Genomic DNA, 65,288 nt, shown 5'->3' with positions numbered 1-65,288 from the left:
AGATAGAGATTTTTATTAATTCCAAAGATAAATTTAGGACGAATAATAATTTTTTTTTAATTACTATTACAAAGTATAATAGTAATTTTTGTTTTTATTTAAATCACTATTATGTTTTCAAATTTGAATGATTATCATTGAATATTATTAATTTTAAAATTATGATATTAAAAAAAACTAAAAACTAAAATAAAATTAACATACGTGACTTGATATATAACATCTATCTAGTATATATATAAATAAGTATACCATCTGTTTTTAGAAAATTCTATATAAATTATTATAGTATCAAAACTAAAATTGTTAATTGCATTTTGTTTTCTTATAATAAAATATATTTATATATAAAGACATATATCAGTAATTATAAAATTGTTACATTGAAAATATAAATATAATAATTACATTTTTTATAATTTTCTATAACAAGTAACTAACATGTGAAAAAATTATCTTTAAATTTAAAATAATTATATGCTTAAAATAAATTAATTTTTTTAGTTAAAAATATTTAATAAGACAACTTTAGCAACTTAATATCTATATATATTTTAATTTTTTTATTTATAAGAAAATAAAATAATAATTTACAATTAAATTACATGTAATTTATTAATTATTTTTAATTACAATTATTTAATAATGCTACAACAATTAAAAATATATGTAATTATGATGATGACATATTTAATGTAACCCTTGAAACTTTTTCCAAATATATACCCGTACAATATTTTTTAGTGTACATACATACAATATTAATGACTTATCAAAACGAAAAATTGTTGGTTTAACATTTTTTTTATTATTTTTTTGTTAAAGTTAACGGTTAAAACTAACATTGTTAAATCAATTAATTAATTATCTTTTTTTTTTAAAAAATAGTTATAAAGATTTAAATTTAATTTAAAAGTATCAACAAACTTAGATAATTTTTTTTATATAAATCTTAATTTAAATTTAAATTAGATGATAATTCAATTAATTTATCATATTTTATAACAAATTTATTATTAGTTATAGTATTTAAAATATCTAAAATTATTTATTTATTTTTAACAAAATTAGTTCGATATATTGTTTTATAAATAAATTTAAAATTAAATCAAATTTTATATATTTAAAAAAATATAATTAAATTTTATTATTATTATTATTATTATTATTATTTAAGTTAATAATTAAGTAACAATAATTATAAATTATATGTTACTAATACCTACTTAGTATATATATTTAATTTTTCAAAAAAAATTATAACACTACTATATTTATATATAATAGGGTTTTAATTTTTTTTTTAGAAAAAGATATAGTAGGGTTATAATTTATTTATTGTGGACATTATCCCACATGGAATAAATGACAGAGTATTGAGTCATATATAAAAATATGGACTACTCCAATCATCACCAATTAGTTTTAAAATACAACCCATAATTCTCAACATGGTATCAAAGTCATATCCCTTACGATCGAGCAAGTCATGTATGATCTTATTCGATATCCGCACCTACAAATAGTAATCATGTATATAAAAACACAGACTACTCCACTAATCACCAATTGATTTTGAGATATAACCCATGACCCTTAACATTATTTATTTGTTTTTTTTTTTTTTTTGAAAAGGATATAGTAGGGTTATAATTAGTTTATTATTTTGGGTTTGATTGTTATGGCGGCCTACAAACAAGACTAGTCATAATTTTTTTACTTAGAACCCAATCTGATCATACTTGCTCACCTGCCTAATCCTATAAAATTATATAATCTTTTTAATTATTTATTATATATCTTTTTTTTTGAATAATATTTATTATATATCTTTAATTTAATATATATATATATAAAAACACCAAAGACAGCACTAAAGCCAAAATAATACAAAGATATATAGGTATAAAGGATAATATTCTTAAATATATACTTATTATTTTATAATAACAAATAGAGAGATTACTTAAATCGAATAAAAGAAATTAAACTACTGTTTTTAACATCTTGTATACTCCTAAAACAGTTGTTACGTACTATTTACGTCTAAAACAGCATTTTAATTTTATTTTATTTTTAAAATTGTGTACAATGTACTTATTTTAAATCTTATTTTTAATATTAAAAATTTTCAAATAATCTTAGATATATTTTTATGGATTTTTTTTATTTTTACACTTTAAAATAGTTTTTTCGGTATTTTTACAAAATTCTACATAGGAATCTCTATTAATTGCAACTAGCGCTGCAACTTAAATTGCAACAAAAAATCGTATATTATTCAAATTAATTATAGACCTTTAGATATACTTAAAATATTTTTATTAATTTAATGATAAATATAGCACATGCTTCTCAATTGGGTTGAAAATGACCTTGAATATGGTTGGTCTGAAAAATAAAAATAAAATAAGTATATTAATTACTATTACCCTCTTTAAATAAGACAATTAGTTCTTATATAACTTTGCTTAAAGCCAAATTGCTTTATTTTTTGGCCTTTGCAGTATAATTTATAATAAGATTTAATTCTTAAATATAGGTGCACTTTTAATATATATTTATTTATTTATGTATTGTTGAGATTTAATTTTTGTCATTTAATTATTTGGACGAGGCACATGCACTTGCATATATTTTAAATGAAAATATATAGTTATAATATCTTCATTAAAGAATATTGTATATACTTTGGGGACAAAATGGATTATATTTAAATTATATGAATATAAAAATTGTGAAAATGACAAGCTCATTCAACATAATGCAACCTAGCTCTTAATATATAACTATTTTTATATATTTAAATATTCCCAACATATATCCATTTGAATATATAATGTTAAGGTTCATCTAAAGAATATTATCCATTCTAATTATATTACAAATACTTTAAAATTCGTTTGCTTAAGGGATATCTTTATATATTAAAAGTGCCTATCTAACGGTATTTCTTGGTTTAACAGAATATACTTAAAAATAAAAGAATATTCTGTTAAATTTAACGATTACGTTTGATCTCTCATTAATAAATAAACCCAATAATTAAACCCAAAAAATTAAACAATCTTTTAAATATTAATAATCTCTTTTTAAATTAAAAAAATCATCTTACCCACATCTCTCCCTAACAAACCTATCTTGAGAGAATATTAATAATTTTTTTTTTATTTATCTTTTAAAAAAGAAAAATATAGATAAAATGTCTAGAAAAGATAATATAAATGTGAGACTGTATATGAGTATTTACCTTATATGTTTGTGTTTATTTTTAATTTTATCACCAAGAGGAGAAGGTTGAAAAATATTAGAATATGAAAATATTATTGGTGCTTATTAGTAATTTGCAAATAATGTGAAAGTCTATAAATATATAGTTGTGTAGCTATTATTAGATATGAAATGAGATAATAGAACTTTTTTCAATTAGAAGATTAATGTACATTTTACTATTAATAACATACATTATTATAACACAATTATGTTTTACTTACTAAATATACTGACACATATTTTATTTTTATAAAACAAATCGTTCAAATAATTATACTATTTTAATTATTAATTAAATAAAAAATTAAAATATTAAATAAAACTAACACTACGTGGCTTGGCACGTAATAATCACCTAGTATATATATATATATATATATATATATATAGTTCGATAGATCGATGAATATGTAATTAACCAAGGTTATATATGATTTTTTTTATAAATAAATTGAACTTTATGTTGTACAAAAATTATATTAATTGGACTATTTATTTTATTAAATAATCAAATAGACTTTGTATTTTTAAAATAGTATATATAGAATTTTGAGAATTGATTTTTTATCAAAATAAAATTTAATAATAATCTAATATAAAAATATTATAAAAAAACTGCTTATATTTTCTGTATTTGTTATTGTTTTCAAGTTAGTTATACTAAAAAAAAATATTAAAAATTAAGTTGAAGGTTCTATTTTTACTATTTCAAAAAATATAAAATTTAATTTATTATTTATCAAAATAAATAGTTCAATCAATATTTTTATAAAATATAAAATTTAAAATAATATTTACTTTTTTTTTTATTTCATACTTAAATTTTACAAGTTAGTGTTCAAACGAAAGATAATAAGATATTGTGGAGAGACTATTAAATCATTATATATATATACTAGCAAAAAACTACGTGCGAGGCACGTATACTAAATTTTATGCTAGGTTTTTTCTATGTTATTTGAAAGTGAGATTATTATTGAATATTACTTAAATGAGGGTAAGATAAAAAAAAAAATTAAAAATCAATCTCTAAATTGTTGATAATTGAAGATAGCATTAGTCTAAAAATTGTAGATAAGAAAACTAATGATAGTCATTGGTGGATTTCAATTTTCATTTTCTTTGATAGAGACAATAGTGTAATTTTTGTATTTTGCACTTTTCATTCTAGCCGGGTCCGCATATATCTGGATTATCCATTTTTTCATTGATAAATTGAATATGGTAGTGTGACAAAGCGGCGGTGTTCCTGCAAACAGTAATGTATTTTCATGTAAGATGATTAGACATAGTGTGCATAATTTATTTAATTAAAAAATCAACTTATGAAAGGCATGTAAAACTATTTAATTTTTTAAAAACTACACCTCTGCAGTATATTTTATTAGACTAAATAAATGTAAACTCTATAATCAGGTTAGACTTTTTTTATTATGAAAGGCATGTAAAACTATTTAATTTTTTAAAAACTACACCAGTATATTTCATTAGACTAAATAAATGTGAACTCTATAATCATGTTAGACTTTTTTTTTTATTATTTAGTCTGAGTTCACATAATAGTAGAATAGGAACTCCGGTTGTTTTCTTTTTAAATAGGTTGTGATTCTAGAATATCAGTTCAAATATTAATGAGATTTGTTTTATTATTATTTTATTATATATAAATAATATTTTATTATTTTATTAAATAAAAATAAAAAAGAATTTCTCATAAACCAAGAATTTCAGTTATATAGGCACACTTTATATAGAATAGATATTCATTTGAGAAGTTTTTAGTATTAAAATAATATTAATGATGATATACATACAAAAAGTATAGAGTGATTTTATATATAATGCATTCTCTTAAAAGGGATATACTGATATATTCTTGAATTGTTTTGGTATTCAGAAAAAATTTTAATCTAACTTTTTTTCATATTTATGTACGTTATAGCTATTTAAGATAACGTACAAAATTTTGAGAAATTCTGAATAATTTACAATATAGAAAATAATGTTCAAACAGTCTATTTTACACTCGTATAAAATAAAATAGTCACGCGTGTAACAAACTGTTTGAACGTAGTTTTCGGCGTGTTAAACTTTTCTAAATTTTTTAAAATTTTACAGGATGTCTCAAATAACTATAACGTACATGACCATGAAAAAAAATTTGACTAAAAAATTATTTCGGGTGCTAAAATAAATTAGAATACATCAATATATTTATTTTAAGGGGGTGCTAGAATTTCTTCAAACTATATATCAACCAAAATACTATATGTATATACATTGGCCAGGACGAATGCAGAAATTATAAATAAAGGTGCATATTTTTTGTACATCTAAGAAAAAAAAAAGGATAATTCTATGTGATTTCATATATGTAAAAATAATTTAAATTAAAAATTAATTAAAGAATTAATACTATTTTCAATTTAAATATTTTTAAATATGTAAATTGTTGGAGTGTTAATTACTTAGAGCTTTGGAAGAAAAAGAGAATGAAAGAGACTGTATTAAATAATAATAATTTAAATGAATTCTTTAAATAAAACATTTTGGAGATAAAGTGGGTCCCACAACACCGAATTTAGCACGTTGCATATTAGGCATGGCGTGGTCCCACCTGCCCTGAAAATATCGTTTTTGGATAACTATGAACAGAAAGTTCTCGACGATGACAGGTAGAACCAATCAAAAACCTCCACGTCATATGCTCATCAACTTGAGGGAATCATGTCAGTTGCACCTGAATAAATCCTTTTCTTTTTCCCTGGCTAAAAGGAAAAAAATAAATAAATATTTTGGTATATATTTATTTGTTTTGGTATTTAAAGGATTTTTTTTAAGTTTTTATAAAAACATTAGATTTTAGATAAAAGTTTATAATTTTACTATAATATGGAATTTTTTATAAAAATACTATTTTTTTTATAAAACAACCATAAAATAACAAAACAGTACGATTAAAACAACAGTGGAATAACTAAAAATTTATCGTGGAATAACATTAAAATTTAACGCAGTACACAGTATAAAACTTACACATGATTTTCAAAAAAAAAATAATATTTTTGAAAAAAATTCTACCCCACAATAAAAAAGAAAAAAAGTTAAAAAATTCAGTATGTAGTGTAAAAATCTCATTTTGTTTTAATGATTTATACTTGTAATCTAGAATTATTTTGTAATTTTTTTTAAAAAATCGAATAACTTATAATATTGAAAAATAATTTAAAATAAATAAAAAAAATAAGTTTGAAATATTTTGTAATACTTATAGCGAAGCCAACTGCTTATGTTAGTGAACCTAGGGGTGTTCATAAAATAACCGATCCAATTCAATCCGCACGATCCAATCCAATCTGCACGATCCAATCCAATCCAATCCGCAAAGTGCGGATATCCGCACTTGTGCGGATTGGATTGGATTGGAAAACTCAAAATCCGCACTTGTGCGGATTGAATGTTGATTGACATGTAAAAGTAACCGATTCAATCTAATCCACACATATTTATAACAAAATTAAAAAATTATATATACAAATAACATTTTAATATAAAGAAAATAGTAATTTAAAAGTCTAATACATATAATACAATTATATTACAAAACTTAATAGATAAAATGTATATTCTATTCTTATATGTTTTTTTCTACATACAATTTTTTAATAGATAAAAGTCTAAAATAAAATTAAATATTTTTTTTATATATACAATTTTTTTTTCTTCCTTTGAATTTGTTGTTTGTTATTTTATTTATTTAATGTGTTGTTGGAGACATAAAATAACTATAATTGTTTTGTTTTGTTGCTAGTTATGTGAAAAAAAAAAAAATTCATAAATATTAAATAATTTAATATTATAAAGTAACCAATCTAAAGTAACCGATCCAATCTGCACTTTTGCGGATTGGATTGGATTGGATTTGAGCTATTGTGCGGATTGGATTGGATCCAAAAAAATGAAATCCGTACTTGTGCGGATTGGATGTTATTTGACCAAAAAAGTGCGGATTGGATCGGATGAACAACCATAAGTGAACCACTTGAGGCTAGCTCAAATGGGCATAGGAGGGTGAGTGTGTGTTGGAGATCCTGGGTTCGAATTCCAAGTTATGCATGATTGTATATATATAAACGCTTAAATAAAAAAAGAAAAAAAAACTTATGTTAGTGGGGGCAATTTTTTCTTTTTTAAGAAAGTAGGATATTAATTAAAAAAAAAATCAATTTTGATAGATAAAATTTTATAATTTTATAAGAATAAAACTAAAATATGTAAGGGCCTCTCTGACTGTTAAGTACCTGTTTTAATTTATCGTATTATAAATTATTTAAAAAAATTTGCAAATTTAAAAATATTTTTAAATAGCTATCATATAAGATTATATTAAAAAAAGACTAAAACAACTTCCACTACAATAATTTAGGGTATTAGCGGTGGATTTATTAGCGGGGTAGATTTATTAGCGGCGGACACAATCCACCGCTAATAATGGGGGTATTAGCGGCAGACCTCAATGTCTGCCGTTAATTTGGCCGGAAAACTGACAAAGAGCATTAGCGACGAGGTCCTGCCGCTAATAAGATTATTAGCGACAGACCCCAATTCAGCCGCTAATGTTATTAATAGCGGCCACTCATTAGCGGCGTACCAATAACGGCTGAAATCCGCCGCTATACCCTATAGCAGCCGATTTAGGAGTATTAGCGGCGGAGTGGTCTGCCGCTAATGAAGTCAAATGTTGTGGTGTTCTAAATTGAAGAAACATTTTTTGAAAAGGTGAATTTTTCAATATATATGAAAATGTAAATAAATATAATTAGGAAAATATATTATTTTTAAATTATAGTTTGAGTTGTTCTGGTAGTTTCTATTTGAATTGTTATGTAAATTTTAGTTGTGATTTAAGTTGTTCTGTTAATTACTATGTGGGTTATTATACAAACTTTTGTAAAATTATATAAAAAAAAAAAAATTGCTTTAAAATGTAAAAATAAAAAAAAATAACACATGAGAAGTGCTAATTACAACCTCCTATTACACCTTTTAGTCAACATTCACGTTTGAAATCACATGCTAGAATACGTTTTTTCATTGCAATATTTCTTATAGTTACACTATCATACCTGTAAACTTTTAAAAAATTTCGAATGATTTATAGTGCTGAAAATAGAGTTCTTGATATTCTAATTTATCACGCTTGTTCAAAAAATTTCAAACGTATTTTTGCCACTGTAAACTATTCAAAAATTTACAAAGATGATATTGTAAGCAGAACGAATACCACTGTAAAAATAATTTGAAAAAAAATATTGTGGCGTGTATTTTTAAGCATGAAAATTGACTAAAAAATTATAATAGGTTGATAGTAACACTCCTCCCCTTATAATTATGATAAATTATGGAAGGTGGAAGAAGAGAAGTAGGAAGGCTGGTTGTAAGCCTAAAGGAAGTTTTAATAGTTTTCTTTTCTCTATCAAAATCTTATCGAGAATCTAAAGGACCCCCAATTATTAGAAAAACGTGTTATTTAACCCAAAAAAACTCATTTATTGTTAATTAATCAAATTTTGACTTCCCAAATTTTCTTATCAGAATCAACAAACTATATAATAAAGTTCTATAAAAAAAAAAAAAATACAAACTATATAATAAATCAAAATAATATGTCATCATTCTTAATTTTTTTTTTTTTTTAGAATTACATCAGAACATAATTTTTATTCAATTAAATTGTTAAATTAGCTTATTCTTTTAAGTATTGAACATTGTTATTGAGTACCCGTAGTGTTTAGTACATTTCATAAGTGACACCTTAAATGATAGGTGAGCGATATTCTCTAAAAATTATTTTTTATAAGTTATATAAGACCATTTAAAAAAAAAATTATATGAGACCTGCTACTTAATTACACCGATAGAAGTATGATATCAAGGAAGATATTAAGTACTAATCGTACCTTTTAACAATTCTCTTAAATATTAGTGAATAGTGTTTACTAACATTAGAAGTAGTGATGAGAGTTTTAAATCGCATTCATGCTTGAATCGAAGCTTTTAAGAAAAATAAGCTATCATCAGCAACAGTAAATTTGAGAAATAATTGGTCTCGAAGTCTCACAAGGAAACACACTCAACAAGCTATTATCACAATCTCGTTTAACCAAAACAGTTAACTCTCCAAGTTTAAATTTTGGCAGTACAATTCTCCAAACTACTGAACTAGTAACAAAGTTAAAGTGTCATTCACTTAACTATCACTATGGGTTGCTTATGTGTATAATCTTGTACACATGACACGTTTATATTAGCACACTTGTAAAGACCGCCTATGAATAATACTTTGTATTACTAAATATTTAAGGTTTATGTATTAATAATTATGGAACGCATATTTTAGAAATATATTTCATATATCATATATGTTTTTATGCTATTTTATATTTAATTACCTAATTTTTGTGTTGTGTTCGGAAGCTGTGGAAAGCGGCGTTGGGCCTTTAGAGAGTCATATCTTATATTTTGATGTATGTTTTTGCTCGGGGTATTTGGTTAATGCTAATAGTCGGGTTTTGGTAATGACCAAATTGTCCTTAGGTTGTTTAATTTTTGATATTTTAATTGATGGGTAAATGGTCATTTTGCTTTTAGTGTTTTGGCTTTTAGTGGAAGGTAGAAGCTTCCTTTTCTTTAATTTATGCTTAGATAATATTAATATTATCAAAGGAAAAAGAAAGGTTAAGTGTGAGATAGATGCTGAAGCTTGAAATTTTGTTCCTCTTTCCCTCTCTCTTTCGTGCAACCTAGAGAACCAGCAAGAAAAGGGTTTGAATTGTTGATTTTATAGTCTTTCTAATCTCTTGAAGGAGAACTTGTTTAAGGTATGGGTTCCTAGCCTTCTTCTTCTTGTTTCTAGTTAGTATAAAGTTAGGTTTTGAGATTTAAATTAGGAATTTTGGTTCTGTAGTTATAGTTGTTGTTTGAATTTAATTTCTGTTGATTAAGTGAGTTTAATTGAGTTGCTTTTTGCTGCCTTTGTTAGTTGTGGTAAGGTTTTGACAAGGTTTGAGTTTGAGAACTCAAACCTTGACCTCTAATGGTGTTTTTGGAATTTGAAGGAATTGTTGTGATTTGCTGCTTGGGATTGGTTTATTATGATGCATTCAGGTGTTCTGGAAAGTATTGTGAAGTTTGGAGTTGATTTGAATTAAGGGGAAGAATTTTTGGGTTCCCAGCTCAGAACCAGAATTCCGGTTCCTGGGGCCCTGTTGCAACCGGTCGACCGGTTGGTCCCGGGAACCGGACTTCCGGTTGGGAACCGGCCTGCCGGTTGGGGCTTTTTCCCGAGCCCTAGTTTTTCCCGTTTTTAAGTAATGTAGAGTATTGGCATCCTTTTTATCGATAGGGTTAAGCTTAGTTTGTATTTTAAAACCCTGATAGGTGTTTTAGCGAGTCTCTCATCGGTTTTTGAACATAATGGTTTAGGGCCCTGTAAAACGTCGAGCTGCACTTCCACTCAGGCTGACCGGCACACTTGAGCACGGAACGAGGTAAGATAGCGTAAGAATATATATATGAATGTATATGCTTGTTTTGAATGTTATACTACTAGCACTAATGTAAAATGATTATTCAAGTGTTAGTATAGTATTGCATGTTAATGTGGTTACGGTGTTACCAACACGAGTACCCAGGGTACGTCGTGTTCGTGGTACAACACTTAGTGAAAAACCGTGTTTTTGCAAATGTCAGTTGTATATACGAGAATATAAAAACTGTACGCGTTTGCAGCAGCAGAACTGAACAGGCAGAATATAAAATATTTGCAGAAAAATAAATAACTTGACACAAGAGATTTATACGTGGTATCAGTGTTCTCACGAACACTCCTAGTCCACGGGGCCACGCCCAGAGAATGAAATCAATTAATAAAGTATCAAAATTACAAAGACAATTGACTTAAACAAGTTTAGACTCCCTCTAAAGTATTGCCGCAATCCTTTGTAATCCACTTTATGAATCTGACTTCTTGAAACACCTTCAAGCCCGAACTCCCTTCGTCTTTGAAGTGTGAGTGCTTACTTCCTCCCGAAGTAAGGCTTCAACAAGTCTTCTCCCGAAGACCAGGTGCTTACTTCCTCCCGAAGTAAGGCTTCAACAAGTCTTCTCCCGAAGACCAAGTGCTTACTTCCTCCCGAAGTAAGGCTTTATCAAGTCTTCTCCCGAAGACCAATCTCTTGTTCAGTCAAGTAGTTCTTCACAACCTCTAGCATAGAGTAAGAACAGAAATAGAACAACTAGAACCTAGATGAACAACTAGGCTCTCACAAAACAAAGAAAGACTCTCTTCTCTCAAAAGATAAATGTAGAAAATGAATAATGGAAGAGGTAATTCGAATGGTTGCTCTCTAGGCTCTATTTATAGATCATAGAAACCAAAGAGGCAACCACAAGTTCGAATTAGCAGCTGTACAAAAACTTTCCAAAAGAAACACGATCTGCTACATCAGATTCGGATGCTGACGAAGCGGATACCGCAGAAACGGGAAACTTACTAAAATCGGGTCCGATCTTCTTTCAATGCTTGATTCCTGCCAAAAACAGATTAGATATTCTGATTGTATCAAGATACAATCGAAATCAATAAGGAAAAGGCAATAATCAAAGTTTCCCTAAAAAAGACAACTTTCCAAAAGAGAATTCCTTCTCTTTTGAGAAGTTTTCAACAAAGGAAAGTTCAAATTGAAAGTACAACTTTCCAAACAAGGAAAAGGGCAACTACAATCCGAATTTATAAGGTAAGAAATCGAATATGAATGCACACCAATCTTACCATAAATGGAAAAATTATTTTGTCAACTAACTTGCCAAAAAAGGACTTTACAATCTCCCCCTTTGGCACTTTAGATGAACCAAATAATTTTTAACACAAAGTACCTGCAAGTTAAAGTTAGCCATAACAAATAACTACTCCCCCTGAGTAGCACAATCGAAAACCAACAATAACTAAAGAAACATGCTAACTTTTAAACCAAATAGTTCACAGGTACTAACCAACCACAACTCCCCCTGGAAAAAGGGTCTAGAGTTGATAAAAACAAATTGAATGCTCAATAAAATGCACATTAATTAAAAAATATTTTGACAACTAAATTGCCAAAAAAGGACCTAACAATCTCCCCCTTTGGCACTTTAGATAATCAAAATATTATTAATTAACAAACACCTACAAAACAAAGTTAGCAAAACAAACATAAAAACTCCCCCTGAGAAGCAAAACAATAAACCAAAATAAAAAGCTAACTTTGACCAAGGATGAACACAAACACAAACACAAACCTCAACTCCCCCTAGACAGTTGAGTATACAATTACTCCCCCTTTTTGTTTATCTATAAGGGCCAAAGACAAAAAGAAATGAAAATATAGAAATATGTCCAACAAAAACAAAAAGAAAGAAAACTTATGCCCCATAAAGCTTGATCAATGAGGACAACTGCTTGAACATCTCTTGCTGAACCTCCTCCATGGTAGCAAGACGATTGGAGCAACAAGAGGAGCATTTGAGGGGGCTTATTCAGATTTCACCATTTTCCTTGGATGCCATAGGTTCTTAGTTGTAGCCATGAATTTCTGAAAGTAAGAATGAGAAACAAAGAACAAGAACACAAACAAATAGGAATCGGGTAGCTAGGCTATGAAAATAAAAGACAAAAGAGGTTGGTTTATACAATCATGAGAGAGAGGATCAAAAGAGGAAACCAACTTAAAAAGAGAAACTACCAGCCCAAGAACACAAATGGAAACCGCCCCACTATCTTGCAAAAATTTCTCCTTTCCTTTTTTTTTTAAAAAAAATGAAAGGAAACTAGAATTACCAACAATATTTCCAAAAATAAGTCAATCTTTCAAGAATAAAGACACATTACCATATAAAGATTAATCTTTACTTGGAAAAATATCAAAATAAATCAAAGAAGAATGAATGTTGATACTTACCATTTATGCACAAGATTTTCTTAACCCATGAAGCAAGTCACACGCCTCCCTCTTTTTTTTTTATTTTTTTTATTATTTTTTTTATATAAATTAAAACCGAAAATAAAATATAATGTGTACAATAAATATATGTGATTCGAACCAAGCAAAAGAAATCAAATATCATTGACAATTGACAAAATAAATTACATGTTATGCTTTGAAGGAAAATAACTAGTTAGTATCTCATGAAATAATCATACTTAATTGATGTTGAGGAAAAAGATATGCATGTTACTGAAAATTGTGAACCAGGATTATCAATTTAAATTTAATAGAGGAGACTTACAGATTTGAACACACTTGTCAGACATAAGTGTGTGCAGTGAAAATAGGATCATTGTCCTTGGCAAGATTTTTCATTTTCGCCTTTTTCAATTTGATCCCGCAACTGGATGCTTTCACACCATACTGAAGGTAGCCCTTTTCTATGGTAGTGCATCCTCATCATAGTTGCTAATTACAATGTTCCAGCTTACTCATCAGATGGCTTTCACACCTCAGTATGGGTAGCTCTATTCAATGAAGGGCTCGACAAGACCGAAACAAAAATTGCTCAACTACGTAGAGAATATTTATTTAATCCCGTACACAAACAAAGAGTAACATGAATCTTTTAACACAACATCACAAAGTATGATCAGACTGAGGTCCTAACTAATTATATTCCAAAAGCATAAACATGATTTGTCAAAATACAATGATAGAAGATTAAGAGCTAGAGAAGAATCACATAACACTATTGTACACGAATTATGAACAGATAAAATTAAACAATGCAAACTCCCAAAGACTTTCTGAGGGAGTCAAAGCGACTTGCATCTAGGGCCTTTGTGAAAATATCAGCTAATTGTTTTTCAGTATCAACATATTCTAATTGCAAAGATTTATTTTCAACAAGTTCCCTGATAAAGTGGTGTCTTATATCAATGTGCTTTGTTCTAGAATGTTGAACATGATTTTTGGAAATATTTATGGCACTAGTATTGTCACAAAAATAGTCAAAACACCCAAATCAAACCCATAGTCAATCAACATTTGTTTCAACCACAATAGTTGAGTACAACAACTGCCAGCAGCTATGTACTCAACTTCGGCAGTGGATAAGGAGATGGAATTCTGTTTCTTGCTATGCCAAGATACTAGATTATTCCCAAGAAAGAAACACCCTCCACTTGTGCTTTTCCGATCATCAGCATTTCCTGCCCAATCTGCATCACTAAAACAAGCAAGATTTGAATTGGTATCTTTCGAGAACCATATTCCATAATCAGGAGTGCTATTAACATATCTAATAATCCTTTTTACAGCTGATACAGAAGATTCCATAGGATTACTTTGATATCTAGCACACACTCCCACACTGTAACAGATATCAGGTCGACTAGCAGTTAAATACAAAAGACTTCCAATCATGCTACGATAGAGTGTAGTGTCTACCTTTACTCCATTCTCATCTTTTGTTAATTTCAGTGTGGTGCTCATAGGAGTACTTACCTGCTTAGCCGATTCAAGGCCAAATTTCTTGACAAGGTTCTTAGCATACTTGCTTTGAGATACAAATGTACCTCCTTCCATTTGCCTCACTTGAAGACCCAGAAAGAAATTAAGCTTACCAACCATGCTCATTTCAAATTCACTTTTCATTTGATCAACAAATACCTGCACTTCATGGTTAGATGTAGAACCAAAAACTATATCATCAACAACCACATTAGCTGATTCCAAAATACGATAAGCTCTACTGTTTAAGGAATATCCAATACACACACCAACATCAATTTTAGCATCAAATTTACCAATATGCTCACGATCTCTATAGACATAACACACACATCCAAAAATATGAAAATGACTTACATTGGGGCGCTTACTTTTCCAGATTTCATAAGGTGTTTTTGAGGTACCTGGACGAATAAACAATCTGTTTATTATGTAGCAAGCTGTGTTAATAGCTTCAGCCCATAAGCGCTTTGTCAACTTCTTGCTATTTAACATCACTCTTGCCATTTCCTGCAATGTTCGATTCTTCCTCTCAACGACTCTATTTTGTTGAGGAGTTTTGGGAGCTGAAAATTCATGAGTTATACCTGTAGACTTGCAAAAATCATCATACACAGAATTTTCAAACTCCTTACCATGATCACTTCGAATTCGAACAATTTTCCCAATATTACAACCTTTCTCAACTCTTAATCTCAGACAAAGAGTTTTAAAGGCATCAAAAGTGTCAGATTTTTCTCTTAAGAAATCTACCCAAGTAAAACGAGAGAAATCATCAACACACACAAAGATATATCGTTTCCCATTCAACCTTTCAACTTGGATTGGACCCATAAGATCCATGTGAAGCAATTCCAATACTTTTGAGGTATTGATATCAGACACAGGCTTGTGAGTGATTTTTAATTGCTTCCCAAGTTGACACGGTTCACACTTACCAACACTTTCTTTACCAAGCTTGGGAGGTCCTCGAACAATACCTGCATTTGACAATCTTTTCAGGTTTTTATAATTAATATGCCCAAGCTTGGCATGCCACAAATCTGTGGTGTTGTTGATAGCTGAATGACAAGTAAACACAGGGGTTAGAGTGTAACAGTTATCATTGGATCGAAATCCTTGCAAGATACATTCATTATCATCATTAAGAACATAGCAATGATCACTATCAAATGAAACAGTATACCCTTGGTCACAAATTTGACTAATGCTAAGTAAATTAGCCCTTAGTCCTTCAACTAACATCACATTTTTCAGTCTAGGTAGCCCTTCAAAATTTAGAGTTCCCATACCAACAACTTTACCAGCTAAGCCATTACCAAACGTGACTTCACCACATTGCATTGGTTTGATATTCATTAAAAAATCCTTGTCACCTGTCATATGTCTAGAACAACCACTGTCAAAATACCACATTTGAGAAGCAGCACTTTTATCAGAAAAACCAACTAGACATTTTTCTTTTTCAACCCATTTTTGTTTGAAAGCACTATGTTTCTTTTGAAAAAAATTCAAATTACCAAAATAATTTGTTTTAAACAAATTTTTCAACGTGAAACATTTAGGTCTGATATGTCCTTTTCTACCACAAAAATGACAAATGGGAATAAATCTTTTTACCTGAGATCTTACCCTTTTTGAAAATCCTGGAGATTTTGCAGCGTCAGAAGCTGTTCTTGCTGCAATAGGCTGTGAAACTGTTATGGCAGAGTTTGTAGCCTCAAGGTGATTCGTTGGAACACTAGATTTTACAAACTTCGTGACTCCAGAACTTTCCATTCCATTAGAACCAAGGCCTGCGAAACCTTTCTGACCTGCATTCTGAGCTTTTTCAAAAATAGAAGATCCAGGGTTAAGCATTTGAACATTTTTCTTAAAATTTTCAAGTTCCTTCTTTAATAGAGAGATTTTTTCATCTTTATCACAAAAACTTGTCTCATATTCTTTTATTTTCAAATCACACATTTCAATCTGATGAGACAATTTATTCAACTCTCTATTTTCAGAAGCAACCTGAATCCATTTTTCATACATGACTTGGTATAATTCCGCAAGAGATTCTTCACAGATTTCAGACTCATCTGAATCTGATTCCTCTTGTTTGGTGGTATTATTCAGACATACCAATCTAGCTTTCACCTGTGAATCACACAACACATTAGACATAACAGAGGTTAGGGCAACATTTTCAGAATTATCTTCATCACTTTCGGTTTCATCATCACTCCAAGTGACATTGAAACTTTTCTTATTCTTTTTCAAAGTGTTTGCACACTCAGCTTGAATATGCCCAAAACCTTCACATTCCCTGCACTGAATTCCCTTTTTGTTAGAAACAGATGGTTTAATAAAAGTATTACCTTTTGAACCTTTCGAAATATTCTTTTTATTTCCCATCTTTTTCATATATTTCTGAAAATTCTTAGTTAATACAGCAATCTCATCATCACATTCACTATCAGAATTTTCATTATCAGCAACTTTCAAAGCAATACTTTTACCTTTATCAGCAATGGATTTGGGTTTGTCCTTTTGTTTAATCTGTTGATTTAATTCAAAAGTACGTAAGGAACCCATCAATTCTTCCACCTTCATAGTGCTAAAATCTTTAGCTTCCTCCATTGCCAAAAGTTTAGTATCAAACCTTTCTGGAAGTACTCTAACAATTTTTCTCACAAGAACAGAATCATCAAGCTTTTCTCCAAGAGCAAAATATTCATTAGCAATGTCAGATAATTTTTCATAAAATTCAGTTAAAGTTTCATTATCAGACATTCTAAGCTCATCAAATTTAGTTTGAAGCATGATAAATCTAGATCTTTTCACATCAGAAGTTCCTTCAAACTGAGTTTGAAGGATCTCCCAAGCTTCCTTAGCAGAAACACAAGATGATATAAGTTTAATGTAACCTTCACCTACACCATTAAAGATAGCATGCAAAGCTTTGCTATTGTAGGCAGAAAGTTTATCATCTTCAATAGACCATTCCAGTTCAGATTTTATAATAGTATTACCTGAAGAATCTGTCTCAACTGGAGGAGACCAACCTGATAGAACCATTCTCCATGCCTTCTCATCTTGAGATTTGATGAAGGCCCTCATTCTAACTTTCCAATAAGGATAGTTAGAGTCATTAAGCAACGGTGGTCTAGAAATAGAACTTCCTTCTGCAAAAAATGACATTCTAACAAAAACGTTATAGGACCACACTAAGAGTTTAGTGTCCCGCTCTGATACCAATTGAAAAACCGTGTTTTTGCAAATGTCAGTTGTATATACGAGAATATAAAAACTGTACGCGTTTGCAGCAGCAGAACTGAACAGGCAGAATATAAAATATTTGCAGAAAAATAAATAACTTGACACAAGAGATTTATACGTGGTATCAGTGTTCTCACGAACACTCCTAGTCCACGGGGCCACGCCCAGAGAATGAAATCAATTAATAAAGTATCAAAATTACAAAGACAATTGACTTAAACAAGTTTAGACTCCCTCTAAAGTATTGCCGCAATCCTTTGTAATCCACTTTATGAATCTGACTTCTTGAAACACCTTCAAGCCCGAACTCCCTTCGTCTTTGAAGTGTGAGTGCTTACTTCCTCCCGAAGTAAGGCTTCAACAAGTCTTCTCCCGAAGACCAGGTGCTTACTTCCTCCCGAAGTAAGGCTTCAACAAGTCTTCTCCCGAAGACCAAGTGCTTACTTCCTCCCGAAGTAAGGCTTTATCAAGTCTTCTCCCGAAGACCAATCTCTTGTTCAGTCAAGTAGTTCTTCACAACCTCTAGCATAGAGTAAGAACAGAAATAGAACAACTAGAACCTAGATGAACAACTAGGCTCTCACAAAACAAAGAAAGACTCTCTTCTCTCAAAAGATAAATGTAGAAAATGAATAATGGAAGAGGTAATTCGAATGGTTGCTCTCTAGGCTCTATTTATAGATCATAGAAACCAAAGAGGCAACCACAAGTTCGAATTAGCAGCTGTACAAAAACTTTCCAAAAGAAACACGATCTGCTACATCAGATTCGGATGCTGACGAAGCAGATACGCCTTAAACGGAAACTTACTAAAATCGGGTCCGATCTTCTTTCAATGCTTGATTCCTGCCAAAAACAGATTAGATATTCTGATTGTATCAAGATACAATCGAAATCAATAAGGAAAAGGCAATAATCAAAGTTTCCCTAAAAAAGACAACTTTCCAAAAGAGAATTCCTTCTCTTTTGAGAAGTTTTCAACAAAGGAAAGTTCAGCTGAAAGTGCAACTTTCCAAACAAGGAAAAGGGCAACTACAATCCGAATTTATAAGGTAAGAAATCGAATATGAATGCACACCAATCTTACCATAAATGGAAAAATTATTTTGTCAACTAACTTGCCAAAAAAGGACTTTACAATCTCCCCCTTTGGCACTTTAGATGAACCAAATAATTTTTAACACAAAGTACCTGCAAGTTAAAGTTAGCCATAACAAATAACTACTCCCCCTGAGTAGCACAATCGAAAACCAACAATAACTAAAGAAACATGCTAACTTTTAAACCAAATAGTTCACAGGTACTAACCAACCACAACTCCCCCTGGAAAAAGGGTCTAGAGTTGATAAAAACAAATTGAATGCTCAATAAAATGCACATTAATTAAAAAATATTTTGACAACTAAATTGCCAAAAAAGGACCTAACACTTAGTAATTCCCGGGAGTACAGTTAGGGCTCTACCAACACAAGTACAGAGTTGGTACTTTAGTGCATTTGGTATAGTAGTCGTACTACCCTTAAGAACGTTCTTAATCATTTGGTGAGCTTCGTTGTTAAGCTCAGGGCAGCTTAATCATAAAGCTGGCAGCGTGCTACTTTTATATATTTCTTGCATATCTTACTGAGTCTGTAGACTCATCAGTTTACTACCTTGTGTAGGTAAAGGAAAAGCAAAGCTGGAGGAACAGTGAGGCGGAACTCGGCATGATTGTACATATCGCGGCAGTGCAACCTGGAGGGTTTCGGTTTACTAGTATTTTGGAGTCTGTATTTTGAGGATGCTTGACCGCTAAAATTAAAAAATATATATATATGTACATATTGAGAAAATACTTTTAACTTGTATTTTGATACTCGGGATCCCGATCCATATGATTATTAATATATAAATTATTAAAGTTAATTTTCGGGTTTATTATTATAAAATACGGGCGTTACAACACTTAATATTATTATTTAATAATTATTTTCAAAATTTATTTTAAAATTAAATAAAATTATAAAAATAAAAATAAAATATTTTTAAAAAATAAAGATATTATAAGTTTTGCAATAATTTATATTTTTAAAATAATAATATTAGATTTACCAATATAAATTTGACACATGTATAAAAGTGTACACATTGATAACTAACGGTTAAAAATAAATAATATTTTAAATTTGCAAGTAGTTTAATAATTTAGAAAAATTTACCGGTAAAATTTAAACTTAAAAAATTAAGTATAAATAAAATAATAGTTGAGAAAATTAATTTAGGTGTAAAAAACTTAAGCAATAATAAACCAATGGTTATTTAGGGAGGTAGAGTATTCTCCAAGTACTTTGTGGTGATTGTAAATAGAAATAAAGCATAGAACAAAACCAGGTGTCAAATCTAAAGCGGTGAAGTAAGTGGGCCCCGGCCACGTCAGCAGTCAAATCTATCCAACACTTTGGGCAGAACCACCCCAACACGCCACGTCTTCATCTTAGTAACCTTCTTCCTCCCACTTTTTTACTTTTTAAATATACATTTTTTTTTTTTAATTATTCTTAGATTTTTGTTCAAAACAAAAATATGGCTGGATATTTTATTTATTTATTTATTGTTTTTTGGGTAAATTTACAATACAATTCTCGAAGGGATGCTTTTTAGTAGACTTTTATCTGTTTTGGTAAAAAAAAAAAATTAATTGGGTAGGTTATAATTATATAAGATAATTTTTTAAAAAATTAAAATAATTTATTATTGAAATTTAAGATAAGATAAATGAGGTTACATCTCAAATTAATTGGTAATGAGAGAAATAGTCAATCTATCTTATATATTTTACTATTTTTCTACACATTAGTAATTAGAGACTGTCTCTAATATTTATGATTTTTTTTAAATAAATATTTTATTCAACGTATGATTGTTATTTTATATACGTATTAAGTAACTGTTTAAACTTTACTTTTTATATATGATTCTAAATAATTACAACGTATACGATTATAATAAAATAATTAGAATTTTTTTTTTAATGCTAAAAACATAAGACAGTCTACCCGAATATTTATTAAGAAAAAGATATTTGCAGCCAAATCCCTTTAATTTTTATAATTTTTTACTCAAATGATCTTAATAAAAAAAAAAGTGATAGCAAAAGTATATTATCTTACGAATTTATTGCAGACGTATCTTTTTTCAATCATTAAGTGTCAATTCAGAAACACGTGTCGATATATTATTAAATTATGTATTAAATAAGCTAAGAAAATATATCACCACATAATAAGATGCTTTTATTATTATTCTTTTATTAGAGTTATATGTATAAAAATTATAAAATAAATATTAAGACAATTTCGCTGCAAGTATCCTTTAAAAGAAGGGTAAATTGCAGTATAATTATCAAATATTTTAAATTTTATATACACTTAAATACTTAATATTTATTTTTAGAGGCAAAAATACCTAATGTTACAATTCTCTTACACTGTTACTATTACTTTTGTTAACTCATAAGTATGGACACGTAGAGGGTTCAGATGCATTACATTTATTTTTATTTTATTTTAAAACTTAATATTCTTAATATCAGAAACTAAATGCTACTTGTTTAAAAAAAAAACAGTTTTCATACAAATTTTCACATGATATTGGCATTTTAATTCGATAATTATATTCTATATATTGCACTGATTCACTCAGCTATGGTAATTTAGTATTACATCTCTCTTAATTTTTTTAAAAAACGAGTAGTATTTAGTTTTTGATATTAAGAATATTAAATTTTAAAACAAAATAAATATAATACATTTGGGTCATCCATGTGTCCATATTTATGAGTTAAAGTACTAGTAAAAAATTATAACATTAAGTATTTTTACCTTTAAAAATAAATATTAAATATTTAAGTTTATAAAATTTAAAATATTAGATATTTATAGTGCAATCTACCTTTAAAAGAATGTACTACATATTTGTAGATTTTTTTTGGATAATATTTATGGTCAAAATTTTAGTTGTTAAGTTTTTTTTTAATATACCCTTTATTAAAGGTTGATATCCTCATATTAAATTTGTAGTGATATGATAAAATAGTTATGGAGTGCAGAGGTATCAGTCTCAAAATGCCGAAAGAGTACAGAGATGCCGAAATGTGTCAGAATTTTAAGAAGAATTTTTATTTTTTCTAAAATAAATATATTTGTTTTCCACCCTTGTCTTTTTGTAAATTTCACAACATTTTTCTTTTCCTCCAACTACCAAAAATTATATATAAAAATATTAATTTTTTTTTGTAGTACAATGTTTTGGTAGATTCTAGTTTTGTTATTTAAGATATTTTTTTAATCTAATTTTGTATTTTATAATGGTATGCATTATAATTATTTAAAATTATTTATAAATTTTTTGAAAATTTTAAAAAATTTATAGTGCTAAAAATTAAAAATTTACAAATAATCGTGAATAACTATTATGAAAAATTTATTAAATGTCAAAAAATATAAATGCCTTTTAAAAGAGTGTATTATAATAGATTTACTCTTAAAATTATCAATTATTAGAATTGGGGACATTTAATATTTTTAAACATATACAGATCCTATTAAATTATCAATCTAATTCAATTAATTTTAGTTATCTCATCAATCTAATATCCATTAGATATTGAACTTGATCTATTCTATCCATTGATTGTACATCAAGTATATCTATTTTACATTGATTTAGATTTATCTAATATTTTAGACATAGTATTTCTTTGATCAAATTGGACCTATCCAATTTTTTTATTTGAGATTATTTCACAAATATGCAAAAATTACAAAAATACTGGTATACAAAATTTAAATATTTTTATGATTTTATTTACAGAAATATAATATTTTAATTTTATGTTATACTCTTGTTAATTTATGGTTGATTTTGTAATGTCTCCGCCAGTGACGGACCCAGAAATTTTTCTTTGTGGGGGCTTTTTATTATTAAAAAATATTTGTACATATATTATAATTATTTTTACTAGATTTATTTAATTTTGTGGGGGCTTTTTTACTATTTTAGTCTATAATTATCAAATTAAAAAAAAAAATAATTTTTTAAAAGGCAATATTTTTGCTAGTGGGGGCTATAGCCCCCACATTAAAACAATTGGGTCCGTCCCTGGTCTCCGCTTCAAGCTGTACTTGGAAAAATTTCTTAAGAGATCACCCATCCTAAAATTATCCCAAGTCAAGCACGCTTAACCGTGGAGTTCTTTCGTGACGGGCTATCAAAAAATAAGATTCACCTTGTTGATATATGTAATATCAATCAATCCATTTAAGATCTCTTCAAGTCCAATACCTACACAGTCTCAGAATCATCACACTTGACCTTCCCCAGGCGATGTAGGATTGCACATCTTACCCGGTATTTTCCCTTACGGATCACATGACTACTGACTGTCACAGATTTTTTCTTATTTGTATGTTATTTTTTTGTTGTTGTTTAAATGTTACTTTCCCGTTACTTCTATATAATTTTCTTGTCGTTTTTATAAAACATTGTAAAAATATAAAAAAATTACAAAAAAAAAAAATATATATATATTTTATGTAATTATTCTTTGTATATATATCGAGAATTGGATTGTATCCCGTCCTATCCAGAAAAAATAACTAAACTTTTAATCTTTATTTTAATATATGCATATATTAAGTATAATAATATAAAATTTAATTACTCATCTAAATTAAATAAAAATATTAATGAGTTCGATTAGATATTAGATGTATTGGATTTTCAGACATACCATTTAATATTTAATTCGATCCAATTAGATATTTAAAAATAACATTTAATTTGAAATGATTATAATTAAATATTCAATATTTAGTAGTAAATTATAATTGGATTGAATCGATTTTTGTACATACCTATTTGCAATAATTCAGTAATTTACTAATGAGATAACTTTTTTTATTCACAATATATATAGGGAAGCTTTTCTCATAATTTTTTTTTTTTGGAATTATTTCACAAATACATAAAAATAACAAAAAAAATTATAAAAATACAGTTTTACGGAATTTTACGCATTTTTACGATTTTACGATTTTATTTACAAAAAATGCGATATTTTTTTGTTATACTCTTGTTAATTTGTTGTTGATTTTTTGTTATTTGTATGTTATTTTTGTTATTGCTTTGATGTTATTTTCATGTTAATTTTATGTAGTTTTCTTGTTATTTTCATGTTGTTTTTATGAAAAACCGTAAAACTATAAAAATAAACATAAAAATGTAATTTCTTAATAAAAAATAATGCTTTATGTAATTAAAAGAAAAGTAAAAAATTGATATCGTTCTCAACAATAAATTGAATATTGTATTAAAAAAAATGATCTCCCGATATTTATATATATATATATCTATTCTATATAAAGTGTGCCTATATAACAGAATTCTTGGTTTATGAGAAATTTATGAGTAATTTTTCATTTATATTAAAAATAAAATGGTATATGAGAAATTCATGGGTCACTTTTTATTTATATATAATAAAATAAATCTCATTAAATAAAAAAAAAAATAGGGTTCTAAATTTTCTTTAATTACCATTTCTAACCCTATTTGATTATTTATGCCTCTTTTATAAATCCTACTTGATTAAAGTTAAAGATTATAAGGTTAATTCAAATTATTGTTCATATATTAATTAATCTCATTAATAAAAAATAATTCAATATATAAATCCTATTTGATAAAAAATAATCTTAACTTTTTAATTTAATTAATAATTATTTGTCATGTAATTATTAAGTCTTTTCCTTTTAATTTTCTTTTTGTTGATGATGCTAATTTATTCATATTTTGATTTTTACAATTTTTGTGTTCAGACCATTAAGGTAGTGTTCTACTAGGAAAACTAACGAGTTTCGCCCCTTCGCTAATGGCCTCTAAGAATTTAAATTCCAGTATTGTATAAATCTTCAATTTATTTTATTTCTTATAATAACTGAAATTTTGCTACTTTTTTTTTTAATTTACAACTTTATTGTTTATATCTTATTAGGGACATTCATGGAAATTTGGGTTTCTTTGAAATATATAATTAATGAGCATTACTTTTTGATCATAGTGTGTTTTCCATGGTTGAAAACTTCAATAATCTCTATCATTTGATATCAAATAAAATAAAATTATCATGATGTATAGATTATGGTTATTTAATGACTAATTAGAGTGTTGAAATTGTCAAGCTGATATTTAAAATTGTTTATAATTGAATTGTTTCTTTGTCAAAATTAATATTAAGTATATTTATATGTTTATAGGTTTATCTATTTTCTCTTAGATCAATCATGCTCATATACCAAAAAAATCATACTCATATAGACATGTTATTTTCATTTTGTAATTTAGATCTTCTTAGTCATTATTTAGTTCACTTAAATCTTTTCTGATTATGGTAACTGAAGTTTTGTTTCGTTTAGGTATTCGATTACAAAGATCTGTACTACATGTATTATTTATTTTTGACTATGAGGAGGTGGATTTCTTTATTGGGAAACATATAGCGTGACAAATTATTGTTCATATATTGAATAATTATTTTTGATTAATGGGATTCATATATATATAACTGTGTATATTGAATTCTTTATTCAAATAATTATTTTTTATTTTTACGTGATTATTTATTGTTCTTATATCTAGAACCCTATTTGATTAAAGTTAAGATTATTAGATTAATTAATTTGTGATTTTTTCCTATACACGTAATAATAATCTCACATAATAACTAATAATATTTTTTCTTTAATTTTAATTGTATCATTTTCAAATAACATAAAAAAAAAACTAGCATAAAATAAAATAATTTTTTTTAATGTGCTATGTATATATATAGTACAAGTGTTGCTCTAACGGGTAAATACCATTTTGGACTCTCTGTTTTACAAAAGTTACCAATTGGATCCTGTGTTTTGTTAAATGACAAAATGGACCCTGTATTTTCTAAAATAGTACAAATAGGACCCTGAATTGATTTTTTGTCAAAATAAAGTTTAATTATAATCCGATCTAAAAGTGCTATGACAAAACTGTTTACATTTTTTGTATCTATTCGTATTAAGCATTGTCTTCAAGTTGGTTGTATTAAAAAAAAAGTTGTCAAAAATTAAGCTCAGAGTCCTATTTTTACTATTTTAGAAAATACATGGTTTATTTTATCATTTAACAAAACACAAGGTCCAATCTGTAACTTTTACAAAACACAGGGTCCAAAATAGTATTTACCCATTTAATAACATCATTAAATTAGTTTGTAAAAAAAAGTTATCACCAATTTTTTTTAAGTCATGGGGTATTAATTTCCAAATAAAAGGGAATTTATTAATAATTTCTCTATTATCTTTTTATTCTGATAATTTCCTTTTACTGATGACTGTCTTTTCTTTCTTTTTTTTAAAAAAATCCAACTAGATAGAGTAATAAAATAAATCTTCAAATCCAATTTTTTTTTATTAAAAAAAAAAAAGAAAGAAAGAAAAAAAATCTCCAAATCATAAAACCAAAATTGTAATTTACCATATTTCCATAAATAAATAAAAAAGAAACGTACTAAAAAATCAAACAAGAGCATGTTAAGTCGGATATAGTTAGAACAACAATTATCCACTACAGTCGACCACACTGTATACGATAATGAACACAATCTAAAACCCAATTAAATCTCCACCGTTAGATTCATCCACTTTTCACTTACGTACTAACCATATCTATCCATAATTTTTTTTTTTAAAAAAATAATAATAAATAAAAACTCAAAATTTCATCTGTACCATCTTGTTCTTATCCAATTACTTATTCAAAATTAAAAAAATAATAATAAATAAAAATCACATTTTTATAGTTAAGAGAGAAAAAGATCTTTCTTTCTTTCTTTCTAACTTTCTCTCTCTATTATGGAAGGTGTATCAACAACGTTCTTGATTTTCCTTACTCTTAGATTCATTTACCTCTGCAATACCCACATATGAAAAATCCCAAAAGACCAAACCTTTGATCGAAACTATCCAAATCCCATTATCAAAATCGAAATTTTATCATTTCCCAAGAAAAAAGTTTTGATTTTTATTTTCAGTATGTTATCGGGATCATCGCGTTTAGACCAGTTGAATTTGCTTTCCATTGACGATCTCTGGGCAATGAATCGTTTCCCAAAGCTCATGTCTTTACCGGGAGTAATATCACCGCCGTCGCCGTCGTCTGAGTTCGAAAACGACGAGGTTTCGTCTCCGACATCCTCCGGTGCCGTACAAGAAAGACGCATCGTGGTTTCTAACCAGTTACCGATACGAGCGAGAAGAAATTCAGAAACCTCGAAATGGTCGTTTGAACTCGATAAAGACAGCCTCGTACTACAACTCAAAGATGGGTTCGGTCCCCAAGTTGAAGTAATCTACGTGGGTTGTCTCGAAGTGGAGATCGATGTTTCGGAGCAGGACGAGGTTTCCCAAATTCTCCTTGAAAACTTTCGTTGCGTCCCAACTTTCTTGTCACCAGAGATTCATAACAAGTTTTACCATGGATTCTGTAAACACTATCTATGGCCTCTGTTTCATTACATGTTACCCATTTCACCAAGCCAAGGAGCTTCGAGGTTCGACAAGTCACAATGGCGAGCCTATGTTTCTGCTAACAAGTCTTTTGCTGATAAAATCATGGAAGTGATAAACCCAGATGAAGATTTCATTTGGGTTCATGATTATCACCTCATGATTCTTCCTACCTTACTCAGAAAACGATTCCACCGAGTCAAACTCGGTTTCTTCCTCCACAGCCCTTTTCCATCTTCAGAAATCTACAGAACTTTACCTGTTCGTAATGAGATTCTTCAGGCTTTGTTGAACTGTGATCTTATTGGGTTTCACACGTTTGATTACGCTAGACATTTCTTGTCATGTTGTAGTCGGATGTTGGGTTTGGATTATCAGTCTAAAAGGGGTTATATTGGTTTGGAATATTATGGTAGAACAGTTGGGATTAAGATCTTACCAGTTGGTATTCATATGGGTCAGCTTCAGTCTGTTTTGTCTCTTTCTGAAACTGCAGAAAAAGTCAAGGAATTGAGAGAAGAATATCATGGAAAGATTGTTGTTTTGGGTGTAGATGACATGGATTTGTTTAAAGGTATTAGCTTGAAGTTTCTTGCTATGGGTCAACTCTTGGAAGAGCATCCTCACTTAAGAGGTAAAGTTGTTTTGGTTCAGATTACTAACCCTGCTAGAAGTCAAGGTAAAGATGTTCAAGATGTTGAGAATGAAACAAACTCCATTGCTGAAGAGATTAACAGAAAGTATGGTAATGAAAATAATGGTTACAAGCCAATTGTTTTCATTAAAAGACAGGTTACTACATTGGAAAAGTTTGCTTTTTATGCCATTGCTGAGTGTTGTGTTGTGAATTGTGTTAGGGATGGTATGAATTTGGTGCCATATAAGTACACTGTTTGTAGACAGGGGAGCTCTGTTTTGGACAAGGCAATGGGCATTGTTGGTGTTAATGATAAGCCTAAGGAGAGTGCTTTGATTGTGTCCGAATTCATCGGTTGTTCGCCTTCTCTTAGTGGCGCTATTCGGGTTAATCCTTGGAACATTGAGGCTGTCTCGGACGCCTTGAATTGGGCGATTTGTATGCCGGAAATGGAGAAGAGATTGAGGCATGAGAAGCATTACAAGTACATTAGTTCTCATGATGTTGCATTTTGGGCTAAGAGTTTTGATCAAGACCTTGAGAGAGCTTGTAAAGATCATTACTCTAAGAGATGTTGGGGAATTGGGTTTGGTTTAGGATTTAGAGTTGTGGCTTTGGGACCAAATTTTAGAAAACTCTCATTAGAACATATAATGACAGCTTATAAAAACACAACTAATAGGTTGATACTATTGGACTATGATGGTACTATTAAGTCACAAGCTTCAGTTAACAAAGCACCTTCTGATATAATCATCTCTGTATTGAATCACTTATGTGGTGATCCTAAAAATGTTGTCTTTATTGCTAGTGGAAGAGGAAGAGAATCACTTAGTGAATGGTTTGCACCATGTGAGAAATTGGGCATTTCAGCTGAACATGGCTACTTCACAAGGTAACAACAACTCAAATTTGACACCATTTTAGTTTTTTCTCTCTTTTCAAATCTTCTTATGTGTTTTTTGGTCAAATGTTTTGATTAGGTGGAATAGTGGTTCTTCATGGGAAACTTGTTCTTTAGCAGTGGATTTTGATTGGAAAAGGATTGGTTTACCAGTAATGGAACTTTATACTGAGGCAACAGATGGGTCTTTTATAGAACAAAAAGAAAGTGCTTTGGTTTGGCATCATCAAGATGCTGACCCTTGTTTTGGCTCATCTCAAGCTAAGGAACTTCTTGACCATCTTGAGAGTGTTCTTGCTAATGAGCCTGTTGTGGTCACTAGAGGTCAACATATTGTTGAAGTAAAGCCTCAGGTAAATAATCTCTTCAATCAATTCTGTTATTCATTGGTACAAAAAATAGGTACTTTATGTGTTGTTATTTGATCATAATATAATTAATCTATGTATGAAGATTAGAAATTTGTGAAACTTCACCATGTTAGCTAGTGATTTCTAATAGTTTTTTAAGAAGAGATTCCTGAGAAACTATAAGCGAAAGTAGAAACTCAGCCAAACAAGACCTTAAATTATATTTTTGTTTTTAGCTTCTGGGAAAAGTTGGCTTTTGTTAAAAGGGTTTTTTTTAAGAATCGTTTTAATTTTTACATAATTTTCTTAATGGTCATTTTGCTAAGGAAAACTCATAAAAGTTGGTTTTTGTTTTTTTGGTTTCTTTAATGAAATTTTGTAACTATTTAGGGTGTGAGTAAAGGCAGAGCTGTTGAAAGCCTCATATCAGCATTACAAAGCAAAGGAAAGGCACCAGATTTTGTGCTGTGCATAGGAGACGACCGATCGGATGAGGACATGTTCGAGTCGATTTATCGATCATCATCATCGAACCCCGCCTCACTACCAGCCATAGCTGAAGTGTTTGCCTGCACAGTAGGGCAGAAACCAAGCACAGCAAAATACTATCTTGATGATTCAACTGAAGTCATTAAGCTTCTCATTGGTCTTGCTTCTGCTTCAGCACTTGAACCAAAAATCAATAATGCCTCAGATTCATTTGAAGTCATTTCTTAAGAAATAAAGAAAAGAAAAGCAAAGCAAAGCAAAATTGGGAAGTGGCCTTTGAGTTTTATCTCTTAATATCTTTTGTTAGGAGTTTATAGAGAATATATATATATATGTCTTTCTTTAGAGTTTATATTTAAAGGTGTTATACTTCTTTGTACAGACTTTTAATAGTTTTACATCTTTTGTTTGGAAAGGGAAAAAAAAAACTACACAACAAAACAAAACAAATCAACCTTAGAAAAATTTCAGATTTACTTAATTCAATTTCACATGAAAGTTTGTGTGTTCTTTGTTTGTTATTATTGTTGATTTTGATTAGTGTCAAAATATTTGTGTTGGCAAATACAATTTGAACTTGTTTAGCTTACTTTCTTAGAACTAATTCACTTTTTCTTTTTATTAATGAAATGTCAACCTCGTTGAATTAAAAACATTCTGAATACAAGATAGCCCTTAAATTGGTCCAGACATCTTGCCCAAAAATGCTATCAGGGATAAATTGAACATGTCTAGCAATAGCATGAACAACTTGATTTGTTGATCGCTTAATAAAACGTAATCTTATATCATGTAGGGAAGATAAAAAAATAATAACAATTCTGAATAATCAAGCCAAAAGTAGGGGTGTTCATAAAAATCGATAAACCGAAACCGACCAGACCGTAATCGAATTTTTGGTTCCACGTCATCACCGAATTTGGCAGTCGGTTTCTCTTTTGGTTTTTTGACATGGCGGTCAGTTTCGATTTTTGAAATAAAAAAATGGTTAAACCAAAAAACTACAAAAACCGCAATAAATCGCCAAAAATTACCAAAAACCATACAGTCGGTTTTATACGGTTATAATTTCTAAACGGTCGGTTACGGTTTTCGTAGACCGGTCGGTTATAAAATTGTAACACCCGACTATAACCGACCGATTTTCACCCTAGCCAAAAGTGAAAGACATTTTTTGGTTACTTTTGATTGTTTGTACAAATAACAGGTTGCCAGATTCAAGCTCTACATTATGCCAGTTTTTGTTCTTGATCCAAATAATAGCACCTCAGCCAGCAGGGTAAGAACCATCATGGTGACATCTTTTGTCCTCAATGAACTTACCCAAATGATCTCTCGCCACTAAATCGTAGCCATACGAGTTGTCTTGATGAAATATTGCAGGATCTACATTAATCTATATGTGATAAATTAAAGAATGCATTTTTTTTCTTCTATAATCATTAATTAAAAATACTCTTATATTATATTTTATTAAAATGTACTTATTTTTTTTGAGTGGATCCATATTTTTCATAATTTATATTAACTTATGAGCTATAATGGAAACATCATTTATAAAAGTTGATATATTTTAAAAAATATGAAAATAAAAATAAAAATAAAAATATATAAAATAAAGTTGGTATACAATCTAGTTTCTTCTTCATATATTAGCTTTGAAACTCTTACAAGAGAAAATAAACGGATTCTTTTTTGAATTGCATTAGATTTAAATTTAAAATCACATTAATATTACATCAGAAAATAAAAAAAGAATAATAAAAATTAAAAAATAAAGGGCATTACTCTAGCATCAATAATGAAAAAAATCCTACTTTTTTTTAATTAACTTTCTATTTTTACTTAAAAAATATAGAGTAATTTGCAGCATAAATACCTAAAATTAATTTCTATTGTAAATAAATATCTAAGTTTAATTTTTGGGTAATAATACTTAAATTATATTTCTAATATACAGTTAAATATTAAGTCATTATCTACGTGTTAGTTTTTATTAGTATATTTAAATTATTTTTTAAAAAAATAAAAATTTAACGACTTTGACCAATTAAAGATTGACACGTGGTAATTTACTCAACACTAAATTGAGTATTATTACCGTTAAAAATTAAATTTAAATATTTATTTATAACTGGAGTTAAATTTAAATATTTATACCACAAATTATTTAAAAATAAATTCTAACCTATTATTCTCGATGATTTTTCAAACCTTGAAAAAAGATCCTATTTTTCAAATTAACTTTCCACGTGATTTCAAATAAATAAATAAAACTTTCCACATCTACTTTTGAAAAATAAATTCTATCCTATCCTTTAGGATTTTTTATTTTTATTTGTTTAAATTATTTCATTTAATTTAATGTATGACTAACGGCTAAGAATTCTTCCAACGTGTACTTTGAAATAGAAATTAACATTAGGTTGAAAAAGAGAAGTAAGTTCATACATATCTAGTTTATAATCCAATTAAAGTTACAATTACAAATTACAAATCAATATAATTGAAATGTCCAAATTTGAATTCTTAAATCCTTATACATCATGAATCTTGTGTTTTTTCTTTGTAACCATTATAAGTTATTAATTTTCGGTTTGACTTACAATTTTATACCGTTATTTTTGTAATTAAATTTTAGTTTTGTTTACGTTTTTACTATGTTACGTATGTTAGTTTGACTTACGTTTTTATACCGTTATATTTGTTATTAATTTTTAATTTGACTTATGCTTAATATTCAAATCTTGCAAAGCCAAGCAACCATGTCACTTAGTTTGAATTCTTGAGTTGAAATTTATTAACATTTCACTAATCTAAAAATAAGTAAATTGGGAAACATTATTTATTGTGTTAATATATATTTTTCTTTAAAAAGAAATAGCAATACAGTTATAAACATTACTAAGAAATTAGTAATTTGGTTGCCCAACCAAAACAATTTTGTAGTCTAATTTAAGATTATACTTAGTCAAATTATGGAGTGCATTGTTTAAACTGTGACTAATATAGAATTACTTCTAGTAATTTAGATAATAAAATTATATGTAAATTGAACGCCTAGTTTATTAGCATTTTTCTTAATAAATTTATATGTAATTGACTTACTAATTTTTGGATCGAATATTCATGTCGTGAACAATATAAAATCTGTGTTATGTAATTAACTTGCTAATTTAAATTATATAATTGTAAATAAAACATAAAAATAAAAATATATATTTTTAAAAATTCCACTCATCTATAAATTTATATATTTTTTTTTTTTTGAGTATAAATTTATATTTTGTTTCTACTTTTATTATTTAAAAAAAAATCCAAATGATATTTTTATGATTATTATTATTTTTGGGTAGATTTTCCAAATTATGTTATTTTTCATTAGATTTTTTTCTAGGATACTTTAGAGCACTCATAAGAGAGGATGTAAACAACTCGTACCTCTCAAAAAAAAAAAAAAAAAAAAAATAGCTAAAGTGTAAAAATGGGACTCTAATTGATGATGTATAATTTAGCTATAATAGTTAAGTTCTTGGTTCAAAAAAAAAATTGTAGCTAGAGAGAGTAAGTTAAACACTATTTAACTATTTTTTAGAATAAATTGCGACATAAATACTTAATGTTTCAAATTTTATACACTTAAATACCTTATCTTTATTTTTAGAGGTAAAAATACCTAATGTTACAATTCTTTTACATTTGTTACTACCACATTCGTTAACTCATAAATATGGACACGTGAAAGGCCTGTATGCATTTCATTTATTTATTTTATTTTAAAATTTAGTTTATGATATTAAGAATATTATGTTTTAAAATAAAAAAAAAATGTAATGCGTCTGGATCCTCTACATGTTCATATTTATGAGTTAACGGAAGTGGTAGTAACGGGTGTAAGAGAATTATAACATTGAGTATTTTTGCCTCCAAAAAAAAAGATAAGGTATTTAAGTGTATAAAATCTAAAACATTAAGTATTTATGCTATAATTTACTTTTTTTTATATATATTTATTTATTTGTTTTCTCTTTCTTTTTTCTTAAAGTTATTATTTTGTACTCTTTATTATTTTTGTATTATTTAATTAATAAAAATACTTCAAAATATATCATTTAAATGATGTTGAACAAATATATAGAAGCTGATGTGTAATCATGTAATGTAAATGTGTGAGCTAAAATAGAAAAAGTAAAATTTTATAGTGAGTTAGAGTGCTCTTAACACTTTTTTGTTTCTTTCCATTTTTCAATTATGGGATTCCATGTTTTATCCATTTTATTATTTTAGTAAACAATTAACGTGCATTTCATGAAAATATCTTTATGAGTCAACGTACGTTAATACTATAATTTTTATTATATTTCACAAATCATATAAAAACATTTTTAAGTACAATTTTTATTAAATTTGTTTTCAATAAAACCGAAAATTAATATTTTAGTTGCATGATATATTACAATGATCAAATTTTAAGATAAATTTCTATAACAATTAAATTTCTTAAAAAAAAAAAATGAAACTTAAAAAAATAATTTTAATGAATTCTAAATTAAAAATTATTATTTCAATCAACTAAAATTTAAAAATAGAAAAGAAAACAAATTGTACTTTTTATAAATACAACTAAATGATAGAAATATAAACTGGTAATGTATAAATTTTTTAGAACTATATTTGTCACGGCTTATGTATCTATTTATGTTTATGAAATTTTAAAATTTTATAAAAAGTAAAATAATTATATGTATAAAAAAAGATAAATATTATTTCGGACCCTGTGTTTTGTAAAAGAGATCAATTGGACCCTCTGTTTTGTTAAATGACAAAATTGATCATGTATTTTTTAAAATAGTACAAATAAGGCTCTAAATTAATTTTTTGTCAAAATAAAATTTAATAATAATTTGATCTAAAGGTGTTATGGCAAAACTGTTTACATATTTTTATATTGTTGGGAATTGTCTTCAAGTTAATTATATTAAAAAAAAAAGTTGTTTAAAATTAAACTCAGAGTTTTATTTTTATCATTTTAGAAAATGCTGAATCTATTTTGTCATTTCACAAAATAGAGAATCCAATCGGTAATTTTTACAAAACACAGAATTTAAAATAGTATTTACCCGAAAAAAAAAAGAATAATTGATTGATTAATATATTAATTAAAAATGGATTAGTGTCACATAACACGTGATTAATACCAAAGTCAATGTTAAAATGTAAAGCCAAACCAACGTGTTTTAGTCGTGTCCCTTCTTTTTCTCCTCTCAAGTCTCACCATTAATTAACCATTTTTTTTTTTATCTCTAAGATAATCTCAATACTCAATAGACGAGTAATCATTACTCATTATTATTTGTGAAATTTCATGATTTTGAAAACTTGTTGGCTGAGATTTTAAGAGAACACTAATGAATGTAAGAGTATGAAAAAATTTATTAAAATTTACTTTAAAAAGAAGAATATTTTCAGTTTTTGAATTAAGGGGTCATTTTAACAAAATTTAACATAAAACTAATCTTTATATTCACGTCTTAGTAGTACGAATTCATTGTGACTAATGAGAAAAAATATTCCAAGATAGGTTCGGACTACATTTTACAAAGGGCTACTACTATTAGTAATGTAAGATTTTCACTATTTCGTTAAAAATGATTGTTAATGCTTTAAAACTAGGTTTTCTCTCAACGTGTCCATTTAAAAAGTGATGGACAACAGTCTTGGCTTTCTCCCTGTGAAATTTCACGAATTTTTGAAATGTGTATTGTGAGCTTTTAAGTGAACACTAACGAGTGTAAGATTAAGAAAAAAACTTGTTAAAATTGACCCTGAAAAAAAAAATATTTTTAGTTTTTGAATTAAGGGACTATTTTAACAAAATTTAACGTGAAATCAATCTTTATATTCACGTCTTAGTAGTACAAATTTATTGCGACTAGTGGGAAAAATATTTTAAGATGGGCCCGGGCCACATTTTCACAAAGGGGTACCACTATCAGAAATGTGAGATTTTTACTATTTTGATAAAAATAATTGTTAATGCTTGATCATTCATGATGAAATTTTAGATAATTCTATATAAGCTTTGAAGTAAACTCCTCAATTTGTATTGTTTATGCTCTTTAGATTGAACACCTTTATACTGTCTTGTTCGACCAACAAAGTACATTGTCTTGTTTCTCCCTGTACTCTGTTGTTCCCGAGATGGTTGTTATTGATCTCATTAGTCTACTAGTGACAATTATTATTTTGACTTATCCTTAGTCACGTAAAGAAAGATTTCAATTCATAACCATGACTAGTATTTTTTAAGGCAATATAAATAACACATTTAATTCTTCAATATCCGAGCTGCTTCATTTTCCACCTCTTGTACACGTGTTGTGACCATATTAATACTCGAAATATGACATAACAAAATTCTTTATCTCCTAAAAGGCGTTCCCCACCATGACTAACATTGACAATTTCTTTGCATGTAAAGACCGCCTATGAAAGAATACTTTGTATTATTAAATATTTAAAGATTATGTATTAATAATTGTGGAATGCATATTTTAGAAATATAATTTTATATTATTTATGTTTTTATGCTATTTTATATTTATTTACCTAATTACTGTGATTGTGTCCGGAAGCTGTGGAAAGCGACGTTGGGCCTAGAGAGTTGCATTTTATAATTTAGTTTATTATCGGGATATTATCGTTATATGGTAGAGGCGTTAGAATTTTCGGGGATTAAAATTGGACCATTTTGCCCTTGAAGGTTTATAACTTTTTTATTAGGGTCAAGGGGCATTTAAGTCTTTTTCTCTTTATTTTGGCATGTAGTAGGCTCTTGATGCAGCCATATATTATCTAAAATTAGAAATGGTGGCTTGAGCAAGATATATGGTGAAAGGAAAGTTAGAAAAAAATTAAGAGGAAATTCTCAATTCTCTCTCTCTTTCTTTCGAATCAACCCAGCAAGGAGAGGATTGTTTCTCTGCTTAAGTCTTCTAATCTCAGCAAGTTATTGATCACTTTGATTCAAGGTAACCCTCCTAGCTTTCTATTAAAGTTTTAGTTGAGTTTTTGGGTTAAGCTAGGTGAATTAGGTTGAATTGAAGGGCTGTGTATGTTTGTTCAATTTGAATTCAATTACTGAAGTTGAATAATGATTATTTCTATTGTTTTAGACTAGATTTAAGCCCTAGGGTATTGAAGTATTCAAGCTAGAGTTTAGAAACCTAAGTTAGGTCATCAATGGTGTTTTTGGAAATTGATTGTTTTGTTGAATTCTGTTGGTTGGGTTTGATTTGGAATAGTATATGCAGGTGTTCTGGAAGTTTTTAGAAGATTTGGGTTTGATTTGTGTTGTGGGGGTTGGAATTTTGGTTCCCAGACCAGAACCGGAATTCCGGTTCCTGGGAGCCTGTGTCAACCGGTCGACCGGTTGGTCCCAGGAACCGGACTTCCGTTGGGAACCGCCCACGGCTGGGGCATTTTCCCGAACCCCGCTTTTCCCGTTTTTAGGTATTTTAGGGTATTGGCATCCTTTTCATCGATAGGGCTAAGCTTAGTTTGCATTTTATATTCCCGATAAGTGTTTTAGCGAGTCTCTCATCGGTTTTCGAATATATTGGTTTAGGGCCCTGTTATACGTCGAGCTGCACTTCCACTCAGGCTGACCGGCACACTTGAGCACGGAACGAGGTAAGATAGCGTAAGAGTATATATATGAATGTTTATGTTTGTTTTGGATGTTATTATAAGTACGGTGTTACCAACACGAGTACCCAGGGTACGTCGTGTTCGTGGTACAACACTTAGTAATTCTCGGGAGTACACTCAGGGCTCTACCAACACAAGTACGGAGTTGGTACTTTAGTGCATTTGGTATAGTAGTCGTACTACCCTTAAGAACGTTCTTAATCATTTGATGAGCTTCGTTGTTAAGCTCAGGGCAGCTTGATCATAAAGCTGGCGGCGTGCTACTTTTATATGTCTTGCATATCTTATCGAGTACCGTTGACTCATCGGTTTGCTACCTTGTGTAGGTAAAGGAAAGGCAAAGCTGGAGGAGCAGTGAGGTGGAACTCGGCATGATTGTACATATCGCGGCAGTGCAACCCGGAGGGTTTCGATCATATATTATTTTGAGTCTATATTTTGGAAATACATGTCCGCTAAACTTTTAAAAAAAAAATGTATATGTACATATTAGTAAAATATTTTAAACTAGCATTTTGATACTCGGGATCCCGATCCGTATGATTATTAATATATAAATTATTGAAGTTAATTTCCGAGTTTATTATTATAAAATGCGGGCGTTACAGTTTGGTATCAGAGCCACTGGGTTGTCCACTGAAGACCGTCAAGATATGTACAATCAAGGCCAGTGTCGAGTTCAACTCACGGTTCCGTAAGCTTTATTTCTTTTTGCAAACTGTTTTAAGATATGTGGTGTTGTATATATGATTAAATAAATATTAATTGCGGTCTTGAAAGTATTTTGACCACTGTCTGACCTACGTGCCTTGTGGGTTCGCAGGCTAAGTCCTAAATAATGGACGACCAGCGAAACGTTAGAAGGCAGGGTGAATTGGTTGAGACCGGAGGTGGTCGGGGTGCTAGAAATCCCCAAAACCCCCGTGGACGCGGTAGAGGCCGCGGTCGAGTTCCGAGAGGTGGACAGGAGAATCCACCTCAGGCCCCTGTTGATTGGGAGCAAAGGTTTGCCGAGATGCAAACTAGAATTGAGCAACAAGAAGAAGAGATCCAGGCGACTCGTGCAACGGAATGCCCCCGTCGAGCCTCCCCGCAACCGGCTGTTGCAATCCCTGCAGCCCCTGCGGTGCCAGCTGAGCACTATGTTGCTGGTAACCGCATGGAGCCTTTGTATGAAAGGTTCAGAAAGCAAGCGCCTCCAGTATTTCTGGGAGGCCCTGATGTTCTTAAAGCTGAGCAGTGGTTGACTGTTGTTGAGAGAATACTAAACTTTATGGGAGTAGCTGGTAATGATAGGGTGGCATGTGCCACGTTTCAATTTCAGGAGGATGCCCTGATTTGGTGGGAAATGGTATCCCTCACCAGGGATGTGACCAGGATGACCTGGGAAGAGTTTCGAGAATTGTTTAATGCCAAGTATTATAACGAGGCGGTCCGCAAAGGCAAAGCGGAAGGAATTTATTGAGTTGGTACAAGGTGAGAGTATGTCAGTGACCGAGTATACCACCAAGTTTGACCGCTTGGCCAAGTTGGCCTCCGGAATTGTACCAACAGATTTCAGCAAGAAAGAAAAGTATTTGGCTGGGCTGAATGCCAAAATCAGACACGACTTGGTTATTACAACAAGTGATACCACAACCTATGCAGAAATGGTTGATAAGGCTCTTCGAGCCGAAGGGGCAGTAAAATTTCTACAAGAAACTCGAGAGTCTTCTGGTGTTGGTGGGGCTACTACTCTCCCTATGTCGGGTCCTGAGAAAGAGAGTGGGGGTTCTACCTTTGAACAGAAGAAAAGAACTTTTCCATCTTCGGGGAGTTCAGGGCAAGGTAAGAGGTTTCGGGGAAACCAGAATAGAGGAGGACGTCAGACTTACTCTTATCCTGAGTGCCCGCGTTGCAAGAAGCATCATCCCGGGGTTTGTAACCGGAGAGCCTGTTTTCGGTGTGGTTCGGTGGGACATCTCGGGAAGGATCGTCCTCGCTTGAAGAAAGAGGAACCAAAGCCCGAGGTCGGACTCCGTACCGCCCCCTCGCACGCGTCTTTGCTATTACTCGGGCATGCCGCCGATCCTTCAGTAGTTGCAGGTCAGCTTCTAATCAATGGTTTTGTTTATACTGTTTTATTTGATTCGGGTGCTACTCGGTCTTATGTATCATCAAGACTTTTAGATCAGTTTGTTAGACCTAGTGAGATTCTCGAGACGGGGTTTGGAACCCTGTTGCCTAATGGGGAATTGATTATTTCAAGAAAGTGGATTAGATCAGTAATAATTAGAATTGAAGATAGAGAGTTGAATGCCGATCTCGTGGAGTTACCATTGGCCGAATTCGATATTATACTTGGTATGGACTTTCTGTCCAAGTACTCTGTTAGTATTGATTGTAAACGGAAAATGGTGACTTTTGAACCGGAAAATGAGGAACCTTTTGTTTTTGTTGGTTCGGTTCAAGGTTCTCGTGTCCCCAGAATCTCAGCACTGAAAGCTAGGGATTTATTACGAGATGGATGTGTTGGATTTCTCGCAGTGGTAGTGGATTCCAGTAAACCTGTGTTACTTGGGCCAGAAGAAGTTAATGTGGTTAAGGAATTTCTGGATGTATTTCCAGAAGAATTGCCAGGATTACCACCTCAGCGTGAGATAGATTTCATCATTGACTTGATCCCTGAGGCAGAACCTGTTTCAAAGGCACCCTATCGAATGGCACCTGCTGAATTAAAAGAACTAAAGCTACAACTCCAAGGGATGTTGGATCTAGGGTTTACTCGGCCTAGTGTGTCACCTTGGGGAGCCCCTGTGCTATTCGTGAAAAAGAAAGATGGAACTCTTCGTATGTGTATTGATTATCGGGAGCTGAATAAGTTAACCATTAAGAATAAGTATCCTCTGCCCAGAATTGATGATTTGTTTGACCAACTTCAGGGCAAGACTGTATTCTCAAAAATTGACTTGAGGTCTGGGTATCATCAATTGAGAATTCGAGAAGAGGATATCCCGAAGACAGCTTTTCGAACCAGGTATGGTCACTATGAATTCCTGGTTATGTCTTTTGGGTTAACAAATGCTCCTAGCCTTTTATGGATCTCATGAATAGGGTATTCAAGGACTTCCTCGATAATTTTGTAATTGTATTTATCGATGATATTCTTGTGTACTCTCGGTCAGAAGCAGAGCATGAACAACATCTTCGAATGGTTCTGCAGCGACTTAGAGATCATAAACTTTATGCAAAGTTCAAAAAGTGTGAGTTCTGGCTGTCACAAGTGTCTTTTCTAGGGCATATTGTTGGAAAAGATGGAATTATGGTTGATCCAGGGAAGATTGAAGCGGTGAAGAATTGGCCTAGACCTAAAACAGTCACTGAAATTCGAAGTTTTCTCGGTTTAGCGGGTTATTATCGGCGTTTTGTGGAAGGATTTTCCAAAATTGCCATGCCGTTATCTGAGTTAACTAGGAAGAATCAGCGATTTATATGGTCAGATAAGTGTGAAAAGAGTTTTCAAGAGCTGAAGCAACGATTGATCACAGCTCCTGTTCTAGCCTTGCCTTCTGATCAAGAAAAGTTTGTGGTGTATTGTGACGCTTCAAGGCAGGGTTTAGGCTGTGTGTTAATGCAAGCCGATAAAGTCATAGCTTATGCTTCTCAAGAATCGAAAGATTATGAGCAGCGTTACCCAACTCACGACCTAGAACTTGCAGCAGTGGTGTTCGCCCTGAAAATTTGGCGACATTACTTGTATGGTGAAAGGTGTGAGATCTATACTGACCACAAGAGTCTCAAGTATTTCTTCACTCAGAAGGATTTGAATATGAGACAGAGAAGGTGGTTAGAATTGGTAAAAGATTATGACTGTGAAATCCTGTATCATCCTGGAAAGGCAAATGTGGTGGCTGATGCCTTAAGCAGAAAAGGACCTGATCAAATAGCCAACATGGTTATGATTTCCTCACAGCTAGCCTCGGAAATGACTAGAGCAAACATTGAGTTGGTGACTGAGGAATTATTTAATCTGACACTTCAGTCAGATTTGTTAGAAAGAATCAGAACGGCCCAGTTAGAAGATCTTGAATTGGTAAAAATCCGAGAAGATGTCTTAGCAGGCAAAGCTAAGGACTTCTCTATTTCGGACAGTGGGATGCTGTTGTTTAAGGCACGGGTGTGTGTCCCTGATATCAGTGAGCTTAAGAAAGAAATTTTGGAAGAAGCTCATACTACCCCTTACTCATTACATCCAGGAACCACCAAAATGTATCAAGATTTGAAGCCCTATTTCTGGTGGTACGGGATGAAGAGGGATGTAGTGGACTATGTCACTAAATGCCTAACCTGTCAGCAAATCAAAGCCGAGCATCAGCGACCGGCAGGGTTACTTCAACCATTAACACTTCCGGAATGGAAGTGGGAAGACATCGCGATGGACTTTGTGATTGGCTTGCCTAGAACCACAGGATTGTACGACTCAGTTTGGGTCGTGGTGGATCGTTTTACAAAGTCAGCACATTTCTTACCTGTTAAGGTAACCTATTCAGTGGATCAGTATGCTGATTTTTATGTAAAAGAAATTGTTCGTCTTCATGGGGTACCGAAGTCAATCATTTCAGATAGGGACCCTAAGTTTACCTCAAAGTTTTGGATGAGTTTGCAAAAGGCTATGGGAACTAATTTGAAGTTCAGCACAGCCTTTCATCCTCAAACAGATGGTCAATCTGAACGAACCATCCAGATACTTGAAGACTTGTTACGAGCTTGTGTTATGGACTTTGGAGGGTCATGGAGTAAGTATTTGCCTCTGATTGAATTCTCCTATAATAATAGCTATCAAAGTACCATAGGAATGGCTCCCTATGAGCTGCTCTATGGAAGGAAATGTCGTTCCCCAATTCATTGGGACGAAACAGGAGAACAGAAATACTTGGGCCCTGAATTAGTCCAGAAAACGAATGAAGCAATAGACAAGATCAAAGCTCGAATGCTTGCTTCTCAAAGCAGGCAGAAAAGTTATGCAGATCCCAAGCGACGGGATGTTACATTCCAACCTGGTGATCATGTCTTTTTGCGTGTATCCCCGATGAAGGGAGTCAGACGTTTTGGAAAGAAAGGTAAACTGAGCCCTAGGTTTATTGGACCTTTTGAAATTCTGGAAAGAGTTGGGCAAGTGGCTTATAGATTAGCCTTACCTCCAGCATTATCAGCAGTACATAATGTATTTCATGTTTCTATGCTGAGGAAGTACGTGTCTGATCCAATGCATATTTTAAGTTACGAAGCATTGGAATTGCAACTTGATTTATCATATGACGAACAACCAGTGCAAATTCTGGATAAAAAGGAAAAGGTTCTCCGAACCAAAACCATATCATTAGTCAAAGTACTTTGGAGAAACAGTAAAGTGGAGGAAGCCACTTGGGAATTGGAATCTGATATGAGAGCCCAGCATCCTGAGTTGTTTAGGTAGATTTCGAGGGCGAAATCCTTTTAACGGGGGGATAATTGTAAAGACCGCCTATGAAAGAATACTTTGTATTATTAAATATTTAAAGATTATGTATTAATAATTGTGGAATGCATATTTTAGAAATATAATTTTATATTATTTATGTTTTTATGCTATTTTATATTTATTTACCTAATTACTGTGATTGTGTCCGGAAGCTGTGGAAAGCGACGTTGGGCCTAGAGAGTTGCATTTTATAATTTAGTTTATTATCGGGATATTATCGTTATATGGTAGAGGCGTTAGAATTTTTGGGGATTAAAATTGGACCATTTTGCCCTTGAAGGTTTATAACTTTTTTATTAGGGTCAAGGGGCATTTAAGTCTTTTTCTCTTTATTTTGGCATGTAGTAGGCTCTTGATGCAGCCATATATTATCTAAAATTAGAAATGGTGGCTTGAGCAAGATATATGGTGAAAGGAAAGTTAGAAAAAAATTAAGAGGAAATTCTCAATTCTCTCTCTCTTTCTTTCGAATCAACCCAGCAAGGAGAGGATTGTTTCTCTGCTTAAGTCTTCTAATCTCAGCAAGTTATTGATCACTTTGATTCAAGGTAACCCTCCTAGCTTTCTATTAAAGTTTTAGTTGAGTTTTTGGGTTAAGCTAGGTGAATTAGGTTGAATTGAAGGGCTGTGTATGTTTGTTCAATTTGAATTCAATTACTGAAGTTGAATAATGATTATTTCTATTGTTTTAGACTAGATTTAAGCCCTAGGGTATTGAAGTATTCAAGCTAGAGTTTAGAAACCTAAGTTAGGTCATCAATGGTGTTTTTGGAAATTGATTGTTTTGTTGAATTCTGTTGGTTGGGTTTGATTTGGAATAGTATATGCAGGTGTTCTGGAAGTTTTTAGAAGATTTGGGTTTGATTTGTGTTGTGGGGGTTGGAATTTTGGTTCCTGCATCGGAACCGACCTGCTCGGGAGCTCGTGTCAACTCTGGCCGACCGGTTGGTCCCAGGAACCGGACTTCCGGTTGGGAACCGGCCTGCCGGTTGGGGCATTTTCCCGAACCCCAGTTTTTCCCGTTTTTAGGTATTTTAGGGTATTGGCATCCTTTTCATCGATAGGGCTAAGCTTAGTTTGCATTTTATATTCCCGATAAGTGTTTTAGCGAGTCTCTCATCGGTTTTCGAATATATTGGTTTAGGGCCCTGTTATACGTCGAGCTGCACTTCCACTCAGGCTGACCGGCACACTTGAGCACGGAACGAGGTAAGATAGCGTAAGAGTATATATATGAATGTTTATGTTTGTTTTGGATGTTATTATAAGTACGGTGTTACCAACACGAGTACCCAGGGTACGTCGTGTTCGTGGTACAACACTTAGTAATTCTCGGGAGTACACTCAGGGCTCTACCAACACAAGTACGGAGTTGGTACTTTAGTGCATTTGGTATAGTAGTCGTACTACCCTTAAGAACGTTCTTAATCATTTGATGAGCTTCGTTGTTAAGCTCAGGGCAGCTTGATCATAAAGCTGGCGGCGTGCTACTTTTATATGTCTTGCATATCTTACTGAGTCTGTTGACTCATCAGTTTGCTACCTTGTGTAGGTAAAGGAAAGGCAAAGCTGGAGGAGCAGTGAGGTGGAACTCGGCATGATTGTACATATCGCGGCAGTGCAACCCGGAGGGTTTCGATCATATATTATTTTGAGTCTATATTTTGGAAATACATGTCCGCTAAACTTTTAAAAAAAAAATGTATATGTACATATTAGTAAAATATTTTAAACTAGCATTTTGATACTCGGGATCCCGATCCGTATGATTATTAATATATAAATTATTGAAGTTAATTTCCGAGTTTATTATTATAAAATGCGGGCGTTACAGTTTGGTATCAGAGCCACTGGGTTGTCCACTGAAGACCGTCAAGATATGTACAATCAAGGCCAGTGTCGAGTTCAACTCACGGTTCCGTAAGCTTTATTTCTTTTTGCAAACTGTTTTAAGATATGTGGTGTTGTATATATGATTAAATAAATATTAATTGCGGTCTTGAAAGTATTTTGACCACTGTCTGACCTACGTGCCTTGTGGGTTCGCAGGCTAAGTCCTAAATAATGGACGACCAGCGAAACGTTAGAAGGCAGGGTGAATTGGTTGAGACCGGAGGTGGTCGGGGTGCTAGAAATCCCCAAAACCCCCGTGGACGCGGTAGAGGCCGCGGTCGAGTTCCGAGAGGTGGACAGGAGAATCCACCTCAGGCCCCTGTTGATTGGGAGCAAAGGTTTGCCGAGATGCAAACTAGAATTGAGCAACAAGAAGAAGAGATCCGGCGACTCAGGCAACGGAATGCCCCTGTTGAGCCTCCCCTGCAACCGGCTGTTGCAATCCCTGCAGCCCCTGCGGTGCCAGCTGAGCACTATGTTGCTGGTAACCGCATGGAGCCTTTGTATGAAAGGTTCAGAAAGCAAGCGCCTCCAGTATTTCTGGGAGGCCCTGATGTTCTTAAAGCTGAGCAGTGGTTGACTGTTGTTGAGAGAATACTAAACTTTATGGGAGTAGCTGGTAATGATAGGGTGGCATGTGCCACGTTTCAATTTCAGGAGGATGCCCTGATTTGGTGGGAAATGGTATCCCTCACCAGGGATGTGACCAGGATGACCTGGGAAGAGTTTCGAGAATTGTTTAATGCCAAGTATTATAACGAGGCGGTCCGCAGTGCAAAGCGGAAGGAATTTATTGAGTTGGTACAAGGTGAGAGTATGTCAGTGACCGAGTATACCACCAAGTTTGACCGCTTGGCCAAGTTGGCCTCCGGAATTGTACCAATGATTTCAAGAAGAAAGAAAAGTATTTGGTAGAATTTGAATGCCAAAATCAGACACGACTTGGTTATTACAACAAGTGATACCACAACCTATGCAGAAATGGTTGATAAGGCTCTTCGAGCCGAAGGGGCAGTAAAATTTCTACAAGAAACTCGAGAGTCTTCTGGTGTTGGTGGGGCTACTACTCTCCCTATGTCGGGTCCTGAGAAAGAGAGTGGGGGTTCTACCTTTGAACAGAAGAAAAGAACTTTTCCATCTTCGGGGAGTTCAGGGCAAGGTAAGAGGTTTCGGGGAAACCAGAATAGAGGAGGACGTCAGACTTACTCTTATCCTGAGTGCCCGCGTTGCAAGAAGCATCATCCCGGGGTTTGTAACCGGAGAGCCTGTTTTCAGTGTGGTTCGGTGGGACATCTCAGGAAGGACTGTCCTCAGTTGAAGAAAGAGGAACCAAAGCCTGAGGTCAGACCTGTACCTGCCCCTGCACGCGTCTTTGCTATTACTCAGGCAGATGCTGCTGCCAGTCCTTCAGTAGTTGCAGGTCAGCTTCTAATCAATGGTTTTGTTTATACTGTTTTATTTGATTCGGGTGCTACTCGGTCTTATGTATCATCAAGACTTTTAGATCAGTTTGTTAGACCTAGTGAGATTCTCGAGACGGGGTTTGGAACCCTGTTGCCTAATGGGGAATTGATTATTTCAAGAAAGTGGATTAGATCAGTAATAATTAGAATTGAAGATAGAGAGTTGAATGCCGATCTCGTGGAGTTACCATTGGCCGAATTCGATATTATACTTGGTATGGACTTTCTGTCCAAGTACTCTGCTAGTATTGATTGTAAACGGAAAATGGTGACTTTTGAACCGGAAAATGAGGAACCTTTTGTTTTTGTTGGTTCGGTTCAAGGTTCTCGTGTCCCCAGAATCTCAAAGATCGAAAGCTAGGGATTTATTACGAGATGGATGTGTTGGATTTCTCGCAGTGGTAGTGGATTCCAGTAAACCTGTGTTACTTGGGCCAGAAGAAGTTAATGTGGTTAAGGAATTTCTGGATGTATTTCCAGAAGAATTGCCAGGATTACCACCTCAGCGTGAGATAGATTTCATCATTGACTTGATCCCTGAGGCAGAACCTGTTTCAAAGGCACCCTATCGAATGGCACCTGCTGAATTAAAAGAACTAAAGCTACAACTCCAAGGGATGTTGGATCTAGGGTTTACTCGGCCTAGTGTGTCACCTTGGGGAGCCCCTGTGCTATTCGTGAAAAAGAAAGATGGAACTCTTCGTATGTGTATTGATTATCGGGAGCTGAATAAGTTAACCATTAAGAATAAGTATCCTCTGCCCAGAATTGATGATTTGTTTGACCAACTTCAGGGCAAGACTGTATTCTCAAAAATTGACTTGAGGTCTGGGTATCATCAATTGAGAATTCGAGAAGAGGATATCCCGAAGACAGCTTTTCGAACCAGGTATGGTCACTATGAATTCCTGGTTATGTCTTTTGGGTTAACAAATGCTCCGGCAGCTTTTATGGATCTCATGAATAGGGTATTCAAGGACTTCCTCGATAATTTTGTAATTGTATTTATCGATGATATTCTTGTGTACTCTCGGTCAGAAGCAGAGCATGAACAACATCTTCGAATGGTTCTGCAGCGACTTAGAGATCATAAACTTTATGCAAAGTTCAAAAAGTGTGAGTTCTGGCTGTCACAAGTGTCTTTTCTAGGGCATATTGTTGGAAAAGATGGAATTATGGTTGATCCAGGGAAGATTGAAGCGGTGAAGAATTGGCCTAGACCTAAAACAGTCACTGAAATTCGAAGTTGCTTTTCTTTCTTTGTGTTGGGCAAAGATAAAAGGAAGAGAAAGAGAGACAAGCGAGCTATATATATATATATATATATATATAGAGAGAGAGAGAGAGAGAGAGAGAGAGAGAGAGAGAGAGAGAGAGAGAGAGAGAGAGAGAGAGAGAGAGAGAGAGAGAGAGAGAGAGAGAGAGAGAGAGAGAGAGAGAGAGAGAGAGAGAGAGAGACCAATTTTGTGGTGAAATGAATTGCTTGTATGTTAAGCTCTATTTTATTTCTATGTATAGCTAAAGGCCTTAGATTTAGGTTTTTATTTTTTTTTTTAAATAAAACCTTATTTTTTTGAACGAAAATGGAAGCTTCAATTAATTAAAGGTTCAAAAGTAAGGACAATAAATTAGCAGGATCAGACTCCTTACTAATCATGTAATCAACTTTAGAATAAGAGTCCCTAGCTAAGAAGTGGGCAACTTTATTCGCAGATCGCTTAACAAAATGAATTGAAACATTAAACAATTCTGATAAAATGAGTTTTGATTCGTGGATTACAATGTTGTATGGAGAATACATACGAACTTTGCTCTTGATAGCATGCACCACATTGACACAGCCAGTTTCCACCATCACATTTGACCACCCATGAGATTTTATCCAACTTAGGGTCTCTTTAATGCCCACTACCTCAACAAATTCAGGATTAACAACACCTGGTTTAGTTGACTGGAATGCCTCAATAAAATTTCCTTCATGATCTCGAGCAATGCATGTGAATCCATAGCTATTTAATTGACTGAAGATGGCACCATCTACATTAACTTTGATCGTGTTTAAACTTGGTTTAGTCCATTGCTCATTTTTCTCTCTGACAGTGTGATTGTTAGGAGAGAAATTGCAAGGTGAGTGTTGAGCAGAAATCCATTGATCCAAAGTGAGTTTAGTAAATGAGACCACTTTATCATTCATTAGGGGATATTTTTTAAAGATGAGATCATTACGGCTTCTCCATATGCTCTAGTAGAGCATCACAACAGCTTCCTTATTGTCGCTTTGTCCATTGTTGACTGCTTTATCAAACCAGCAAGCAAAGGTCCCTTCCACACTAGCATAACCTGCACCAAAAGTTTTCCTCCAGCAATCTTGGGCAAAGGTGCAATCGACAAACAAGTGAAGACTTGTTTCTGGCAGCAGGTTGCACATCGGACAGGTCACATCAATGTCCATGTGCTTAAGCTTTAAACGAACTATAGTAGGGAGACATTCAGAACAACATCTCCAGAGAAAATATTTAACTTTTGGAGGAATTTTAAGGTGCTACAGCTCCCTCCAAAAGCTAGAGTTATTGTCTTGATGGTTAGATTCGCCAAGCTGCTGCAACAATTCATAACCAATTTTGACATTGTATAAACCAGTAGGAGTGTTGTGCCACTAAACTGTTGGGTTTTATGCCCTAAATAAAACTCATTTCAATATAATCAGATTTACTTATTAATATAGATCAGAAATAACATTTAATGTTGCATGGTTCACATGATTTATTTCATGATTATATGTACATAATGTATAAATTCATCTGAAACCCTTTTCACATACTTGATCCTGTTTATTGTTCTGTCAACATATTGGAAAGTAAACATGACTATGTGAATAAAGTTTCCTAGATTTATCAGACACAGGATTTTACTGATATGATAATCTACAACAAGAGTTTACTTGCATTTGGAGAAATGCTATGTTCTTTCCAGAGCATTGGTTAAAGTAAAGCTCAGGTTGGATGCATGGAGTATGCATCGGAAGGGACCGATATTGAACTTTGACTTAGATTTATTAAACTTACCGTAATATCTATTCAAGTCAATATCGCCTAGTTGATCCTAGATCAAATGATCTTAATCCTGTTATGATTAGGCTCAATCTCAAGAGGCTATTCATGTTCTTTGATTTGTTAGTTAAGCCTACTTTTAGGTCAGGTGATACGTACATTTTGGGAACATGGTAGTGCAATTGAGTGGGAGCGCTAACATAAACATGGAATCTATAGCTTCTATCTGGCGAATAGTAAGTAAAGGATGATCTCCTTCGAGCTTGACCAAACAAAAATAAATGGTGGAGATCTCATTTCACATAAGCTGAAATATTATTTATACGGGGTTAAGTGTTTTAAGGATTAAATACATTGTAGGGTGTAACGGTAATCTAATCCCTTTACAGTGCTAATCATTCATATAAAGGATCATCGATCAAATTAGGATTATAACAATGGATAACTAATGATGTGTCTATATGGTGGAACATATAGAGCATTCTATATACTGAGAGTGCAATTCTAAGTTCTATGCGTGGGTTCAACGAAGAATTAATAAGTTAGTGAATTTTAATTCTTGATCTACTTATTAGAAGCTCGGTTATATAGACCCATGGTCCCCCCACTAGTTGAGATAATATTGCTTGTAAGACTCATATAATCGGTTTTGATTAATCAATTATAATTCTCAATTTAGACTATGTCTATTTGTGAATTTTTCACTAAGTAAGGGCGAAATTGTAAAGAAAGAGTTTTAGGGGCATATTTGTTAATTATGATACTTTGTATGGTTCAATTAATAAATATGATAAATGACAATATTATTTAATAATTATTTATAGTTATTAAATAGTTAGAATTGGCATTTAAATGGTTGAATTAGAAAATTGACGTTTTTGAGAAAATCAGATACAGAAAAGATAAAACTGCAAAATTGCAAAAAGTGAGGCCCAAATCCACATTGCATGGCCTGCCACTTTTATAGGGTTTTCCCTCTGATATTTTCATTATTTTAATGCGAAATAATTCAAACCTAACCCTAGTGGAATGCTATAAATAGATAGTGAAGGCTTCAGGAAATTTACACTAAATTTCTACACTTTTCTTCTAACTTTTCATTCAGAAAAAACTGAGTCTCTCTCTCTCTCTCCCTATCTTTGGCCGACCATTCCCTCCTTCTCTTCTTCCTAAAGATTTCAAAATTCTTAGTGTTAGAAGTAGTGCCCACACACAGCAAGTGATACCTCAATCATAGTGAGGAAGATCGTGAAGAAAGACTTTTAGCAAGAAGGAGTTTCAGCACTAAAGAATCAGAGAAAGAGATCCAAGTTCAGATATTGATAATGCTCTGCTACAGAAAGGAATCAAGGGCTAGATATCTGAACGGAAGGAGTCATATTATTCCGCTGCACCCAATGTAAGGTTTCCTAAACTTTATATGTGTTTATTTCATCGTTTTAGAAAGTTCATATTTAGGGTGTTAATCAACATACTTGTGAGTAGATCTAAGATCCTGGTAAAATAATTCCCAACATAAACATGGTCCCTTTCATCATGGGAATGGATTGGCAGCTGCTGAATAAGGCCACGGTCTTGATCATTAAAGAGATCAGCAAGAATTTCAAAGTCCCAATTCCTTTTACCATCTGTAAAGAGAGAAGATACCGTTTGGCCAATAAGAGAGGGGTGCTGAGATTGTATGTATTCATCATTATTTCCTGGTAACCAAGGATCAAGCAAAATATTTACATCAGTAACAGATTCAATTGACCAATGAGACCCATATTTGAGGAGAGTTTGAGCTTCGAAGATGCTTCTCCAAATGAAGCTCGGGTTGCTTCCAAGTTCAGCAGTAAGGTAGGTTCCATTAGGCTAATATCTTGCTTTGAATATCTGACTAACAAGATTATTTTCATTGCAGAGGAGTCTCCAACCTTCTTACCAAGGAGAGCACTATTATTATTATTATTGAGGTAACTTTTGAAAAGATAAAGATAAAAAGAGTAACAAGGTTATACATTAAGCAAAAGGATTTATTTCTTATTATCTATTCAAATGGCATACTAAGCCAATGTATAGGTCACAAAGTTAAAGTTACAATTAGTATGAAAAAATGACGAATAAAAAAACTAAACAATAAAATATTAATATTTAAAAAGAAAAATTCTAACATTATATCCAAAAAAGAAAAAAATATGTTCGCAAAATAATGAGAATTAACATCAATTATTTAATAAATATAAAAAAAATTTACATAATTATTTTTTTAAGTGTATATAGAAAAGTACAATTTTCGCCCTGTAAACTATTATTATTATTTGATAATATCCTTCAAATTTGTCAAGTTCTTTTTAATTGTCTTTAAATTATTATTACTATTAAATTGTGTCCATCTGTCAAAAAAATTAACACAACTTATTCAAAAATTAACACGGATCATTAAATTAATAAATTGTACACCTCCAACCATTATCACTATCAAATTATTCATTTCATTTTTAAAAGGCACAATTTGGTAATTATAATAATTTAAGAAGAATTTAAAGCCATCAAAGATAGTGGTTATAATATTGAAAAATCATGTTTATTTTTAAACATTATATATAAACATTTACCAACCAATTGAGTGACTAAAACTCACTTTTTTTTACCCTAAAGTTAAACCAACAAATTATTTTCCAAATTGGCAACAAAAATTGATTAATTTAATAATGAAGAGATCACATATCAAAGAATATACAATAAAATATTCTATAATTTTGTTAAATGATAAATATAATTTTTTTATTTTATTAATTTTACATATAAAAAAAACAGAAAACATTTCCAAGTGGACTAAAAAGAGACAAAAATAGCCAATAATAATAGATAGGCACGTCCTACGTGGCATTAAATGGATACTCAACTCGCTTTACTTTTCACCACTGTGTCAAAACTATCTTTTGACTCGCTTAAGACAGTGTTTGGTTTATTGCTTTTTCTAACGCGTTGAAATGCCTATAACTACCCCTAACTACCAAACAAGTCCTTAACAGTTTCGACTCTCTTTCCTTTCCCACTCTTTTCAACCATTTCTCAACCTTTCTACTCAGAGCTCTTCAATTCATCAGATTCGTCATTCTAGAGAGAGAGAGAGAGGGCTATTTGTTTGGCCATGTTAGGGTTTTGAAAGCTCGTAGATTTCAGCTTTCTTCTTCTTCTTTCTGGGTATGGAGTTCAAGAAGGAAAAGCTTGTCAGGTACACTTGGTTTAATAATTTTATTGATTATTTTTGGTTTGGGATGAAGTTTATGAAAGTATTTGATTTTGTTGTTGTTTTTTGGATTCAGAGAGAGAACTGATTGAGCTAGCTCAATGAAATTGGATCTTACATGTTTGGGGGGATTTGTTAAGTGTATTTATGAAAGAATTTTAGGGAATTGACTTGTGTGAAGTTTTTTAATTAGTAATATTGGGACCCATGAGAAATTGAAATTTTTTGATTGAGACCTTAGAAAGCTTAATGTTTTATTCATTAATTGTTTGTTTGGTTTTTGATTGAGATGGGTTTTTCACAATATGTTGAACTTGTCGTTGATAGTTGTTTAATGCTTTGTTTGGTTTCTGAAAATATATAGAAAAGTCTATCTGTATTAAACAAATGGACTTTGATTAAGATTGGGAATATAAAAAGAGGGGAATAGAGATGACTTAAGTTTCTTTAGTTGAATAGAATAGAAGCTCTGATGTCGGCTTATTGGTGAAATTGAAGTGCTCCCTAGTACTATTGGAGGCAAAAACAACATAGAATAAACATCTTTTCTTATGATTTATTAGGATTGTTGAACATTTTCATGTTATACATTGTCATTTGGGATATTGGGAACGACTTCCTTTTCTTGTGCTTAAAAGTTAAAACTTCAGTTTCTGTTGAAAGACAACGTCCTTGAGGTCCACTACAATTCATAGGGAAATGTTCCAACAATTTTTCTTCCCCTTTCGGATTTCAGGTTTCGTTCGGATGGGAATCAGCAAAAGGAATCTGTGTGGGGTCATCATGGTCCTCAGTGGCTTGATAGGTCATCATCTACATATAAGGTTCCATCATCTTCATTACTGGAATCCAATGGTGGAGTTCTTGGGGGTAAAATTAAACTTTCTGATACTTTCAAAATAGGTAGGTCTAAAGTATTTCCAGAAGATCACGAGCCTTGGCGCAACAGAATTCTTGACCCAGGTGGTGAGATCATGTTGCAATGGAACCGGGTTTTCATTGTTTCGTGTTTAGTGGCACTTTTTGTTGACCCACTGTATTTTTACTTGCCTGTGGTGGGAGGGAATGAAAACTCAGCATGTGTGAAAACAGACTTTAATTTACGGATTGTTGCAACTTGCTTTAGGACTCTTGCGGACATATTTTATTTATTGCACGTGATTATAAAGTTCCGAACGGCTTATGTTGCTCCTAACACTCGAGTGTTTGGGAGGGGTGAGCTTGTGATGGACCCAAAGAAGATTGCTCGTAGGTACCTGAGATCTGATTTCTTTATAGACCTCATTGCTACATTGCCTCTGCCTCAGGTACTTTTTAGAGTTCCATTTTCTGGTTTTTCTTTCTGCAGATTTTCTTACAAATGTGTAATTAGAAATTCCTTTTCTGTTTAAATAGGACTTTGTTTAAGGTGAGGGAGATTAGTGGGTACTTGCTAATAATGATGCTTAACTGCATATGGACATTTTCCTCTTCATTTGTTTTCTTGGAAATTTTTACAATTGCAGAACTTTTTCAATTTTTTTTAATGAATAGATAGGGGGTGGGGGAAATGCTAAAGTGCTATGCCTCAAATTCGGTAGATGAAATTTTTTCTGTATTTTGCGAATAACGTTGATCTATACTGTTATTTTGTCCTAATTTTTTTAATACATTGTGTAGATTGTCATATGGTTTATTATACCAGCAACAAGAAGTGCTCGAACTGATCATAACAACAATGCCCTCGCACTAATTGTTCTGCTTCAATATGTTCCGCGGTTATATCTGATTTTTCCATTAAGCTCACAAATAATCAAAGCAACCGGAGTGGTCACAAAGACTGCCTGGGCAGGCGCTGCATATAATCTGCTGTTGTACATGTTGGCTAGTCATGTATGCAATTCCTTTTTCCCCTCTTTCTCTTTGGCTGTTTCCAGTGTTCATTCTTTGTCTGTCATTGTTTACCTATAAGAGATTTTATTCTATTTATTTGTCTAAGAATGCAAATTACTTAAATGAATCTGCAGGTTCTAGGGGCAGCGTGGTATTTGCTATCGGTTGATCGGTATACCTCTTGCTGGAAATCCTTTTGTCGAAAGGAAGGCATTGGGAGTTGTGATTTGTATTATTTAGATTGTGATTCCTTAAATGGAAACAAGCGCATGAGTTGGGCAAATGCTACAAGTGTGTTTAATAACTGCAAGCCTGATACTAAAAAGTTCAAATATGGCATATTTGAAAATGCAGTGGCAAAAAAAGTTGTTTCATCAAACTTCATTGAAAAGTATTTCTATTGTTTATGGTGGGGCTTACAGAATTTGAGGTAACAACAATTATCCTGGTGAAGTAAACATTCATGATGATTCCCATAAAGATTATATGTCATATCCTTGCATCAAATAAAAAGTGCATATCTTGTACCTAGTAGCTGACATTATCTATGTGTTCTCTTTTATATTTTAAGTTTATTTCTTGCTGCTTTTGGCTGGTTCAAAAGTTTTATCATGTTTCTAGTGGTGCATGGGTGCCCTTTAAGTGCATCTTTAGGAGGGTGGATATGCTGTTAAATGTCTAGGCAAAGAACAAAATACAGGCTTGGAACATCACTTTTTTTTTTTTTACTTTGAATACCCCAGTGATAATCCCTATAGAGAAAATAGTTTATACTTCCTGTTTATAATCCCTGCAAATGGTAGCACCAATGAAAACAATAGAGAGTGTGAGCTTACATTAAAAGAGCATCGAGTATCCAATTTATTTTGACACCTGCCTTTAGAAAGTATCTTAGGCAAAGAGGAACTGCCAGAGATGAGCTTTGATTTTGGCAAATAAATTAATAAAGATCAGAGGAAGTTCCAATGGACACTTGGCATGCAGATAGTTTGATATAGAGTTGGTTCAAATTATTACATTGCTGAGAAATCTTAGACTTTTGAGAAGATTCCACAAAGCACTGGCTTTATGAATTAGGGATTTTAAGTTTGTGCTAAAATTTGATGCTAACCACAGTGCTATAGTTGCTATATTTATGGGAGGAGGGGTTATTATTTTGCAAGGAATTTGATTCAAACATGTGTTCTTCATCTTGTGTGGAGAGTCCATGCACTCCTTTCTTAACAAACTCTATCATCTGTAGAATTAGGGCAATAGTGCTATTATTTTTCAGTGCTTTGAACATTTTGCATTTATTTCCAAGTGGTAGAAATGAAAAATCGAGGGAGCATTTTTGGTTTGAAATAGGTTTAAGTAGATGATATTAGGATTTTATAAGTTTTCCAAGTTATTGACAGTATTTTATTCCTCATCTTCTCAGCTCATATGGGCAGAATTTGGCGACAAGTACATTTATAGGAGAGACGTTATTTGCCATTCTCATTGCCATTTTGGGTCTTGTATTGTTTTCCCATTTGATCGGGAATATGCAGGTAGTGGGAAAAGCTTTGCTATTGATTCTTTCCATTCAATTTCTCTTTTATTTAATTAAGTTTTTATTTTATTATGTTTTCATATGTTTCTTGTTCACTGATCCTATAATTCTCTTGGATGAGTGTATTTGGACCTTTCCAATTTCTCAATTTGTCAGTAAATTGTATCTAGAAGTTTAAGTACTCTGGTTGAAACTGTTTGCACTAAGATTTTCTCTAGCTCAAACTAGGTTGGACGGCTTTGTATGTTTCTGCTAAACATTTATTATCAAGGAACATTTTGAAAATATTTTTGTACTACTGCATTTTGTATATGTAGGAGTATTTAGTACGTTGTTTGTCACTGTTGGTGGACGAAATGATAATCTTTACTATATTAAGTGTACTATCTGCTCTCTAATGATGTTGGGCTCTGAAATCTATTACTTTTGTGACTATTTTAGACGAACTGTAGGGATGGGAGTAACTTACAGTTTTTGTCAGTTTGTTTATTCTCTCATGATAATATATTCTTGCTAGTTTGATCTTGAACAGTCGAGTTGTTTCTTAATGCAGACCTATCTGCAATCGATCACTGTGAGGCTCGAGGAGTGGAGGCTTAAACGAAGAGACACTGAGGAATGGATGAGGCATCGTCAACTCCCTGAAGATTTAAGACGGCGTGTTAGGCGTTTTGTTCAATACAAGTGGCTTGCAACTCGTGGGGTTGATGAAGAATCCATCCTTCGTGGATTACCTGCTGATCTTAGTCGGGATATTCAACGTCATCTGTGCTTAGATTTAGTTCGACGGGTATGATATTTCCTGATATTCAATGTGACATTGTTTACTACTAAATATGAGCTTCTCACCTGTGATGAAGAAAATATTCTCATCACTACTCTGATTCATTTGTCGTTAACTACAATTTTTTATCATTCTACAGGTACCTTTCTTTTCACAGATGGATGATCAATTGCTCGATGCAATATGTGAACGACTAGTATCCTCCCTAAGCACTGCTGGAACCTACATTGTTCGTGAGGGTGACCCTGTTACCGAGATGCTTTTCATCATTAGAGGTACACTGGATAGTTCTACTACCAATGGAGGTCGAACCGGTTTCTTCAATTCAATCACATTGAGACCAGGGGATTTTTGTGGAGAGGAATTACTGTCATGGGCTTTGCTTCCTAAATCTACCTTAAACTTGCCTTCTTCAACTAGAACAGTCAAAGCACTGAATGAAGTTGAAGCTTTTGCATTACGAGCTGAAGATCTCAAATTCGTTGCCAACCAATTTAGGCGCCTACATAGCAAGAAGCTTCAGCACACCTTTCGATTTTACTCCCACCATTGGAGAACATGGGCTGCTTGCTTTATTCAGGCTGCTTGGCGTCGGTACAAGAAAAGGAAGCTTACAAAGGATCTAAGCATGAAGGAATCATTTGCTAGGGAAGAGCAAGTAGCCTATGAGAGTGAACAAGAAGAAGAAGAAGAAGAACGAGAAGGAGAAGAAGAAGAAGAAGGAGAGGAAGAATATTCTAGACGTGCAAATACTTCAAAGACGAAAATGAATCTTGGTGTTACGATATTGGCCTCAAGGTTTGCTGCTAACACCAGAAGAGGAGCTCAAAAGGTAAAGGATGAGATGCCAAAGTTACGAAAACCTGAAGAACCAGACTTTTCGACTGAACCTGATGACGAGTAGTTGTCTGAAGTGGGCTACATACTATATATTTGCTAAGAAACACATTGCGTGACACGCCAGAGCTCGTTCATGGCTGTCTGGTGTGCACAAGTCTCAACGAAATGACTCACAATCGGATTGGCGAACTAAACAAATGAGATCATTATAGGAATGTGTAATTGGATTAGGTTGTCTTGTTTGATACATCTTATTTTCCTTTTTTTTTCCACAGTTGACTGAATAGGGCATGGCTAATGGGGTTTAGAATTCATCAATTTGGATATTGAGCTTCAGAGAAAAGCTAACTTGGGGATGGTGGGCTTTCTCTTGAACAGATGGAGACTAATTCTTTAATATTGTCTCTTATCTTAATTTGTAAATGTCAAGTATATGAGAGAGTGTACCTTATACCATATCAAATGTAGATCAAACATTATTATTGACTGACTTGTGTCTCTCTTATTCTGTGTTTGGTATGAGGTTCAAACTTTGATGGCAATGAGAATGTTAAATTTAAATTAAATTTTAAAGAAGAAAGAGTTTGTATTTTCAAGTGAGTCTCACTTTTCAAATTAAAATAGTGGTAATCTCTTCTAACACTTGTTCCATATTTTTTTCAAGTCTATTCTCTCTAATTTAGTTTTACATAACAAACATCCCATTAGGTGGTATTTTGTTGGAATGAATGAAAACATAATTAAAATATAAATAACATTCTAATATTTTGAAATAAAGCCAAACAAAAAAATAGAATAAAATTATTTTTTTTCTATTTTACTTTATTATTTCAAATCAAACACCACCTTATTGACTTCCTTTTCCTATGTGTCTCTTTTACTTCCTTTTCTTTTTTTTCTTCTAAAAAATACATAAGTAATAATTTTGATTTAATGGTTTTTGAATTGTATATGTTGTTCTTCAATTAGATGGTTTATCTCGTATCTTATTTTATTTTCTCAAAACTAAGTAATGATGGGGTATTCATTAAACCGTCCACACCGTACAAATCACTCGCACTGTACAATACTGCATAAAAAATACGGTTTAAAATCTTTTGTGGTACGGTTGTGGTTTGTATTTTTGCCAAACCATGTAGTACGGTATGGTTTACGGTTTTGAATTTAATAATTGAGGTTCAAATCACATCGCACTATACATATATTACAAAATTACTAATTTTTATAATATGATTTTTTTTCATATAAGAACAAATATATATGTATATTACATTAATTTTAGAGATAATTCAATAGAATGAAATATATATGTATATGTTATAATATTAAAATTTTAATAAGAATTTTTTTTTATTGTTTAAATTTTATTAGATTGATTTTTGAATTTTTATTATAGTGTTTGATAATGATGATAGTGTAAAAAACTACTCAAACTGCGCTGAATCATACTGTATTTTTGCGGTGTAGTTTTTACAATTTTAAGATCTCGTAATACGGTTGCAGTTTGAAAAATTACGAAAATCGTATATGCGATTTAATTTAAAAAAAATATTACAACCCCCACCATTCGCACCGCGATCAGCCCTAATAAATTACATTTTTACACATCTATCATTACATAAACTTTTTTTAGTAGGATGAAAAAAAAAACATTATATTCTTGCTTTTAATTGGTTTTCCACTATTTTTAGTGCTTAATATTTGGCCTTATTCTATTACTCTATTACAGCCTGAAACCAATTATAAACATAAAGAGTGTCTGACTTGGTCACGTGGACAAACAATTATTATAGAGAAAAACAAGAAGAGAGATTAGTTAGTTGCTTTAATCAATTATAAAAGTATACTATAAAGAATCCAGATTATCACTACCTAAACTCTCCTGCATTTACTTCCATACAGTAAACAAACTGTTAATCTTTCTCTTTCTCACTTTGTCTTTTTCAGCCAAAATTCAAAGATCATCATCTCAATCCTTTAAGATTATATATGTAAGTAAGTTCAATATGAAATGTTACAGAATCATAAATGTGGTGGACACTAGTAATTAGATGCACCCTGCTTGTGCTTGCCATTTCTCTATCTTCCTTTCTCTTTTCAATCTCAAACCCATTTTATGGATTTTGCAGACCCTTCTTCACTTCATCTCACTTGTTCAATCATTCCAGTGCTCTCACATTTCAACCCCTTCTTCTTCCTTTCTCTGCCCCTTCAACAAGGTGGCTTTTTTTTTTTTTTGTGGGGTGGGATTTATTTGAAGCATTTTGAGTTTATACACCTTCAAGTTCCAATTTTTCAAGTCAAAAAAAGTTTCTTTCTTTGGATCTTTTAAGGGTTTTTCTTTATCTTTTTCAATATATATACTTGTGCAGGAAATTGGTTAGTGCACATACAGAAAACACAACTTCAAAATCTCAGAGGAAGAGTTTGAATATGCTGTCTAAAGATTCCAACTTTGGGAGGCCTTTGGTGGAAGAGTACACATTTCCTGAAAATTCTGTTCCCTTCAACAATTGCCATGCTTCCACCATTGTTGAGGTTACCTATTTCAGTATGATATTTCGTTATAGTCTGCTAGTAGTAGTGGTTGGTTGTTTCTATTATAGAGATTGAGTATGCTTTTTTGCTGTTTGTGTAGGTTGATAAAGATCATTTTTTGGTTGCCTATTTTGGGGGTACTAAAGAGGGGGAACCTGATGTGAAAATCTGGGTACAAACATACAAGGTGAACAAATAAATATCAAGAAAAGGATATAATATGTTTGTGTTGTGTGTTTCTAATTATTAGATTTTGACTCAGTTATCATTTCACTAATGAATAAGTTTTAACACTTCAGTATGTCACATTTCAAAACAACTATTTACATGTTGTTACACAAATGCTCTTTGTAAAGCCTTGCTTTCTTAGGTACTAGTTTAGTTCATTAACCAAAATATGTGTTATAGATTTTAAGGCAAGACACCATTGGAGGATGTTGCTTAAACATTTAACCCAATTGTTGATTTCATGCTAGCTTTCGGTTTTTATACTAAATTCTACTCATTTGGTATCCTGTGATGTCTCGAAAAACAAGTCCTGTATTTTCAATAATGAGCATCTAGTATCTTATATTTTGAAACTGAACATATTTAATACCCTAAAGTCAAATTTGATTAATAAAATTTTATCAATTTAATCAAACTGTTATTAGTTATATGTAATTAAAACTAAAATTTGACTATAGAATTCATATTGTTGAACACAGTTTGATTGTATTGATAAAGTTTTGTTAATCAAATTTGAATTCAGGATACTAAATGAACATTATTAAAAACAATCGAATGAGTACACACCCTTTATTCTAATTACTATTTTAGTTCAGCTGGACAATACTTGATTTTCTTTTTTAGCTGGCATTGTACTCTAGTTTTTAAGTTAGTTCATAACTCTTGAGAAAATATTTGTTGCTAGAATGGCTGTTGGGAACCACCTGTTATAGCTGATGAAGAACATGATGTTCCAATGTGGAATCCTGTTCTATTCAAACTTCCATCAGATGAGCTGCTATTGTTCTATAAAGTAGGACAAGAGGTTCAAAAGTAAACATTTTGACTTTTTGTTTTATGTTTCAGCTTTGATTATTTTTCTTACAGCTTTACCTATTTTATGCTTTACTTTCCTTATGATGCAGTTCGAAAATCTTACTTTTCTTAGACCATGAAATGTCTTTTTTTAATAGGGTAAACTTCTTTCACTCCTAGAGGCCTAACAATTATCCAAATTTAAATTTTTGTTTAGACTTTAGGAGAGTAGAAACTCTAGTTGGGAGATTGATAACTCTCGAAAGTTTGGAACTTTATTTGTAATTTCAGATTTGCATAAGCAATAAGAGAAGTACTTTGAGATTTGATTTAAGATTGCTAAGTGATGAGATGGTAGATAGTTTACTGGCTGTGATGGTTTATGATACATTGGAAGAGAAGAGCTCTAGATGGTGTGTCTTCTCAATCATTTTAGTTAGGCTCAGGTGTTACTTGTTAGTTAAACTCGAAGTGTGTGAGTTATTGGTTGAATAAGAATATAGTTTCGCTGCTGGTTTTCTTCGTAAACACTTTTCGGCCTTTACCTATTAGCAATCTAAATGTCTTCCTTCATTAAATGAATACTTGTACTGCAACTGTACTTGTAACTCATGACCACCTAAGCAAAATGTTTAAAATAAATTAGCAGAATGTAATTTTAGGGGGATATTTGCAACTATTTTATGTAGTTCGGGAGAAGTTGTTTTCCAAAAAGTAATTCAAAAACAAAATTCTACGAAGGTCGTAGTTCGGATATTTCCTTCTAGATTCAATTGGGTTGGGAATTTTTCCTTGAATCTTTGATACAATATCATGTCACAAGACTCACAACAAAGGGTTGCCCTTTTAGTATCTAACTGTTGCTCTTTTAGATGGAGTGGATGCATGAAACGGTCATATGATAAAGGTATAAGCTGGTCAGAAAGAGAGCAACTTCCTTCTGGAATATTGGGACCAATAAAAAACAAGGTACACCTGCATTTTCTATCATTGATGTTGATGCATATTTCAAGCTCACTTTGACATGTTTTTCTGCCTGCCAACTTTTAAAAATCAGCCAATCTTGCTCGAAAATGGACAATTGCTCTGTGGATCCTCTGTTGAAAGTTGGAATTCTTGGGGATCATGGGTGGAGGTTGTATAAACATACTAGATTAGCTCACTTCTGGCTGAATTTCGTGATATTTGAAACGGAGATTGAGTGGTTTTTATCATTGAACAGGTCACCGTCGATGCAGGTAGATCATGGAGAAAGTATGGCCCTATTTACATTCAAAATGAAACTCTCAGTGTGATTCAGCCTGTTCCTTACATGACTTCAAGAGGGAGCTTGCGTGTTTTAATGCGATCGTTTGATCATATCGGTAGAGTGTGTGTCTCAGAATCCCATGATGGCGGATACAACTGGGGTTTCGCTCAACCAACTGATCTCCCAAATCCAAACTCAGGTTTGCAGCTAAGTCTGTCTGTCTCTGTCTCTGTCTCTGTTGCTTTCTTTTTTGGTTGGATTCAAAGGCGAGTTACATGAACATCTAAGAATGATGAATCATCTAGGCATTGATGGAGTGAAGCTGAGAAATGGCCAATTATTACTTGTTTACAATACAATCTCAAGGGGAGTTCTTAAAGTTGCTGTATCTGATGATGATGGCGACTCGTGGCACGAAGCTTTGACATTGGAAGAGAATCTGTTGATGGAGTTCTCATATCCAGCTGTTATTCAAGCTAGTGATGATTCTATCCACATAACATACACATACAATAGGACACAAATCAAGGTACTAAACTGATATGTTCTTCTTGCTTATTAATTACATTCACACTAATCATTCTAACAAGTTTTGATTAAGATAATTCCTTCCTTGGTCATCTGTCTTTTGCAGCATGTTGTCCTTAAACAACCTTAATTCAGTTGAGAATGAACAAAATCACAAGCCATGTTCATGTTCTGTCCCTATTATTATTATTATTAGGGATTCGTTTGGTAAGTCGTATAAGAGTTGTATCGTAGCAAATAATAAGTAGCACTATGTATGGAATTTTTTTTATATTGTATTAATTATTATGACCATAAATTTTAATACAATGCAACTTGTATTATTTAATATATAACAAATGATTCATATTAGCTTGTATTATAATATTTAGAAAGGGTTTGGGTTTTTAAGGATGGGGGCCTAGACCTGAACCCCGGACCTGACCTAGATCCTAACCCTAAACTAGGAACTAGCCTTGGACCAGACCGCAGACTCGTACTCTAGATCAGGACCCTGCCCCGGATCCCAGCCCTAGACCTAACCCCAGACTCGGTAACTAGACCCAAACCCCGAACTTGAACCCGGACCCTGGACCTCGGACTCGAAACCCTAACTTGGACCTTGACCCTAACTCCGGACCACAGACCCAGACCCTGACCCCGAACCCCGGCCGGGACCCCAAACCCGGATTCGGACCCTGACTCCAAATTCAGACCAAGACTCGCGCTCAAATCAAGAATCGGACCTCAGACCTTAGACTCGGACCCTGGACCCAGTCCAGGACTTGGACCCAAAATCAGACCTTCGGACCTCGGACCTAGCCCCGACTTAGACTCAAGCCCAGGGCTGGTATTAGTCTTGTATTATTTAATACAACAGTAATACAAATAGTCTTGTATTAAATAATAGGGATAATTACATATAACACAAATTTTTGTAAAAAATTTACATTTTTACGTTCATTTTTTTCTTACATTTTAACAATATTCTATAAAAATACAAAAATAATAACAACACAACATAAAAAATAATATACAAATAACAAAAAAATAATAATAAAATAATAATAATACAATATAAAGATACACCAAAAGATCGTATTTTATGTAAATAATTAAAAAAAAAATCATAAAAATATTGAAAACTTTGTATAGGTCGTTTTTCTTTTGTTGTTTGTGTGTGTGGATTTTTTTTTTTTTTTTTGAAATTATCTCTAAATAATACTAGTATAATATAATCCAATACAATACAATATAACACGGTGTACCAAATTAGCCCTAAAAGTATTTCTTGTTCTATTTTGGTGTCAAAATACTCTAGTTGTTGCCACTTTAAGTTGAAATTTAATACTCTTTCTTGAATCCTCATTTTTTTTGGGGCTAAGATGCAAAATGGCCCTAAATCTAACAATGAAGTTAATAAATGTCCCTTTTTAAAAAAAATTAACAAAATGTCCTTTTAGTTAAAAATTTGATGATAAAATTACAATTATAACCTTGAATAATTAAGTGTTTGGTATAGTTATTTTACACAATAGTATATCGTTTTTATGTGCAATAATATATTTAAAAAAACTAAAAGGTAGTATATATATATTTTGAAATAACTGAAAGGTAGTATGTTAGTTTAAGATTGTAGTATATTATTTTAATGTGCTATGGTATATAATGAACGAAAGACGGAAATTAAAAAATATGGAATATTAGTTTAAGTTTGAGGTATAGTTATATTTCACTAGGAAATATTGTCTTTATGTTCATTAGTATATCATGAAGGAAAGAAAAAGAGAAAAAAACATGTGGAATATTAAATTAAGTTTTTAGTATATATATTTTCCACTATATTGGTGGTATATTAATTTTTCACTATAGTATTTATGCTTATGATTGCAGAATATAGTTTTTATATGCTATTATATATCGTGGAAAAAAATCATTTAATAGTATATTAATTTAAGTTTATGGTATATTTATATTAGTCTAAAGTATATCGTTTGTATGTGATATGTATATCGTGAAGGATATAAAGAAAAAAAAAACTATTAAATATTAATT

The 65,288-nt window shown here is 31.8% G+C and overlaps 3 protein-coding genes and 1 long non-coding RNA gene across 7 annotated transcripts; all 4 read left to right on the top strand.

Annotated features, from left to right (window-relative positions):
- The first annotated feature begins 9,862 nt into the window (after positions 1–9,862).
- On the top strand, positions 9,863–19,979 carry LOC133039047 (uncharacterized). Its single transcript, XR_009688584.1, has 3 exons — positions 9,863–10,154; positions 10,759–10,823; positions 19,736–19,979. It is a non-coding gene; the product is annotated as an uncharacterized LOC133039047 (long non-coding RNA).
- Positions 19,980–26,917: 6,938 nt separating this feature from the next.
- LOC133038726 (probable alpha,alpha-trehalose-phosphate synthase [UDP-forming] 11) lies at positions 26,918–30,551 on the top strand. Its single transcript, XM_061116937.1, has 3 exons — positions 26,918–29,187; positions 29,276–29,549; positions 29,937–30,551. Exons 1-3 carry the CDS (start codon positions 27,182–27,184, stop codon positions 30,261–30,263), a joined length of 2,607 nt encoding a protein of 868 aa, XP_060972920.1. The 5' UTR covers positions 26,918–27,181; the 3' UTR covers positions 30,264–30,551.
- Positions 30,552–52,655: 22,104 nt separating this feature from the next.
- LOC133038725 (cyclic nucleotide-gated ion channel 17-like) lies at positions 52,656–58,512 on the top strand. Its single transcript, XM_061116936.1, has 7 exons — positions 52,656–52,871; positions 53,623–54,193; positions 54,546–54,758; positions 54,893–55,188; positions 56,179–56,290; positions 56,846–57,082; positions 57,216–58,512. Exons 1-7 carry the CDS (start codon positions 52,843–52,845, stop codon positions 57,978–57,980), a joined length of 2,223 nt encoding a protein of 740 aa, XP_060972919.1. The 5' UTR covers positions 52,656–52,842; the 3' UTR covers positions 57,981–58,512.
- Positions 58,513–59,738: 1,226 nt separating this feature from the next.
- LOC115725580 (uncharacterized) lies at positions 59,739–63,605 on the top strand. 4 transcript variants are annotated; one of them, XM_030655154.2, is made up of 10 exons: positions 59,740–59,907; positions 60,046–60,135; positions 60,289–60,454; positions 60,555–60,641; positions 61,368–61,495; positions 62,350–62,446; positions 62,535–62,612; positions 62,700–62,925; positions 63,032–63,255; positions 63,361–63,605. In XM_030655154.2, exons 3-10 carry the CDS (start codon positions 60,350–60,352, stop codon positions 63,382–63,384), a joined length of 969 nt encoding a protein of 322 aa, XP_030511014.2. In that variant the 5' UTR covers positions 59,740–59,907; positions 60,046–60,135; positions 60,289–60,349; the 3' UTR covers positions 63,385–63,605. The 4 variants fall into 4 exon arrangements, with proteins under 4 accessions (XP_030511013.2, XP_030511014.2, XP_030511012.2 ...); XM_030655153.2 differs by lacking the exon at positions 60,046–60,135 and having other exon boundaries at positions 59,739–59,907; XM_030655152.2 differs by lacking the exon at positions 60,046–60,135 and having other exon boundaries at positions 59,740–59,911.
- Positions 63,606–65,288: the final 1,683 nt, after the last annotated feature.

The sequence above is a fragment of the Cannabis sativa genome, chromosome 6 (genome assembly GCF_029168945.1).
Source record: "Cannabis sativa cultivar Pink pepper isolate KNU-18-1 chromosome 6, ASM2916894v1, whole genome shotgun sequence".
Taxonomy (NCBI): Eukaryota; Viridiplantae; Streptophyta; class Magnoliopsida; order Rosales; family Cannabaceae; genus Cannabis; species Cannabis sativa.
Note: the sequence above shows the minus strand (reverse complement) of the source record. Positions and strands in the feature narration are given on the sequence as shown.

Excerpts from the sequence above, each read along its gene's own strand:
- LOC133038725 (XM_061116936.1), top strand. The coding sequence starts at position 52,843 with ATGGAGTTCAAGAAGGAAAAGCTTGTCAG. Across the intron at positions 54,194-54,545 it reads CTACATTGCCTCTGCCTCAG|ATTGTCATATGGTTTATTAT; the intron begins GTACTTTTTAGA and ends TACATTGTGTAG. Across the intron at positions 56,291-56,845 it reads ATTTGATCGGGAATATGCAG|ACCTATCTGCAATCGATCAC; the intron begins GTAGTGGGAAAA and ends TTCTTAATGCAG.
- LOC115725580 (XM_030655150.2), top strand. The coding sequence starts at position 59,945 with ATGTGGTGGACACTAGTAATTAGATGCACCCTGCTTGTGCTTGCCATT. Across the intron at positions 60,136-60,288 it reads TTCTCTGCCCCTTCAACAAG|GAAATTGGTTAGTGCACATA; the intron begins GTGGCTTTTTTT and ends ATACTTGTGCAG. Across the intron at positions 62,926-63,031 it reads TCTCCCAAATCCAAACTCAG|GCATTGATGGAGTGAAGCTG; the intron begins GTTTGCAGCTAA and ends TGAATCATCTAG.
- LOC133038726 (XM_061116937.1), top strand. The coding sequence starts at position 27,182 with ATGTTATCGGGATCATCGCGTTTAGACCAGTTGAATTTGCTTTCCATT. Across the intron at positions 29,188-29,275 it reads GAACATGGCTACTTCACAAG|GTGGAATAGTGGTTCTTCAT; the intron begins GTAACAACAACT and ends TGTTTTGATTAG. Across the intron at positions 29,550-29,936 it reads TTGTTGAAGTAAAGCCTCAG|GGTGTGAGTAAAGGCAGAGC; the intron begins GTAAATAATCTC and ends GTAACTATTTAG.